We start from the raw sequence: 71,841 nt of genomic DNA, 5'->3' as shown, positions 1-71,841 counted from the left end.
AAAGGGAACCCTCTTGCACTGTTGGTGGGAATGTAAATTGATACAGCCACTAGGGAGAACAGTATGGAGGTTCCTTAAAAAAATAAAAATAGAATTACCATATGACACAGCAATCCCACTACTGGGCATATACCCTGAGAAATCCATAATTCAAAAAGACACATGCACCCCAATGTTCATTGCAGCACTATTTACAATAGCCAGGTCATGGAAGCAACCTAAATGCCCATTGACAGATGAATGGATAAAGAAGATGTGGTACATATATACAATGGAATATTACTCAGCCATAAAAAGGAATGAAATTGGGCCATTTGTAGAGATGTACTTGGATCTAGAGACTCTCATACAGAGTGAAGTAAGTCAGAAAGAGAAAAACAAATATCGTATATTAATACGTATACGTGGACCCTAGAAAAATGGTACAGATGAACCGGTTTGCAGGGCAGAAATAGAGACACAGATGTAGAGAACAAACGTATGGACACCAAGAGGGGAAAGTGGTGGGGGTGGGGGTGTGGGATGAATTGGGAGATTGGGATTGACATATATACACTGATATGTATAAAATAGATAACTAATAAGAACCTGCTGTACAAAAAATAAATAAAATAAAATTCAAAAAACAAAAAAGATCAGAGGGGTGGGTCTGTAAAGGTCTATCATAGGAGAGTCAGTATAGGGAGTTTCCCAAAGAAAATAGTTCCGGTTATCTCACATTGAAGAGGAAGAAGGTGAAAGTCACATCAAATATACTTAAGGTTAGACACAAAGATGCTTAGGTTTGGAAATGTGTTGTTTTGAGTAAGAGTTTAAGATAAATAAACACTTTAGATTTCTTGGTAGATACCAGTCCTAAGAATACTTAGTTTTAGTACTTCCCTGAACAAGATAAAGTCAATGAGAAAACTAGAAGTCAGCCTCGTTTCTAATAAGTGAGCCTTGGGAGTAAATTGACTGCTGAGAGTCAGCCCCGACTCCTAACGTGATGATCTGGGGAAAAATGATCCAATAGGTGTCTGACAACAGAGAGAAAGAGACCGAGGCAGAGAGAACACACAGAGACTGAGCCCTGGCCGCGAATTGGGCTGCTGAGGTTGGCATTCTAGGGCCTTCCTGACATGACACCCAGAAACTCAACTCTCATCCCCTGGCTCTTCCTGAATGGAGTCTCAGTGGTGTCCCAGTAAAGCCAAGAAGCCATCTAGGGGGTGGCATTTGTAGCACATCTGCAGCCAGGGGACCCCAGACCTTAGACTTTCCTACCCAGAGACCAAGGGTTGGGAGAGGTGGGCCTCTGCTGGAAGAGCCTGGACCCATGAACAGGAGAAGCAAATAACACATTTCAGCCTCCCCCAGTCTGGAGTATAAGCTGTGGTCACTCACCTCGGGGGAGTCCAGGCAAAGATCCCTTTACATCAGGTTAAGCAAATGACTACTGTGAGCTGGGAATCACTGCGGCCCTCCACCCTCACCCCAGGGCACCAGTTTGAGTGCCTAAGGTTCACTGGATAGGGTCTGTGTCTTGGGAAGGGTGGAACAGAGAAAGCATCCCGGAGTGTTTCAAGGCCTGTCAATGGTCCCTTAGGAGGTGACCTTTCAGGGTCAGATGGAACGTGGCCTAGGACTCTCTCTCCCTCCCTCCACATCAGTACTCCCCAGAGTGTGGGTGCATCCGCTGGTAATACAGGAGATGATTATAGTAGTTCCTGGGGCCGTTTTTAATTAAATAGTTATGCATTTATTTTACTGTGTTTCAGAAGGAGAATTAGCACATCAAATCTGGATTTTGTGGACTTTATTGCTTAGGACAAGGTCAAAGGAGGTATTTAATTTTAAAAGGTGACACAGGTTTAAGAAAAATATTAATAATGGTACAGGTGTTTGGGGATGAGGCAAAGGTCATAAAGTTGTTGGGGAAACACTGCTCTGGATGAAACATATGAGTAACAGCCAAACACCAGGCCATCTCAGAAGAGAAAGAGACACATTCTGGGAAAGAACATGTCCTAAAGGAATAAAATGTCACAGGCCCTGGGCCAGAACAGGGGAGGGGGAACTTGCCCCTCATATTTCCTTCTTACCCACAACCTCATGCCTACAGCTCAGGCTGAAGAGCTGCAAAAAAGAACAAGTAAAAACCATAACAGTTTGGTCAATAATCATAATACACCACTTTTGTAACCAAAAATACATTTTTTAACTCAAAAAAGTGTTATTTCACTCAACTTCCCTTGCGTGTTTTTTCCCTTTCTTATTTTTAATTTATATTTTTTTCTGCGTGTTTTATAATGTTCGTATACACTAGAGTATAAGTACAAATACAATTTGTAAGTACATAAATAGCAGCGTGAACGCTCAAAATTGTTTGTGGCCCGGAGGCAGGATCAAAAAACGTGGCTACTATATACATCTACATTACTCACTAACTATGCCTGCCTCAATTGCTGTCAGCACTTTCTCTACGTAAACTGCACCTCCCCAACTAGATGCTGAGGGGGGAGGGCTGGGGAGTTTGTTGGGGGGTGACCTGTGCCACTGAGTTCAAACCACCTCACGCTATAGTGGGGTCTCCGGGGCCTGGAGGATTCCAAGGGGCCCAGGCTCCTTGGGAGGAGAAGGCATGGGGAGGTTTATAAAGTCAAGAGTCCTGGAAGGAGCACGGGGCTTGCCTTCAGAGAGACCTTACACTGGAGCCCCAGCCCTAGCACACACCAGCTGTGCAATCGTGGGTGACCACTCTGAACTTCCAGTCTGTCTTCTGTGAAATGAAGTGCTAATGAGTGGTATACACCTCATAGCATCTTTGCAAGGCTCACGTGAGATAAGAGGAAAAGGGCTTTGGGGAATCACAGAGCATCTTCCTTCTCCCAAGTAGTGTCTCAGGCACGGGGTGGCCCCAGAGGCTCCCAAGCTCCAAAGCCTGCAAGAAAGGGGTGCTGCAGGGCCAGCCAGGGGAACCCATGCTGAGGCCCCTGTCCGGACAAAGCCAGGTCTCTGCTCACATGGGCCAGAAGTCATGCCCGGCCCAGGTGAGCTGGGGCACTGGCACCTAGCCGGCCACACCCACCATCAGCCACTCTTGCTGTCTCCAGGCTCCTGTAGCTTCTGGGAAAGTTCAAGGGCAAGTTGGCTTTTACATTTTGACTCTTCTTGCTGATCTCTGCCAGACCTTTGAGGGGAGGAGAGGGAGGAGAGGAGACAGCTGACATGCACACAGTGTGAGCACTCATCCCAAGGACCCCCGGGGGCCTTCCACCTCACGGCCTCCTTTTCACCCAATCCTCCAGCCCTCCCCACTCTTGTTTCCTGGTCATAAGCACAGGCTGATTCATGCAGGTTGCAGAAAATAGGATAAACCAGGGCTGCTTTGTATGGTTACAAGTTCAAAGGCTTTGGGGTTTTCTGGATCTGGCCTTGAAGCATCTAGAAATATCTGAATACTTGGATGATTCCCATCTCTCTCTTCCTCTTTTCACCCCAATGTGTACCAACCCCAAGACCAGAGCCTCCCAATCCTTTGTGCACCGTTTGGAGGAAATTGCTCTGCTGGCCTCCCCCAATCCATTCCCATCCCATCTACTTCCTATAAATCCCTGCAAAAGGACTTCTCCAGGAGCAGGAATATACTTTGACTCATTCCATTCTCCCATTTCTGATTCTTGCCATTTGTGGAAGCAGGAGAGTGGGTTCTGCTACCCACTTTGGTGGGGATACATGAGGGAAGTAGAAGCAGGCGCATCTGTGCCAAGAAAAGTCAGTGGACGTCAAGGTTCTGCCTCCCACTCCAGCTTGGGGCACAAAAGTAGAGAACGTATCCTTCCCAGTTTTGAACAGACTATGTTATACCTTTCACCATTCTCTGCTGAGACCCTGAATCAGACTGTGAGCTCCCCCTGCCCAGGTGCACAGTTGCTCATCTATCTCCGTGTCTCCCCACCGAGGTCAATACCTGGCACAGGTAGATGCTGAAGTGAGCCGTGGGGACAGGGGCATGGCTGATTCAGCTCTATCCTGCTGGTGCTAGCACCGCGTCTAACAAGCAGATGCTCAGTACTGCTTGATTAAAGTTGCTGGAATTAGGAGGCACCTCTCTCCTCCCCCTGTGCTGGCTGAGACTTAAACACAGGCTTCAGATCCCTCAGAAGATCATGCAAATCAGTGCTGAGTCTCAGAGATCCATTGCCTGGGTGACAGCCTGAGATGGAGGTTTTACCCAGGTGTGAGCTCTCCCAACAGCCCAGAAAGGGGGTAAAAGTGAGAACCCTCTCTCACCACAGCGCAGATAGATGGGGTGGAAAAAAAAAACCTGTCAGCTCCACCCTACGTGTGCCTGCCTTTACCATCTGAGCCCATGCAGGAAGTGGGGGAAACTACCAAAGCCAGCCAAGTCATCTGTGGTTTCACTTCTACAGTGAATCAGTTCCCTGTACAGGGGCCCAATAGTGCAAACTTGGGTTTAAATATTAGTGAACAAGGGGCACCGGCGGGAAGCAGGGTATGAACTCCCACTTGCCGGTGGTTCAGCCGTGCCAGGTGTCCTTCGGCACAATCCTGAGCCTCGGTGGAGGGAACAGTTTACCTGCCTCACCGGGGATGGGGTGAGAATGACACAGGTGAAAGCATTTGGCCAACGGGCAAAGCCTCTACACCTGTGTATTACTTGAAGCATTAACAGGAGTCATGGTCAGATTCAAGGCACCCCTTGGAAAAATTTCGGGACACTATGTGCATAGGCTCGATGTGAAAAGTCATCCACTCACCTCGCCTCCCCCCAGCAAAGCAGCTCTGCGTCTCTTCCTCCAGAGGAGACCCCAGACTCTGGTTTCCTGAATCCAGCCTTGACTAGCTGCTCAGGGGCCCAGGGCTTCCCAGAAGGGAGAAAGGAGGGAGAGAGCAGAAGCAGTTTGCCGCCAGGTTTCTCCAAGAAGCTAGTAAGCTTAGGTGTCAGGCCCCTTACCTGCACAGACCCTTCCAAGCCCCTCTATCTAATTTGGTACTTATTCCTATATTCTTGTTTTAACAAAGCCTCCAAAACTGTTTAAACTTCAGGCCCCCACAAAACCTGGGGCTGCTCTGGCTCCCAAATAGGACTCTTCTCTCCTCAGAGATAAGCTCCCATCACTCCCCGCTTGATAGCCAATGCCCTCCACGAGCCAGCCTCCTCCCCCTGGATGTCCACCTGTCTAGCCAACTCGGACAGGCCTCCACGTCTTGGCTCAGGACATCCCCCAGCCAGGACTGCATTTTCCCTAACTTTTCAGCCTGTTGCACTACTGCTCAGACCCACAGCAAATACTACCAACGGTAGGAAGCCTTCCGCCAAGTCCCAAGCAAAATCAACCCTCCCTCCTGGGTGCCCCTACTGCACTCAGCACGCCCCTCTGTCACAGCACAAATCCGTCCCGGGGAAACGTCAGCTTTGAGAGTCCGCCTCCCTGCCCAGACTGTGTGCTCCTCCAGGGTCCAGGCGAGCTTCTCTGATTTGGGTCCCCAGACCCCACCAGCTCAGAGCTGGCCCCTCCCAGGTGCTGGGCAAATGTTTCTTGAATAAATGAATCAATGAAAGTGACAGAGTGATGTTAAAAGGTCAAGTTCAGTCCTAGATCCCAGCTGCAGTCACTGCTCTCACCCTCTGGCCACCCCTCCTGATACCTTATTCCGCTCCTCCAGGAAGCTGAGCCCTGAGAAACCACTCCTGGAGCCTGCGCGCCCCCTCGTGGCTGAATGGCCACCAGCACCTTCCCCAAGAACTAGAGGCGGCAGGCGGGGCCAAATCCTTGGACGACCTGCACAGATGCTTGACACCCTCCACCCGCAAGAGCAATGTGTTCACCAGGGTCTTATTCACGTGGAGGCTCAAGTCCTACAATTTCTGTAATTCCCTGGCCTGTAACGGGCTATGAGGACTCATCTCACCCGTGGTTCCAGAGACCCCGCCCTGGACCCAGTTCCCCTGAGTGATGGTGATCTCCACATCTGTCCAGGAGGTCTCAGAGAAGAAAAGGGGAGGCCATCCTGCTTCCTGTGTCTCTGGGCTGACACTCTTGCCTGTGGCTTCCAAGGGCCTCCAAGACACCTGGGATGTGTGCCAGAGCCAGGATGAGCTGTGAGACCCAGTCTCACAGCAGGACTCGGCATAGCAAAGTCAGGCCCTACTTCCTGGCTTCTGAAGGAGCTCACCAGCTACTCTATTCCAACAGCCTTCCTCACTCTGGACCACACAGTCCTGCCACCACCCCCAGCCCGGCCACCTGGAATCAAGGACAGCAAACCACTGTGCTTTGTTCAGCCTGTGCAGTGTTGCATTCATACTTGAACGTGATGCCTTTCGACGGAGCATGCCTTCTGCTGGTGTCTCCCCGCCCTCTGTTAAATATATGTACAGTTCTTCCTTGACTTACAATGGAGTTACGTCCTGACTAAACCCATCGTAAATCGAAAATATCATAAGACAAAAATGCATTTACTTAAAAAAATGCATTTACTACACCTAACCTACCAAACACCATAGCTTAGCCTAGCCTACTTTAAACGTGCTCAGAACACTTTCTTTAGCCTACAGTTGGGCAGAATCATCTAACACAAAGCCTAGTTTAAAATAAAGTGTTGAATATCTCATGTAATATATCGAATACTGTACTGAATGTGAAAACCACACCGGTTGTCTGGGTACAGAAAGGTTGTGAGTGTACCGGTTGTTTACCCTCAGGATCACGTGGCTGAGTGGGAGCTACTGCTGCCCAGCATCACAAGAGAGTATAGTCGTACAGCCCATCGCTAGCCGGGAAAAGATCAAAATTCACAATTCGAAGTTTCTATTGAATGAGTATCGTTTTTGCACGATCATAAAGTTGAAACATCGTAAGTCGAACCATTGTAAGTCGGGGACCATCTGTCGTCATTCCTCCCAGTGTCTCTTAGCTCCTGAAGGATCTGAGTTAGACACTCCTGCTCTATACAGTTCATTCACAGCCTCCTTTTCACACCATTTCCTGTCTGCCTACAAAATACTACTTAATAATTGCCTCTTCCAGGAAGCCCTCTTTGATTATTCAATATTCATGTACCATTGTTTTGACAAACAGTCTGAGCACATGGGAATAAGAGATACAGCCCTAGACCTCTGGTGGGGAAGACAGAGGAGTTGAAGTATTACTAGTGATTATTCCTGGGAGTAAGTGCTTTGGGACGTGAGCATGGAGGCTCTGAGAGCACCGGGGCCCAGCACAGAGCCCTGATTTTGGGTGGTGTCCAAGACACGTTCCTGGACGAGGTGCCATCTGCACTGAGTTGTAAAGAAAGACCTAGTAGTCAGGGGCCAAGCAGGGGACGTGATGAAGGAAGAAGCTGCTCTAAGCTGAGGGCTGAGAGGCAGGAGGGACCGTGGGGCACTCAGGGTTCAGTGTAGCCAGTCAGAGGCTTTGAGTGTCAAGTGGTGGCCGAGGGCAGGTCGTGGGGGCCTTGCTGCTCCATCAAGGAGAGGCATGATGATGCTGGCTCCTTAGAAGGGTCACTGCAGCCACCGTGTGGGGAGGTATTCTCCAAGGAGCCCTTTAGGCAGCCGTGTCATCCCAGAGAGAGACAACAGAGCCTGGTCGAGGGCAGGGGCAATGGGGAGACGGGGAGGTGATACTGAGGAGGGAGGGTCAGCAGCATTTGGTGATCAACTGGGTGCAGTGAACTAGGAAGAGGGGGCAGCCTGACGACTCTTAGGATGTTGCTGTAGGCAACAGGGTGGATGGCAGTGGCCACTGAGCAAAATGAGGACATAGGAGAAGGCAATTCTGTTTGGCCCGGTTGGGTTCCAGGTACTCTCAGACCCTCCAGAGCAGATGCCCACTGGGCAATGGAGATAGAGATTTATTGCTTAAGAGAGTTCTCTGGACTAGAAAGCTTAATTTGGGAGCTATCAGCACCCAGGTGATAGGAGCAACCTTGGAAGTGGATGAAATCCCCAGGGAGAGAATATAAGCAAGAAAAAGAGTGGGTCACAGAGGGAGCCCTGAGGGATGCTGACACACAAGGCCGAGGAGACAGGGAAGGTCCAGCCAGCAGGAGGGCAGTCGAGGGAGGAGACTGTGCAGATCATCGCACACCATCGCCAGAGGTCACAACACACAGGTCATTGGGGACCTCGGCAAAAGCAGTTCTGGTGGAACGAGGCGGGCAGGGGCCAGGCCACCGTGGGCAGTGGAGTGAATGCAGGTGGAGAAGGGGGCAGAAGAGAAAGGCCGCACGTCCATGAGAAGTGAAGGTGACAGGAGTTGGCCATTCTCCCCAAGCTGAGCAGTGTGGGGAGGGAAAGCGACCTGGCAGCGGAGCTATAGAGCAGGATGTCGAGTCAGGGGAGATGCGTTTGCAAGAAGGGAGACTTGGACAGAGGTGCGCGTTGTCGAAAGGGAGACGGCGAAGACACAGAAGGAGCTGCTAACTGATGCTCACTTTCTTCAGGAGGAGAGAGAGGAGTTCAGAAGGCTGTGAGGACATGAAGAACATTCTTCCATTGCAGCTGAAGGGAAAGCAGGGAGGGTTTGGATAGAGATGCGTTTGTGGTGGTGGAAGGAGTAAGGAGAGGCAGGAAGCTGAAGGGTTCCTGTCTGAGGCTCTCTACTTCTCTGTGCTATAGGAAGTCAGGATGTTTGTTGAGAGTATTGGAGGGCAGCACGATGGGGAACTTGAGGAGAGCCACCGCGGGGAGAGAGCTGACCATGGACGCACAGAGAGGTGGCCACGGGGTGGGGAGAGCTCAGCTGGGAGTTGGAGCCAATGCCGTTGCTGTGGTCACATCCGGGAGCCTGAAGGAGCTTTTTTCAGCATCCCAGGTGCAGGAAGGATGCAGGTGGTTGTTGGCTCACTCCAGGGTTGGTGTTTTGCTGGCCAGGTGTGGTGCACGCGCACACACACACTGTACTAGATCCGATTGGCACCAACCTCTCCCCACCTCCTTCCCTCCCAGCAGTCTGAGGGGATGCTATCACTAAGATGATTAGTAATAACACAGGAAAAGGTAATGAGCATTCAGCATGGCCAAAGGCTCACACCTGACTTGTACTTGCCCCCATGCACAGAGTCCTGCATCATCCGCATCTCAAAGGCAAGGCCTACAGTAGGTCAGGGTGGAAGCCATATGCATGGTAACCAATGGCCCAATGGAAGGGGTCCACCTGTGGAACGTGAGTCAAATATTTATCAGATCCAAAATCACCCCTATTTTCCTTTTCTCGAGTAATCCCAATAATACCTGCTTTGTGGTACAATTTTTGTGGAATTAAACCTGAACGGCTTAAAAATAAATCATTACATTTCCATCTTCAGTTGATCTAAGCCTATAATTTGATACCTGGCCACAAGAGTAGGGTAACCACAGGCAGGGGATTAAACTCTATTGACCCTGTGACCTAGCTGGGAGTTAGTCCTCCCGAATTAAAACACGTTTCATAATTGTTTTAAAAAAATATCTCAGGCACCCACTCCCTAGGCCAGCCACCCTGTTACAGAGGCTGTTATGTTGGAGGCCAGGAGGGCAGTGTCCCTGAAGCAGAGGGGCCCCCTCCTGGGCTCGCTTTGGCTGCTAAGTCCCCCTGCAGCCCTTGGGTGGTCCGCTGTCCCCCCTTCCTGGGTCCACCCCTCCTTCCTTTGAGGTTTCTCTCCTCCCCACCCAGTCTCAGGTTCAGTATTCACCCCAGGGCCAGGCTTGTGGGGAAGGGACCGGAGCTGGAAATGGACCCAAGGAGGGGGTCCTGGGCAGGTGGAGCAGCTGTGGGCAGGGGTCCAGCAGGCAGCCATGGCCTGGGTACAAGGAGGGATGATGGACCTCAGGATGGCATGCCCAACAGGTGGGTGAGAGGCAAGTGCCAGGGATCAGGGCAGCCTGAGGGCAGAATCCTGGAACAAGGGCTTGGAATAGGGACCAAACCAGAAACCCACTTGTAAGAACACGAGAAAATTCAGAAACAAGTAGGGGAGTCGAGAGCTGGTGGAGCCCCCGACTGGGTCCACCCATCACTCGAAGCCTGGGTTGCTGAGTGTGTCCTGCCTCCAGGCCAGACTTCTCTGGAATTATTAGACCATGACCTCAACTTTGAGGACCTGGGGAGGAAATGGGGGGAGGGGTCCTGCCAAGGAGGCGGTAGCAGGTTCAGAGCATCTCCCCCACTTTCCTGTCCCTAAAATAGAGCACTGTGCTTCTGAGGTTTTGCTGGTAACTAAAGGGAACCAGGAGAGAGGTCAAGATAGGACAAATAGGGCAAGTCACAAGTTGAGCAGAAATGTCATCAGAGCCCCTGGCATAGCTGGGGTGAGGCCTCTCTCCAGGCCCAGGCCTCCACCTGCTCCTCTCACAGGGCAGGAACCTTATCTAGAGGGGCGGGGCCCTCGCAGCTCTTCCATGGCGATGTCCATCCCAGGTTGGTGGTTCTGGGCTCAGCCTCTGCCCAGTTCACGGGGTGGGGCACTGAAACCTCTGGGAGACCCCAGCCATCCTGTAAAGGTGTGAGAACCTGAGAGGGCCCTGGGACTCTTTCAAAGTAAATGTCATCCCGTCACCCAGAGATGATGTGAGGACTGAGGAGGTGAGGACACGAATGTGAAGCCCTGTCACCGGTGAAGAAGCCTGGGACACGTGCACGGTGGGCCTCGGTCTGGGGAGGGGAGTGCTGTTTTCTATCAAATGTGCTGGAGGAAGGGAAACACCCCCAGCGTGGAATACTCAGACCCGTTGGGGTCCAGGCTCAGCCACTTACTAAGGGATCACCTTCCCGGTTTGAAACAATGAGCAGCCTTATAAGGCCCACCTCCTGGGTGCCTTAAGGTGTAAATGAGAAAACGTGTGAAAGGAAGTTTGCCTCCGTTGTTAAAAATACAAAAATATGTCATGGGAGCTCCATTGCCAAGAAGCCTCCCTGAGGCTTTGGAGTGCACTGGGGCCCTCAGGATCCCCTGGCCTCGGTGGGCCCTCTTGATGTGACTCCGTCTCCATTCCTTTGCTGCTTCCCCTGGGAAAACATTCTGGGCTCCCCACCCCCAACCCCGACTCTGCCTCACTCTGGGCCCAGAAGAAGCCTTGGAGCATCGTTAGGAGTGCCCAGATCTGGGGCACAGGGCGAGGTTCTCAACCCCTTGTGGGTAAGCTCAAATAGAACTGCGGTCCCACCCAGAGCAGCGGGGCCCTGCTGGGGATCGCGACCTCCCACCCCTCCTGTGACAGGGAAGATGGCAGCAGAATACTTGTTGAGCCAAACCAAGCTGAGAACCTGCAGGCAGTGGGTCAAGAAGAATTTGCTTAGCATTTTATCTCCTCACCCTGAGCTCTGGAGCCTGTCGGGAGAGGCGGAGGACGCACTGCCCTGGCAGACAAACCTGCACCCACCTGTGCGGGACAAGAAGGAGGGGCCGGCTGGGAGGCAGCCAGGGCCCCCAGCCACTGACCCAGTTCCCACGCTCCAGGGGCTCTCCCAAATCTCACCCACACTCACGCCTCCTCCCCGGGAAGCCTGCCTGGAGCCTCCACCCAGAGCCCAGACAACTCATCTCACTTCCGCCCTGGTCATCAGGGATGCGCAGGGACGCTGAGGGCCTCCTTCACCAGTGGGAGTTCCAGCCTTTGCCATTCCTGAGTGTAAACACCCTGGCTCACCACCTCCAGCCGCAACAGCCCTCTTGCGATGAATTCCTAGTGCTGACGAAGGAGCTGGGAAATACTCAGATAAGATCTTCTGGCTCTGGAAGGCGTGAGTCAGCCTTTTGCTGCAGCTCTGTTTTGCTGCAGCCAATGCTATAACCAATCTGCTGTCCTTGGCTGGCAGAGGAGGGTAGACGGGGGGCGCAGGCAGTCCTGGGAAGCATTCGTGGTGGAGACCCAGAGGTGGCTGCCTTGCTCCCCTGAGAGACTGTCCTTGGCCTCCTTTCCCTTCCAAGCATAGGATCCTATGCACCCTTTGGGTCCCAGGTGAGTCTGCTGAGTCTCTTGTTCTAATATCTGCTTGTCCAGAGATGGGACTGCTTGCATCACCATCTCCGTGACAGACTCACCCTGCCCCCATTCAGTGCGGATGACTAAGGGGCTGAAGAGGGCCTGGGCTCTGAGTCCGCATCACCCTCATCCCCAGCTCCTCCAAGAAGGGAGAGGTCAAGAGACCAGACTTTGGTCTCTGGGAGCCGGCTGCAAACCTCAGATCTGGGCCTGATTTCCCACCTGTAAAATGTTGGAGATAATGCCCACCTCACACGATTATTGTCAGCATAGGATGACACAGCCACATAAAGCATTCAGCAGAGCCTGATAAGTGCTCACTCACTAAGTGGCATTTCTTGCTACTATTATGCCAATGAATGATTTTTTTTTTAATTAGCAAATTATTCCAGGGACTAGTGTGGTGAGACCCCACACCCTGGGTTATCTTCTTCCTGGCATCAATGTCCCAGGGATGCTGAATCAGTAACTATCAGATGAACACATAATCAGATCAAGGGAAGTGGGAGGGTGTGGGGAATTTCACTGCACTCTGGGGAGGGCCCGCAAACACCAGTAGCTTCCACAGAGGCTAAGAGGTAAGCAGAACCTGCTAGTGCCCACCACTCCCAGGCCCCATCCTCTGATCTGGGCTGGTTTGGATCCTCTGTACCCCGGGATCCCCCTTTTGTGGATACTTTCTTTCTTTAGACGTGTGAGTGTCACTGACTAAGCCAGAGTCACCTCTGTTCCCTGGGCCTCCAAGATGGCGTTTCTCTTCCCATTATGAGTTGACTTCACAATAGCAGCCCTCACCGTTCAGGGGCTTCCCGCCTTCACAGCCCACAGCCTGGCTGTTGGTGTACAAGTAACAATGCCGGTCACCTCGCATGGGGTGTGACTGTCACCAAGCGCTCCCACCCCATGCACCACCTGGGTCCAAGTTCATTACAACTCAGTCTCCCCCTCTGAACAATTCCACCACACAGACTTCTAATTCTGTTCCATCACAAAGAAAAGCAGAAGTCTGGGGAACCACCCAGAGCTAAGACATCAAAGCAGGCATCTTCTTCAGTTCACAGGGGCCAGGACCCCAGGTCAGCCTGGCTCCTCTCCAGACACTGCTGGAGGGCCCCTTCCCAGCAGAAGCAAAGGTGACAGCAGCCTCTGACCTCTTCCCGCAGCCCCTGACCTCTTCCCGCAGCCCAGCTGGGTGTCAGGAATGGAAACAGGCCGTTCACTGGGGCTCTGACTCTTTTGATTTTGTGATTGAGAACCAGGCAGATGGGGAGGGAAGAAAGGAAGGAGGAGGGCAAGGGCTTCATCCAAGCAGGCCTCTCTCCATCCCTCCCTCCACATGCCCTCTCTCTCCTCCGTGTCTCTGAGTTTCTGCCACTTCTTCAGCCTCCATCTGTTTCCCTGCCCATCTCCCTCACTTTCTGTCTTCCCTCTGTCTTAATTCCACTCTTTTTTCTGTTCTTCTAGTCGGTATTTTTCTATATATCTTTCTGCTCTCCTTCCTGATTTCTGTCTCTCCTGTCTCTCTCTCAGCTCCATCTTTCTGTTTTTATTTCTAAATCTACTCTATTCTTAATTACTCAGTCTTTCTGCCTATCTATAGCTCTCTTCTTTTCCCTTCCAAAGAACAACACTGAAGTGGGAGATAAGATAGGCACCAACTTTCCACTGACCACACACCCACCCCACCCCCATATACACAGACCCCAAGGTCCTGCCAGAGGTTCAGACTGGTGGTTCCAGGGGCTCATCCCCAGAGTCATCACTGATAAAACTGGTAACCTTCTCCACGTTGAGCCCTAGGCGGAATCTTTGTCAAGTATGCTGAACTGGGAAAGCCCAGATATCCCAATTGACCAGACCAGGAGAGAATGAAATACATCTGTTCTAAAGCATGACCCCCAGTGGAGCCCTTCTCAGTGGTCCCACACCTGTCCTACCTTGGCAGCTGCAGGGTACCCACACTCCATCCCACCCCACCCAGCTCCTTCCCTGCATTTTACTTTGCTTATCTTAGCACCAGAAGATGACAGCAAGGACACACCCGGCCTAACCAGCCTTTCCCAATGACTTTGGCCTGGAGTACCGTGGCTAGGAGCCTGGTCACCATCCAAGATGGCTTGGAGGAGGAAGAAGACAAGGGTACCTACACTTTGAGTGGTTCCCAGAAGTGAAATATGGGAGTGGTCTGGGTCTGATCCCTGGGACATGGAGCCAAGGGGCCAGGCTAAAATCAGGAAGACTGGACAGAAGTCACCATTACTGCCCGATTGACCCATTTCATGTCCTTCAGCCACTACCCTCACCATCACTCACTCGGGGCCGTGCCTGGGGAAGGGGTGTCTGCAGCCCCCAGACCTCCAGAAGCATGACCAAGTGGGACAGCTCCAGCCAGGGTTCTCATTGGCATGTCTGACTCAACCTGTTCAGATTCAGACTCTTTATCTTTCTCCCCAAACCTACCCCTCCCAATTGTTCACCCCCTTGGTAAATGGTACCACTATTTGCCCAGTCGCTCAGAGAACTGAGACTCTCCCTGCATCCTCCCCCTGCCTTGTTCTCCAAATCTACTTAGTCATCAAACCCAACCATGTGTAAACTTTCTCTCTGCTCTCCTGGTTTCTTCCTCCCACCTGGACTTCAGCCAACAGCCCCCTACAAGTGTCTCTACCCCCATCTCTCCACACTGCTGCCAGGGGGAGTTTTCCAAAATTAATAAAACAAAGAGCAAAAAGTCATCCCTACTTGAACAACTTCTACTGGCTCCTTAGTGCCTACAGCTGTGGTCTCCAAGCCTCTTTGATGTTTGTCGATAACAAAATAATTTTGGCACCCACCTCTAACATATGTATATTTATTTATGTATAAATTATGTTTCCATGTTCTACCATCATTAGCCAATACCTGAAGGACAACCAACCTTTAAAGAAAGAGTATTACTAACATCAGAAAATTTGAATCTATATTTCAAATTATCCTGGTAATTTTGAATACTTCTAATCAGCTTCCATTGATATTGATTAGATTGTTACAGTTTTTAACTCAAGACAGGAAGGTAATGAGGAGCCCATCCAAAAAACGAGGCAGAGATAAACACATGCACGTATGGTCACCTTATCTTTGATAAAGGAGGCAAGAATATACAATGGAGAAAAGATAGCCTCTTCAATAAGTGGTGCTGGGAAAACTGGACAACCACATGTAAAAGAATGAAATTAGAACACTTCCTAACACCATACACAAAAATAAACTCAAAATGGATTAAAGACCTAAATGTAAGGCCAGGCACTATAAAACTCTCAGAGAAAAACATAGGCAGAACACTCTATGACATAAATCACAGCAAGATCCTTTTTGACCCACCTCCTAGAGAAATGGAAATAAAAACAAAAATAAACAAATGGGACCTAATGAAACTTAAAAGCTTTTGCACAGCAAAGGAAACCATAAACAAGACAAAAAGACAACCCTCAGAATGGAGAAAATATTAGCAAATGAAGCAACTGACAAAGGATTAATCTCCAAAATATACAAGCAGCTCATGCAGCTCAATATCAAAAAAACAAACAAGCCAATCCAAAAATGGGCAGAAGACCTAAATAGACATTTCTCCAAAGAGGATATACAGATGGCCAGCAAACACATGAAAGGATGCTCAACATCACTAATCATTAGAGAAATGCAAATCAAAACCACTATGAGGTATCACCTCACACTGGTCACAATGGCCATCATCAAAAAATCTACAAACAATAAATGCTGGAGAGGGTGTGGAGAAAAGGGAACTCTCTTGCACGGTTGGTGGGGATGTAAATTGATACAGCCACTATGGAGAACAGTATGGAGGTTCCTTAAAAAACTAAAAATAGAACTATCATATGACCCAGCAATCCCACTACTGGGCATATACCCTGAGAAAACCATAATTCAAAAAGACACATGTACCACAATGTTCATTGCAGCACCATTTACAATAGCCAGGACATGGAAGCAACCTAAGTGTCCATCGACAGAAGAATGGATAAAGATGTGGCACATATACAACGGAATATTACTCAGGCATAAAAAGAAACGAAACTGAGTTACTTGTAGTGAGGTGGATAGACCTAGAGTCTGTCGTACAGAGTGAAGTAAGTCAGAAAGAGAAAAACAAATACCGTACACTAACACATATATATGGAATTAAAAAAAAAAATTGTTCTGAAGAACCTAGGGGCAGGACAGGAATAAAGACGCAGATGTAGATAATGGACTTGAGGACACAGGGAGGGGGAAGGGTAAGCTGGGACGAAGTGAGAAAGTGGCATGGACATATATACACTACCAAATGTAAAATAGATAGCTAATGGGAAGCAGCTGCATAGCACAGGGAGATCAGCTCCATGCTTTGTGACCACCTAGATCACAAAGGTGGAATAGGGACGGTGGGAGGAAGATGCAAGAGGGAGGGGATATGGGGATATATGTATACGTATAGTTGATTCACTTTGTTATACAGCAGAAACTAACACACCACTGTAAAGCAATTATACTCCAATAAAGATGTTTAAAATTTTTTTTTAATTAAAAATATATAAATAGAGAGGATTAACCAAGATGGCGGAGTAGAAGGACGTGCTCTCACTCCCTCTTGCGAGAGCACCAGAATCACAACTGGCTGCTGGACAATCATTGACAGGATGACCCTGGACTTCACCAAGGAGGATACCCCACGTCCAAGGACAGAGGAGAAGCCACAGTGAGACGGTAGGAGGGGCGCAATCAGAGTAAAATCAAATCCCATAACTGCTGGGTGGGTGACTCACAGACTGGAGAACACTTATACCACAGAAGTCCACCCACTGGAGTGAAGGTTCTGAGCCCCACGTCAGGCTTCCCAACCTGGGGGTCTGGCAACGGGAGGAGGAATTCCTAGAGAATCAGACTTTGAAGCCTAGTGGGAATTGATTGCAGGACTTTGACAGGACTGGGGGAAACAGAGACCCCACTCTTGGAGGACACACACAAAGTAATGTGTGCATCGGGACCCAGGGGAAGGAGCAGTGACCCTGGGGGAGACTGAACCAGACCTACCTGCTGGTGTTGGGGGGTCTCCTGCAGAGGCGGGTGGTGGCTCTGTTTCACCGTGGGGATAAGGACACTGGCAGCAGAGGTTCTGGGAAGTTCTCCTTGACGTGAGCCCTCCCAGAGTCTGCCATTAACCCCACCAAAGAGCACGGGTAGGCTCCAGTGTTGGGTTGCCTCAGGCAAAACAACCAACAGGGAGGGAACCCAGCCCCACCCATCAACAGTCAAGTGGATTAAGGTTTTACTGAGCTCTGACCGCCACAGCAACAGGGAGGGAACCCAGCCCCACCCATCAACAGTCAAGTGGATTAAGGTTTTACTGAGCTCTGACCGCCACAACAGTCAGCTCTACCCACCACCAGAGCCTCCCATCGAGCCTCTTAGATAGCCTCAACCACCAGAGGACAGACAGCAGAAGCAAGAAAAACTACAATCCTGCAGCCTGTGGACCAAAAACCACAGTTACAGAAAGATAGAGAAGATGAAAAGGCAGAGGGCTATGTACCAGATGAAGGAACAAGAAAAAACCCCAGAAAAACAACTAAATGAAGTGGAGATAGGCAACCTTCCAGACAAAGAATTCAGAATAATGATAGTGAAGATGATCCAGGACCTCGGAATAAGAATGGAGGCAAAGATTGAGAAGATGCAAGAAATGATTAACAAAGACCTAGAAGAATTAAAGAACAAACAAACAGAGATGACCAATACAATAACTGAAATGAAAACTACACTAGAAGGAATCAATAGCAGAATAACTGAGGCAGAAGAACGGATAAGTGACCTGGAAGACAGAATGGTGGAATTCACTGCTGCGGAACAGACTAAAGAAAAAAGAAAGAAAAGAAATGAAGAGAGCCTAAGAGACCTCTGGGACAACATGAAACGCAACAACATTCGCATTATAGGGGTCCCAGAAGGAGAAGAGAGAGAGAAAGGACCAGAGAAAATATTTGAAGAGATTATAGTCGAAAACTTCCCTAACATGGGAAAGGAAATAGCCACCCAAGTCCAGGAAGCGCAGAGAGTCCCATACAGAATAAACCCAAGGAGAAACACGCCGAGACACATAGTAATCAAAGTGGCAAAAATAAAAGACAAAGAAAAATTATTGAAAGCAGCAAGGGAAAAACGACAAATAACATACAAGGGAACTCCCATAAGGTTAACAGCTGATTTCTCAGCAGAAACTCTGCAAGCCAGAAGGGAGTGGCATGATATACTTAAAGTGATGAAAGGGAAGAACCTACAACCAAGATTACTCTACCCGGCAAGGATCTCATTTAGATTTGATGGAGAAATCAAAAGCTTTACAGACAAGCAAAAGCTAAGAGAATTCAGCACCACCAAACCAGCTCTACAACAAATGCTAAAGGAACTTCTCTAAGTGGGAAACACAAGAGAAGAAAAGGACCTACAAAAACAAACCCAAAACAATTAAGAAAATGGTCATAGGAACATACATATCGATAATTACCTTAAACGTGAATGGATTAAATGCCCCAACCAAAAGACATAGATTGGCTGAATGGATACAAAAACAAGACCCATATATATGCTGTCTACAAGAGACCCACTTTAGACCTAGGGACACATACAGACTGAAAGTGAGGGGATGGAAAAAGATATTCCATGCAAATGGAAATCAAAAGAAAGCTGGAGTAGCTATACTCATATCAGATAAAATAGACTTTAAAATAAAGAATGTTACAAGAGACAAGGGAGGACACTACATAACGATCCAGGGATCAATCCAAGAAGAAGATATAACAATTATAAATATATATGCACCCAACATAGGAGCACCTCAATACATAAGGCAACTGCTAACAGCTATAAAAGAGGAAATCGACAGTAACACAATAATAGTGGGGGACTTTAACACCTCACTTACACCAATGGACAGATCATCCAAAATGAAAATAAATAAGGAAACACAAGCTTTAAATGACACAATAGACCAGATAGATTTAATTGATATATATAGGACACTCCATCCAAAAACAGCAGATTACACGTTCTTCTCAAGTGTGCACGGAACATTCTCCAGGATAGATCACATCTTGGGTCACAAATCAAGCCTCAGTAAATTTAAGAAAATTGAAATCATATCAAGCATCTTTTCTGACCACAACGCTATGAGATTAGAAATGAATTACAGGGGAAAAAACGTAAAAAAGACAAACACATGGAGGCTAAACAATACGTTACTAAATAACCAAGAGATCACTGAAGAAATCAAAGAGGAAATAAAAAAATACCTAGAGACAAATGACAATGAAAACACGACGACCCAAAACCTATGGGATGCAGCAAAAGCAGTTCTAAGAGGGAAGTTTATAGCTATACAAGCCTACCTAAAGAAACAAGAAAAATCTCAAGTAAACAATCTAACCTTACACCTAAAGAAACTAGAGAAAGAAGAACAAACAAAACCCAAAGTTAGCAGAAGGAAAGAAATCATAAAGATCAGAGCAGAAATAAATGAAATAGAAACAAAGAAAACAATAGCAAAGATCAATAAAACTAAAAGTTGGTTCTTTGAGAAGATAAACAAAATTGATAAGCCATTAGCCAGACTCATCAAGAAAAAGAGGGAGAGGACTCAAATCAATAAAATCAGAAATGAAAAAGGGGAAGTTACAACAGACACCGCAGAAATACAAAGCATCCTAAGAGACTACTACAAGCAACTTTATGCCAATAAAATGGACAACCTGGAAGAAATGGACAAATTCTTAGAAAGGTATAACCTTCCAAGACTGAACCAGGAAGAAACAGAAAATATGAACAGACCAATCACAAGTAATGAAATTGAAACTGTGATTAAAAATCTTCCAACAAACAAAAGTCCAGGACCAGATGGCTTCACAGGTGAATTCTATCAAACATTTAGAGAAGAGCTAACACCCATCCTTCTCAAACTCTTCCAAAAAATGGCAGAGGAAGGAACACTCCCAAACTCATTCTATGAGGCCACCATCACCCTGATACCAAAACCAGACAAAGACACTACAAAAAAAGAAAATTACAGACCAATATCACTGATGAATATAGATGCAAAAATCCTCAACAAAATACTAGCAAACAGAATCCAACAACACGTTTAAAGGATCATACACCACGATCAAGTGGGATTTATCCCAGGGATGCAAGGATTCTTCAATATGCGCAAATCAATCAATGTGATACACCATATTAACAAATTGAAGAAGAAAAACCATATAATCATCTCAATAGATGCAGAAAAAGCTTTTGACAAAATTCAACACCCATTTATGATAAAAACTCTCCAGAAAGTGGGCATAGAGGGAACCTACCTCAACATAATAAAGGCCATATAGGACAAACCCACAGCAAACATCATTCTCAATGGTGAAAAACTGAAAGCATTTCCTCTAAGATCAGGAACGAGACAAGGATGTCCACTCTCACCACTATTATTCAACATAGTTCTGGAAGTCCTAGCCACGGCAATCAGAGAAGAAAAAGAAATAAAAGGAATACAAATTGGAAAAGAAGAAGTAAAACTGTCACTGTTTGCGGATGACATGATACTACACATAGAGAATCCTAAAACTGCCATCAGAAAACTGCTAGAGCTAATTAATGAATATGGTAAAGTTGCAGGATACAAAATTAATGCACAGAAATCTCTTGCATTCCTATACACTAATGATGAAAAATCTGAAAGAGAAATTATGGAAACACTCCCATTTACCATTGCAACAAAAAGAATAAAATACCTAGGAATAAACCTACCTAGGGAGACAAAAGACCTGTATGCAGAAAACTATAAGACACTGATGAAAGAAATTAAAGATGATACCAACAGATGAAGAGATATACCATGTTCTTGGATTGGAAGAAGCAACATTGTGAAAATGAGTATACTACCCAAAGCAATCTACAGATTCAATGCAATCCCTATCAAATTACCAATGGCATTTTTTACGGAGCTAGAACAAATCATCTTAAAATTTGTATGGAGACACAAAAGACCCCGAATAGCCAAAGCAGTCTTGAGGGAAAAAAATGGAGCTGGAGGAATCAGACTCCCTGACTTCAGACTATACTACAAAGCTACAGTAATCAAGACAATATGGTACTGGCACAAAAACAGAAACATAGATCAATGGAACAAGATAGAAAGCCCAGAGATTAACCCACGCACCTATGGTCAACTAATCTATGACAAAGGAGGCAAAGATATACAATGGAGAAAAGACAGTCTCTTCAATAAGTGGTGCTGGGAAAACTGGACAGCTACATGTAAAAGAATGAAATTAGAATACTCCCTAACACCATACACAAAAATAAACTCAAAATGGATTAGAGACCTAAATATAAGACTGGACACTATAAAACTCTTAGAGGAAAACATAGGAAGAACACTCTTTGACATAAATCACAGCAAGATCTTTTTTGATCCACCTCCTAGAGTAATGGAAATAAAAACAAAAATAAACAAGTGGGACCTAATGAAACTTCAAAGCTTTTGCACAGCAAAGGAAACCATAAACAAGACGAAAAGACAACCCTCAGAATGGGAGAAAATATTTGCAAATGAATCAACGGACAAAGGATTAATCTCCAAAATATATAAACAGCACATTCAGCTCAATATTAAAGAAACAAACACCCCAATCCAAAAATGGGCAGAAGACCTAAATAGACATTTCTCCAAAGAAGACATACAGACAGCCACGAAGCACATGAAAAGATGCTCAACATCACTAATTATTAGAGAAATGCAAATCAAAACTACAATGAGGTATCACCTCACTCCTGTTAGAATGGGCATCATCAGAAAATCTACAAACAACAAATGCTGGAGAGGGTGTGGAGAAAAGGGAACCCTCTTGCACTGTTGGCGGGAATGTAAATTGATACAGCCACTATGGAGAACAATATGGAGGTTCCTTAAAAAACTAAAAATAGAATTACCATATGACCCAGCAATCCCACTACTGGGCATATACCCAGAGAAAACCGTAATTCAAAAAGACACATGCACCCGAATGTTCATTGCAGCACTATTTACAATAGCCAGGTCATGGAAGCAACCTAAATGCCCGTCAACAGACGAATGGATAAAGAAGTTGTGGTACATATATACAATGGAATATTACTCAGCCATAAAAAGGAACGAAATTGAGTCATTTGTTGAGACGTGGATGGATCTAGAGACTGTCATACAGAGTGAAGTAAGTCAGAAAGAGAAAAACAAATATCGTATATTAATGCATGTATGTGGAACCTAGAAAAATGGTACAGATGAGCCAGTTTGCAGGGCAGAAGTTGAGACACAGATGTAGAGAATGGACATATGGACACCAAGGGGGGAAAACTGCGGTGGGGTGGGGATGGTGGTGTGCTGAATTGGGCGATTGGGATTGACATGTATACACTGAGGTGTATAAAATTGATGCCTAATAAGAACCTGCAGTATAAAAAAACAAACAAAACAACTAATACTAAACTTTCATTGGGTTATTTGTATGGAAATATGTTAATATAAATGTTTCAGACATTACATGAAATTTCTAAAAAAAAAAAAAAAAAAAAAGTTGAATTTGTAGAAACAGAGAGTAGAAGGGTGGTTGCCAGGAGCTGGGGATTGGAGGAAATAAGAAGGGGTTGGTAAAAGGGTACAAACTTTCAGTTATGAGATGACTAAGGTCTGAGGATCTAATGAATAACATGGTGACTATAGCTGATAACACTGTATTGTCTGCTTGATATTTGTTAAAGAGAGTAGAACTTAAATGTTCTCACACACATGGAGAGAGAAAGATAAATACCTGGGGTGATGGTCACATTGTACCCTTTAAATATCTTACAATTTGACTTATTAATTGTATCTCAACAAACCTGGGGAATAAAGGGTCATATAGAGAAAACAACAATATGGGACAGAGACTGTATGTGGCCCACATACAGCCAAAAATATTAACTTTCTGGCCCTTTACAGAAAAAAATTTGCCAACCCTGCATTAATTATTTGGGATCCCTTTTCCTCTGAATTCTGATTGGATCTGGCCAATGAGAGTCACGAAGAGGACCTCTGAGGGTGAAAGGATAGTGAGTAAAATGTTTATTCCTCATCTCCCTCCCTTCCATCAGGCTCTCTCTCCAAGTTCCAGGATGCTTCTTCCCCTTGTTTCTTCAGCCCTACAGGTGATAACAGCATTTCATTATTGCTGGCCTTCAGGGACTGCATCCCCTGCTGATTTTCTTTAATTCTGGCTACAAATTTGTAAATAGTCTCTGTATTAAAACCTCTTCAATTACCTCTTTTGAATATACCATCTGTTTCCTACCAAGACCCCGACTCATATAGACTCTGTGTTAGATAATAACCATTTTGGGTATGATAATGTCATGGTGGCTATGTTAGAAAATGTCTCCAGATAGAGATACATACTGAAATATTCATGGATGACATGATATGACAGCTGGAATTTGCCCTTAATTACTCCTAAGAAATAAGTAGAGAGAGAAATTAAATGAGCTATATATATATGTGTATGTATGTACATATATATGTGTATATATACACATATATATGTGTATATATACACATATATATACATACACATATATGCGCGTATATACGTGTATATATACACGTATATACGTGTGTATGTACACGTATATACGTGTATATATGTGTATATATATACACATATATATGGGATCATATGCCATTGGGTGTTTATGGGTATCCGTTATACTATTTCCTCTAGTTTTGTGTATATTTTTTTAAAAATCATAATATACAAAGTAAGAAGAAAAGAACAATTATACTTTAACCCTACATTAGTTGTTTAATTAACTAAAGAAAAGGACAATCATATTAAATGAGTTTTGTTTAAAGGGTCAACAAAGATTAGGATAAGCCCTGTGGTTAAGAACATGAACTTTAGTGATGAAGGCCTGTGTTTAAATCTAATTTCAGACACTGATTAAGTAAGTGGAAAAGCTTTCTAATCACCTCTCAATCTCATTTTCTCATCTGTAAAATGTGGATAATATCTATATCTATACCATTGGACTTATTAAAATAACTAAATAAAATAATAGATGCTTAATAAAAAAAAATATATATATATATATATAAATAAAAATATATAAGAAAAATCATACAGAAAAAAAAAAAAAAAGAGTTTGGGAGCAACAGTCATGCCAATCCCTTGCCTTCTGCATGTACTTGGACCACGGCCTTCTCTCCAACCTCCAGTGTCTTTTCAGGAAATAGCTAAGCACCTTGTCCATTGTGTGAGGGTCAGTTTAGTTAAAACTAGGTGAGATCACCCATAAATCCACTTCATGAGCATGTGTGTGTCGCAAAAGGGAATGAAGATGGAAGGACCCCTCTGCCCGTTGTCATGGAACTCCCCATCCCCCACTTCCCTCGGACACACAACATGCGTGACATAGGGGCTAAGTGTGGGGACCTGGATCAACTCACACAGCAAATATTAGAAAAGCTCAAAGTTTCTTTGTTTTTAGTTTAAAAATACACATAAATATTTCAATATTTTTCAATATTGAAGTTTCAATATTTTTTTCTCCTATCCCAGTGGATCCTCTTGCATAATCCCTGGGTTTAAGAACCCTAGTTTGGGAACTTCTAAGACTAGTACATGGACCTGCGTCCAAATTCCTCATTTTGTGCACAGGTCCTGCAAAAGAAGATGTCTTGTGAGTTTCATCAGGGTCACGTATCATGTATCTTCCCAGCCCCAGCCCAAGGCTGGCATAGACAAGGTGCTCAGTAAATATCTGTGGAATTAATAGCCCGCTCCCCAAACACACAGCCTCCTCTGTGCTGTGAATGCTCTCCTCCCCTGTGGCCCTTACTCTTCTACCTGACCACGTCCTGCTCATCCTCATAAGCTCAGCTCAAATGCTACCTCCTCTGGGGAGGCTGCCAGCCTCCAGCTCAGTTTGCACTCTCTGCACGGCCTCCCCGGCAGATCACGGTGCCCTCCCCACCATGTCGGAGAGCTATGGGGGGCAGGTAAGGTGCCTGATTCACCCGTGTGTCCTCAGACTACAGGTGCTCAGTAAATGGCTAATGAATGAGAGATTCCCACAGAGCCTGGGATGAGGTCTAGGGACAGTCTGGGCCGGAGACTTCCAGGTTCAAGAACTTTGGTTCTGGGTAATGGGCAGGGAGAAGATGAAGGCGATGATGATGTGAGGGGCATCCAGGACTGTGTGCATGTTGACAGAAGGGCTGCTCACTGACGGCCTTTCAGGTGGGAGATGAATCCACTCAAAGGAGAAGAAGCAGGGACCCTGGGGTGAGGAAGTGAGCTTCCGCCACCTGGCAGCGCTGTCCACATCGGGCAACCCCACTGAGGCAGAGTGGCTTCCAGGAGCCAAGCAGCCTCTCCCTAAGCATCACTCTGTGGCCAGAAGCACTCAGTCAAGCCAGAGGCACCAGCATTGTCAATAAATGCTCGTCTGCGGGATTTGGCAAAGCCTGGACGCAAACAATCTAAAAGCATCCCCACTTGCAATAGGGTCAACCCAATGAACCCAACTGTCAATGGCCCACCATAACTCCATCACCCACAGAGAAACCTCAGAGTCATCCCCAATTCCTCCCACAGACAGTCCTTTGGAGTGTCAGAAATGTCGCTAAATCCTGGCAGGCCAGTGTCTGTGCCAATCTTGCACTCTGGGTCCGCCCACCAAGTACGAGTTGAGTGGTATTGGGTCAGTTACTTCAGTTCCCTCAGCCATAAAATGGGAACATTTATGAGACTGAGTTTGCAAGGTTATTAGGACAAAATTACTTAACTAACATACAGCACATAGCATAGGGCACAGCACAGAGGACAATATTAATAAAGAATATCCCTTCCTTTCCTTCATCCTCTCCATTCCTGTGGACCAGGCCTTAATGCAGGCCTTCTCCATCTTTACCTGAACTATTGCAATGGCCTCTTACCTGGTCTCCCTCCCTCTCCTCCACACAGCTGCCAGAAGTATCTTTCTCTGTGGCAACAGTGATGTTTTAAACTAAATTTACTTAAGCAACATTTGAGCACATTGTGTGCCTGGCACTGTGCTGGTGCTGCAGATATAAAAATAAATGTGCTTGGGGCTTCCCCAGCGGCACAGTGGCTAAGAATCCGCCTGCCAGTGCAGGGGACACAGGTTCGATCCCTGGTCCAGGAAGATCTCACATGCTGTGGAGCAACTAAGCCCATGTGCCACAACTACTGAGCCTGCGCTCTAGAGTCCACGAGCCACAGCTACTGAGCCCGCATGCCATAACTACTGAAGAAGCCCACACACCTAGAGCCTGTGCTCCACAGCAAGAGCAGCCACCGCAATGAGAAGCCCGCGCACCGCAACGAAGAGTAGCCCCCGCTCGCCAAAACCAGAGAAAGCCCGTGCGCAGGAACGAAGACCCAACACAGCCAAAAATAAATAAATAAACTTTTAAAAAATTAAACATAAAAATAACAAAATAAATGAGTTCTCTCCCAGGGAGAGAGAGCTTCCGTGCCTCTCTCCCATAATAAATACGTATGATTTTTTTTATCTAGAAGGTCACCACGTGGGGACTCAAACTGAACCCATGCTCTTTCTAAGTCACCCCTCACCTGCCTTCCTTCCGCCCCCTCCCCCCCACCACATAACTTCAGCACAAGGACAAGTAGCAGGAAGTCCCAGCATAAAGAGACTGTCCAGACACGGTGACAGAAAGAGTAAACAGGCAAAGATTATGACTCAACTATCTGCAAGGATCTGGCTCAATGACTCTGGTGGAGGAAACGCCTCTTTTTGGGGAGGGGGTTGGGTGATCACCTCCCTTCTCAATGTTTCCCTTTTCGTGGCAGCCTGAGCAAGATCAGATCCTCGGGCAGTGTTGGCCCAGCCTGCACCTGAAAGCCCAGAGCAAGATCCAGCATGAGCCCTCGGACCCGGCTTGAAACCTTCAGCCCCAGACAGATGGATCAAGGTATTCTGTGAGTGCCTGCCAGACAAAAGTCTGTTCCCAAGGTGTGATGACCACATCACCTCCTACCTCCCCTCCCAGACACCATCACACCCACAAATGCAGACAGGCACACTCTCAGAGTAGCTGAGATGGTAGAAGTTACATTGAAAAAAGCCAGAGCCAAATAGGATTAAGCAGGTGAATTTGCTGTGATAAATATAATCCAGATCAAGGATCAAAACCCTTGTCTATAGAGGGCATGAGCCGCCAGGACTTAGCTTCTCTGTGTGTATAACCATCCAGGATGGGGAAGGACACAGCAAGACTAGAAGAAACAGAAACACAAAGAAGAATAAGACACAACCCCTGCCCTTGGCACTGTATCACAGCAACAGTACCATAAACTTTGCGGCAAAAACAACGGAAACTACTGTCTCATGTTTCTGGAGGCCAGAGGTCTGAAATCAGGGTATTGGCAGGGCCATTCTTCCTCTGAAGCCTCTAGGGGAGGATCCTTCCTTGCCTCTTCCCCCTTCTGGTGGCCCCAGGTGACCCTTGGCCTATGGCAGCATCACTCAAATCTCTGCCTCTGTCTTCACACGACCGTCTTCCCTCTGTGTCTACACATCATCTTCCCTCAGTGTGTGTTTGTTTTTGGGTCTCTTCTCACCAGTCCTATTGGATGAAGGGCCCATCCTACTCCAGCATGACCCAATCTTAACTAATTATATCTACAATGACCCTCTTTCCAAATAAGGTCACATTCTGAGGATCTGGGTGGACATGAATTCCTGGGGTGTTACCAACCCGGGTCCTTGGACTCTTTAATCAGTAGAAATTGATAAGAGGCCAGACAAGGAATTCAGGCAAGGCTTTACTGGGATCTGTGCTGCAGCAGAGGAAGCAAGAACAAGTAACAGTGTGCACTTGCCCTTTCCTCGCTCTCGGCTCTCCTCTCTCCAAGGAGGGCAGGTGGTTTCTTAAATGGGGGAGGGTAGGGGCAGATCAGCATGGTGGTCGGGCTAGAGGGGTGCCTTAGACGGTCTGCCCACCCCCTTGGTGGTGCCGTGTACAGGGATGATGGGTATTACCCTGCTTTTGGTCCCCGTACCTGATAAATGGCAGTTGGTTTGTGGCCTTTTTGTATCTTATTGTTTCTACTTTGGCCCCAACTGTGTATGTGTGCAGTTATTTTTAGTCCCTTATAGTTTCTTTGTATTCTGTTGCTCAAGGAGAAGTTTGTCCAGGTGCAAGCACTGCAGCAAAGGGTCCCAGTCTTGTCTCAGGGAGACACTATTCAACCCAGTACAGGCATCGACAATCCAGCAGGAGGATATACTGCTAAGTTGCCAATAAAAGTTAGAAGAAAGGACCATATGAAGGGGTTTAAGACGGGTCAGTTCCAGGTGGACATCTTAGCAGCTGTGTAACCCTGGACAAGCTGCTCAACTTCTCTGAGCCTCAGTTCTCTGGTCAAAAGCACAGGATTGTTTTGAAGGTCAAATGAGAAAAGACGCTTTGTTGCTATAAAGCCCTGTGCACAGACATGTGTGATGTTTCTTCACCAATCCACGCACATTGGCTTCCTGAATAAATTGGGCGCTGCCCTGATCTCATCAGCAAGCATTTGCCAGGGTACCTCTTGTATAAAGTCCAAGCTGGATCATTTTATGATTCAGGACTTCTGAAAGGCATCCTTTAGTAGCTGCCAGAGGGAATCAGTGTGTTGTCCTGTTAAGCGCTTAACCGGCTTGCCCTCTCCTCTGGTCCAGGCTCCTCCTTGCACCCGGCACTGAGCTTTTGCACCTCTTCAGGGATCTGTTTGCAATTCCATCCCTGAAGAGTTGCAAAAGCTCAGTACCAGCAGGAGAAAAGTGGGCACTGGACCTCCCCTGCCAGGTAGGGAGATGCAGAATGAGCCAAGCAAATGACAAAGCACAACTCGGGTGGGACTGCACCTGCAGGATGGTCCAGCCCTTCCCGGAGCAGATGCATGGACTACATCAGGGCCTTCAAAATTCTCACAAGTCCCGCATCTGTAGGACACAGGTCCCTTACACTGACAGTGCTCTGCACGGCTGGTGAAGCCCTCACACGACCGTTCTCCCCTCCCACCTTCACAACCACATCGTGGACCAGACTGGGCAGCTATTTTAACGCCGCAGGTAACTGAGGCCAAGAAGTGAGGGTCCAGCCCTCACCCACACAACTGGCAAAAGATGGGGTTGAAACCTGAATAAAAAACATGCACTGTTGATGAAGCAGTAAAAAATCAGTGACATGTAGACTACATGGCAAAACATACATTCTGAAGGTGATGATTTATTTAACCTGTGGCTGAAATAATAATCGTTTTCTCTTCACTGACAATATTTTTAATGGCACCATTGTAAGCACTTTACAAATATTAAGTCACCTAATCCTCTCAACAGCCCTTAAAGGTAGATATTACTGTCACCCATTTTACAGATGAGGAAAGTGAGACACAGAGAGGTTAAATAACATGCCCAAGGTAACCCAGCTGGTGGGTGACAGAGCTGTTATAGTTAAGATTTAAAGCTGTGCATGGAGTTTATTCCATGTATAATAGACTGGATTTTAAACTGATTCTCTGATCCTGAGGAAATAAATGTAATAAAGTTTTCATCTATACTATTTAATTTCTAGCCAGATTCTTTTTTTAAAAAAATCATCAAAGTATTATATGTTCATGGTCTCAAATCTACAGCACAGTTAAGAGGAAAAGCAGCATCTCCCAGCCCCACTGCCCTCCCTTTTCCTTTAAACCACTGGGCTCCTCCAGGGTGAAGCTATGAGCAGCCTCTAGAGACAGACGAAAAGAAAGAGGCTGCCTCTGAAATAATCTGAAATTCATTGTTTGCCTAATTTGCGGGGGAGAGGACTGAATGAAAATATTTTCTCTGAGACTGATTTCAAATTATACTGGCAATGTAGAAACTTCCCCCTGGGGTCCAGGCAGGCCCACGCTGTGCTCTGGTGCTACAGGGGTCCGAGTGGCTTTCCAGAGGTCCCTGGAGGACAGCAGAGGCCATTGCAGTTTCTCTCCATGACCCATGCAGGGCTTACCCACGCACGATGCGGTGGAAAAGGCCTGGGCATCCCAAGTTACGCAGACCTGGATCCCACCCCGTCTGAGCCTCTGTCTCCTCCTTTGTGAAATGGAGGCAAGAGTAGCACCCACATCCTAGGGTGGCTGCAAGGACTAAATGAGGTGATGTCCTTTCTTTGCACAGGTGTAAAAGCCTGGCATGTGGGAACACAATTTACATGCTGGTTATTTTTCCCTCTTGTGGTTTATGGAAGCAAAAGTGTCTTGTCATTCTGTCAGACACACTGTGTGCCCCACCCCCACCCCCAGCCTTAGTTTCCCCACTCATGGAAGTTCATCCTGGCAAGAGAAAGGTCAGCCCCCACCCAGCAGAGACCAGCCGGGGTTGGGGATTCTCAGGTTCCCCAGTTCTTCTTTGGTGCAGATATTTAAGACTCAGTTCTACAGCCTCGGGACCTAACCCATGTCTTGGGAGAAGGGTTGCCAAGCAGTGAAAATCCTCTCCGGAAAGAGACTCAACAGAGAGCCACACTTGCATCCCTCACAGAGAGCCGAGGTGCCCCTTGCTGTCCCCATAGCACAGGCGCTGCATTCCCTACCTGCTGCATTTCAGAGCTGTTTGGCTTGGGTGACGAGAGCTGTTGCCAGCACATGCCCACAGGCTGCACCCTTTCTCACTTAATTTCCTGGGAGAGGCTAGAACAAAAGGGTCTGTCCCTGAAACTTATCTCAAATTATTTGGGCTCAGAGGAAAGAATCATAGACTCTGCTGGCTGGAAGGAACCCAAAGGATTCATAGATGTCAAGCTCCAGTCTCTGAATTCAGCTCACTCCAGAAATAACAGCCTCTACCCGCTCCCCAGCATAGAAAGAGATCTAGACCAGCATTTCACAAACTTAAAGGTGCATTTGAATCACCCAGGGATCTTGTAATGCAGATTCCGACTCAGTAGGTCGATCTAGAGGACTTGCTGCCCTCAGAAGGTCCTGCTGTAATAGGGGGAGCGCAGTCCGTGGGCAGGCCGAGCTCTCCAGGGCGAGAGCTTTTTATCTTCTCCAACCACAAGGTCTAACGTCATAGTGCCTTTAACACCATAGAAAATATTTGTTGGATGGATGGATGGATGGGCGGATGGATGGATGGGCAGATGGATGGATGGATGGATGGATGGATGGATGGATGGGCAGGCAGATGTAGATGGACGGATGCTGATGTGAAGATCAAATGTACAATCAGAGAAAACTGGCAATTGATAGACTGTCCTATAATTACATATCTAGGTAAAAATGTCCTGGAGGTGAAATGAGGGAGGGAGGGAGGGAGGGAGGGGAAGAGGGCAGTGAAAGATGAAAAGCTCTCTAAACCCCCAAAGAGTTTTCTTTTTAACTCTACTGGAACATCTTGTTAACTTAGAATGATTTATGGATGTGTCTTATCCCCTCCTGTAGACTATGAGGTTTGCGCATGCAGGGCTGTGTCTTTTATCTCCTAATCCCCAGTGCCTGACTCTAGCAAGAGCTCCATAATATACACATTTTGTGAAATGAATAGGGATAATAGCTCCATTCAGGAAATCCCCTTTAGGTACCAGACATGGATATCTCACTTAATCCTGTAACAGCCTTATAAGGTCAGTCCTATTATCACCACTTTACAGATGATGAATGTGAAACTTGGGAGGATTAAGTAAGATGCCCACAGTCACACAATCAGTGGTTGGGATTAGGACCCAGGCGACCAGAGCCCATGCTCTTCACCAAGGGAGAGCCAGGTTGTGCGAGGCCTGAAGCGGATACATTTTGAGGGACCCTCTTTGAGAAAAAACATACCCGCAAAAATCTGCTGCAAAATTTACAAAATAGTATGACCATGTGAACACATCACCGGGACCATTCCCAGCCTTGGAGGTGCCGTGCAGGGAGGGGCTCTGCAGCTTAGACTACATTAGCTTCGTGGCAAAAATGCCTCTGATCTTGACCCACGTGCTGGAAATGAGAGCAACAGGAAGAAGGGAGAGGAAAAAATGTAGGAGAAAGAGAGAAAGAGATAAAACAGGAGCAAGAGGAGAGAAAGGAGGGAGAAAAAAGGAGGGGACTCGAAGAGATGGTTGGAAAAGAGAAAGAGCCATCAGAGACGGGACACGAAGGAGCTGAGGGGGAGTTAAAGCTGCCTCTGGCTGAATGGGGGCAGGGGGCTGGGAGCGTCCAGCCAGCTGGTCCCCCCAGCACCCGGGAGGAGGGGCCCTCCGCTCTCTCCAGGCTTCTGTGCCTCCACCTGTACACCGTGCAGCCTCCTCCCCACAATGACCCTGCCTCGTCCTGCCCACCTGTCTCCTTCCCAGGCCTCTCTTCAGGCTCCCAGACCCACTTGAGCTGGAGACAGGAGGGCTGAGTAATCATCCCTCCAGCAAGCCTCGCCCAGCAGCATTCTTGCCCAGGCAGCTACCTCTTTCCTGGTTCATCACCTGAGCACCCAACAAGGAGATGCAAGCCTGAGGCCTGATGTTTAGCCTGGTACATAGAGGAAGCAAGGTCAGGAAAAGCCTGCTTCAGGGTGGCCCCCTGGCCTCCCACTGCCCGACTGCTGGGTCCTCCTTAAAGGGACATGCCTGCTGGGGTCTTCGCAGCCTGTCCCTTGAAGTCACCTGTTCTGAGATCACGGGCACTTGACTTGGCCCAAAACTTCCAATTCTGAAGGCCATCACCCTAGAGTGGGGAATGATGGTGGGCCCAAGAGACCCTCCAGACCAGCTCAGATCTCCGCTGCTCAGAGATGAGTCCAAGGCCACACCTGATGGAACAGCCAAGATTAGGCCAGTAAACGGTTAAATCTCGCCAATAGTCCTCCTTCAGCTCAGAGGTCACCGGGCTCTTGCATGTGGCATATCTCCCCAGACCATCACCCAGGGCTTTCAGACACACGTGTTACATTCAGCCCTGAACCGGGCTCAAGCCCCAGCTCTGCCAAAAACCCAGTGTGATTTGGGGGCCAGTCACTTCATCTCCACGAGCTATGATTTCCTCAACTGTCAAATAGGAGCGAAATATTCCTCATGGGGTTATGGTGAGAATTAAAGAGATGATACAGACAAGCATGTTATCAATGGATGAGCCAATACAGAAGTCTAACCTGGGCTGGTCCCTGGGGAGGGTCAAGGCTGAGAAATGGAAGAAAATCTAGATTTGTTCAGAAACCGACACTAATTTACAGTGTGATCTTGGACATCCCTTGCGTGGGAATTTAGTTTCCTGACCTACAAAAGGGATGGGAGAAGACAGTTGTCCAAATCCCTTCCACTTCTGTGGTTCTGTGGTTCCAGGGTGTCGCCTTGCACACCCCCTGGCCAAGGGGCGGCTCCAGACCTCAGGATACAGCAGGATGTGAATCCGCAGTGACCCTGCTGGGTGATATTCAAAATAGTAATAACTGGTGAGGCAGGGGCAAGAAATGCTCAAAAGGGATGTTGGCTGGTACTCCGTATATGAACCTACGCAGGACAGCTTCACTCCAAGGTCCAGGGAAAGGTAGGGAAACCTGTTCTCCACGGACTTCCCAATCCTGTTGCCCCGCTCATGGCAACAATCCAGTTCCACTGAGCACTAGATTCTGTCAGCCCACTCCCCAAACTCCTCCACCTCCCCACAACCCCAAACAAAACACCCACACAGTGAGAACCCCAAACAAAACACCTGCAACTGGAAGAGATGAGAGAGAGAGAGAGAAAGAGGGCCTTCTGACATCACGGACAGCCAACACCCGGTTGGGTGGAAGCCATTCAGGCGGGAAGGCTTTTATAACATCTAGGTGTGTCACCTGTTCTGAGGCCGAAGGCCCAAGCATGACTCCAGGTGTTGTTCCAGCCCCTAAGACGAGTGTCGGATTATAAGACGCATAATCATTCCAGTTTGGCAACTTCAACCCTAGGGTTGCTTTAATTGACCTGCCCCATAGTCTCCAAATCACTCCTGGAAGACAGCGGTGGGAGGGACGCGGCCAGCTCTGCAAGGGGGAGAGAGATGCTGGACGCTAGGGACCGAAGCCTGCCCTGCACTTAGGCCTCCTCCAGCCAATGCTGCCAGGGATCACGGACCTGCTGGCCAGCCAGGGCCCGATCCCGGGAGGCCCTCCTCCTGACTTGCCGACGTCGCTCAGCTCCAGGCAGTAGAGAATTCGGGAAGGTCGCAGAGCCAACATGGTGAGTGTGAAGGCCTCCGCTCCGAAAACTGGTGGAGGGAGGGTCTCCCCATAAAGGGCGCTTCGGGCAGCTGAGAATTTTGCAACACCTTCCAGGTTAAAAAAAGAAGTCACGCCTGAATCGCCCCACACTATAGGGGCGATTATAGGTGTCGGTCCCCACCTGCCCTCCTCGCCAACAGCCGTTGCACCAGCACCAAGCCAGGGCCATCCCGCCTACTCTCTTGCCCGGGGTCTCCTGGTCTGTTGGCTGGAGACTGGAGCCACTTTTCCAAGGCAAGGGGCTGCTTTGACACAATGGTGGCCCTCTGCTACCTCTCTGGGGAAACTGACTCCTTTTCTTTTTAAAGAAAAACAGTGGAGCACTGCCTCAGAACAATCTGGGGTGCCATGGCGATCTACTTGCCCCTCCTTTTGGCTCTGCTTTCTCTCCTCCTCCTCTGAACAGCGAGAGCTTCTCCACTGTCTTGGGGGCAAAGAGAACCAATCCCACCTTTCAGGGAGGACGGCTGAGGACAGGGAGGGGAGGAGGTGGAAACCAGGAAACTTCCTTCTCTGATTGCTGGCCAAGATGCTGCAGTTGCCAACAAGCAACGTGAAGATGAAAGGGGAGGGAAGGTAGGGAAGGGAAGGGGGAGCATTAGGTCCAGGAGAGAAGGGGGTGACCTGCTGGGCCCCTCAGGTGACGGTCTCCTGACTCCTGAGCACTTTCCGTGACACCCCCCTGAACAGTCTGGCAACGCTCTAGCCCCAGGGCTGGGGGAGCTGGGGCCAGAAAGGGGAAGGGGTTCGCCTGCTTTACTCTGCAGTTCCCCAGGATTGAAGCACCAGCCTTCTATGTCCCGTCCCTAGAAGCCCAGCCTGTTTGCAGAGAAGCTCCATCCTGCCGGGGCTCTCAGGAGGGAAGAGGAAGCGGTGCCAGCCCGCCTGAATGTCAGCGGCTTCTTGGTGGCACTTGGAGCAACATGGAAGGGGGCAATTTGGGGGGCAGATGGCTGGGGCACTAACCGTAGAGTCAAAAGGTCACATGGCCAGCTCCCTTATGAGCTTGTTAGTCTTCAGACTTTACTCTGAGACTCACCATCTCCCTCTGTAAAAACAGAAACATTATCCACATGACCCCCTAGGCACATACACAGGGTTAGTGGAAAGATTAAATGGGCTAGTGATATATGTGAATAGCCTCTGTAAACCAGGGAGCCCTGTACAGATGTCAGCATTTACGACTAAAGAAAAATCCGCTCCAGGGAACGGCAGGTGGGCGGCGTGGCCAGCACTGACCCTCCACTGCCCAGAGAAGGAGCCGGGTGCTACTGTATGAGTGCATGGGGGCAAGTGGGCAAGCTGGGGAGGAGGGTCCAGGCCCGGGACCCCAGAGGCAAGGCAGCAGATTTACCCACGATCCAGGATGGGACCCAGGGAGCTTCTGGGCCCTGAGCTAACCATTAAACCACCCGTACCTGATAATCCTGTTATTTCCCTGTAATGAGGCCCAGACAACTGTAGCTCCCAGCCCTCCCTCCTCCATCCCCTCCCTGCTTCCTCCCACACCCTCGGGCCGCTCCCTAGACAGAGTCCTGCACTGGTGGCTGTGTCTTCATGATGGTTCTCCTTCAAACCTATTCAACCAGGTACACCAGTGAGACAGGAGCTGGGGAGGGCCCTGGGCAGAGGTCTGAGCCCCATCTCCCCTCAAGGGGAATGTGTCCCTTGATATCTGATACCCGCAGCTGAGCTCTGGAGGGAAGCCTGGGACGCTGGGACTAGCCATCCTGATCTTAACTCACTCCTGCCCCGGAGGCCCCAACACACCATGAACCACCAGAGTAGAGTGTTCAGCACCTGAGGTCAGCCCAAACCTTGGGCCGCCCTGGAAGAAGCAGGTCCTCCCCACCCTCTCCTCCTTGACTTGCCAGCTGGTACAGACCCAGGGGGTTGCTGAGCTTGGCTGGGGCTCAGGAATGTGGCAGGTCAGCCGGGGTCCGGGAGCATGGGTGGGGTCCACCTCCAAGAGAGGCCGAGTCCAGGAGCCCACTCAGCCCTGGTGGCACCTTCCTGGCTCGTAGACAGAAGAGCTGGGCAAGACCCAAGAGGGCAAGACAGGCAAAGAAGGGCTAGGCCCCCTCCTGTTCTCAGGCCCCCTCCCTACCTGATGTGACCCCCAAAGTAGCTCCATCCTTCCAACCACCATTTAATCAGCCCCCGCTATTGGCCAGCCTCCAGACGGCTGGAAGGAGGGCAAGAGGGTACAATGCCTAGGTTCTGCCCTGGAGGTGCTCAAAATCCAGAGGAAGGACAGCTCCTTAAGCAAAGGATCCTAAGGGAGTTTGACAAATCCAATGCCAGAGGTGGTGCAAGGTACCCCTGGAGCAGACGAGGCAGTAAATTCTCTCTCGGGGTGGTCAGGGAGTTGTCCCAGAAGAGAAAGTACTTGCACTAGACCTTGAAGGACGAGCAGGCTCTCTCCAGGCAGAGAAGGTGGGAAGGGTACTCCAGGCAGAGGGAAGCGCATGGGAACAGCAAGAAAGCGTGGCCGTGGGGGACGAGGGGGAGGGTGCTGTGGCTGGAGCAACGGGCGCAGGGGGCACAGCTCAGGTCTGGGCCCCGCGGGGTGGTCGCGCAAGGCTCTGCACGGAGCTCAGGTTGAGGGTCCCCCCTGTGCCCTGCAGCTCAGGGGGGCTGGGCCAGCGTGGAGTCCCAGCAGCTGCCAGGGGCTCATGCCTTGGGCTGAGCCACCCCCAGAATCTGGCACAGCCCACCCTTGACCCCTCCCAGGCAGGGCAGCAGGCGTCCAGCTCCACTCATTCATCCCAAGAAATGGGCAGCATGCCTCCTCTGTGCTCGCACTAGACCTGCTGGTGAGAGAAAGCAGACGTGGGCCCTGCGCCCACTCAGCGTCTAGAGGGAGTGGAGGGTGGGGAGAGGTAGATGGTTATCAAACAATCACACCAACTCCTGTTTCACTAACAACTGACTTACAGGCTGTGATGAAACACAAGGGGAGCTGTCAGAGCCAGACCAGGGCGTGGGCCTTGCTGGAGGTCAGCAGAGGCCGAGGGCTGCATAGGAGCTGGGATGGGAGGAGATGGGCCGTGTCAGGCAGAGGGACCAGCTCCTGAGAATGTGGACGTACATCCCCAGGCCCTCTTCCGTCCCCCAGGGCTCTTCACTCCTGCACTGCGGGTGGAGTTCTGTGCCTGGCTACTGACACGGAGAAGCGGTTTAGAAGTCAGGCCCGGTCCGTGCCCCCGGGCCTCTCCCTTCACCCTCTCCACCTCCCCTCTGTGCAGTTGAGACCCCAGTGGTCATCTGCAGCAAACGCCCTTCACTCCCAGCCTGTGCCCTTGACGAAGACTAAGAAAATCTGAGGAGCTGAATGTGGGAAGTGAGGAGAGACTAGTCCAGGGCAGAGAAGAAAAATGGAAGCAACCAAAAACAGGGCTCAGGAACTCTGGACAAACTTTCCGAAGCTCCAGAACTAACCCAGGACAGCAGGAGACAAGTGCTCTCAGGCCTGAAAATCTTGGCAGGTCTCTCAGATTTCCCAGGCAGCTCTCCTCCCCTCAGCCTTCCTTCTTGTTCAGATGAAAACATCTACCTCTATAAAGCACCTCAAATGCCCAAGCAATGATTCCCCCAGACAGCGATTCCCCAAAACCTGAAATGCATTCACCTGCCACATTCTCTTATAAACCTGTTGCCAACAGACTATGAGCTTCTAGAGGAGGGTCTGTGTCTTTTCCATCTTTTTAGCCCCAAACCTAACACAGGGCCTGGCACGGAATAGGCACTTGATAAACATTTGTGAATGAAGGACAAATAAACGACCAAAGACTGGAACCCCTATAATGAGCGGTCTGATTTATCTGACACTGAAAACAAGATTAGCCAAGTCAGATTGAAAAAGATACCAGACGCTACTGGAGCTGTTACCAAGCTGCTTGCGTCCCAGACAGGGCTGGTGTGAGGCCTGAGCCCACCTGGAAACCCCAGTGATGGGAAAGAGAGAGAGTCTGAGCAGAACCAAGGCGGCAATCCCCCTGTGCCGTGCTCAACTCCACCTCGCAGCCTGCAGCTCTGACTGTCAGGATTGCAGCAGAGAAATTCGTTAACAAGACTCAGAACCGCAACACCTCTGCCCCACCCCTCCCTCCCAGAGCAGCTTCCAGCTTCCTGGCATAATCCGCATGCAACCGGAAACTCTCACAGGGTAGCAGGTGAAAGAAATACTTGCGGAAGAGGGCGAGAGACTGAGTTGGCACCCGTTCGGGGATGGGCACCCGTCCAGGGATGGCAGCAGTGCCTTCCGTCACAAAATGTTCTGCATATCACTCTGGCCGGGCTCTGCCTGCTGACGTGGCTGATGCTTTAGGCATTTCCTGCAGTCTTAATTTCTTCCTTTATAATACGCATGCATTCATTCAGCGTGTGTTTCCTGAGCATATGCTATGCGCTGGCTAGACACAGTGGGAGAGTCAGAGAAAAATACCCAAAATCGAAGCCCTCGGTTCCCTATGCTCCATGGACGAAACAGAGGCAGGGGAAACTACTTCCCCTCACCTCAGGCAGAGCAGGGCACTCGTTCACCCATGGATGTGAAACAGAAAGGGGGCAACGGAGCTGAGGTCACCCCACTTCACCGTCATCCCATTCCCACCCTGACTCTAGGACTTCACTCATGATCACACCTCCGATCCTCAGAGAGGTGGGTTCTGCCAGGCTGTCGGGAGGACCTACCCTGGTGCGGAGGGATCACGGATGCGCTAGAGAGAATAATAATGACAGCAGCCATATCTCACCTCCACCCAAACACAGCAAGCACAGCGTTCTGTGGTTTGAGAAGCACATTCACATCCAGAATCTCCCTGAATCTTACCCACAACTCTCTGAGATACAGTGATCCTCCTTGTACAGATGAGGGGACTGAGACTCAAAGAGCTCAAGTGACTTGAGAAGGGTCACTCAGCCACCAGGAATCAGGGTTGGACTCTAGGCTCTGGGATTTGGGGATTGAGTGCCCGGCTTTTCCTTCATGCCCTCCGTCTCCTCTAAGATGTGGACCCATAAGACCTGGACTTGAACTAGAACGAGAACTTAAACTAGAAAGGACCAGGGGACCCCACGTTCCTATCTAGAAGCTGACAGATTTTATGATAAAGTATGCATTTAGGGAAGACTGCATCAGCTGGTGCAATCAAGTGGCAGAAAGACAATGTCATTTCTGCAAGGAGACTGCACCTCTCGCTAATCTACTAAAGGTCACTAAGGAGGAAAAAAACACATGGACACAGGAAACCAGTGGACATAATTAACTTAGACTTTCAAGAAGACCAAGAAAAAGTTTCATGCCTGATGCTGCTTAGGAGAAAAAAAGACTCAAGTTACCATGCGATCACTAAGGATAGAAAATTGATTTAAAGAGAGAATGTTACGAGTAAATCAGGCCTAGGACTAGTCTCACCCGTGGTTAACGGCAAGCTCTTCAGAATCACAGGCCCTAAAGAAAGGAGATCGTCCAGATAAGTGGTTCCCCAAAATTTGGTTCAGCCTCAGAGCCCTTTGCCCCCTGAAATCTAATGTAGAACCCCATGTGGAAAACAGAGAAAACCAGGGCTGCACTGTTTGAAAGGACTGTGACCCCCAGCCACTCCTGCCCTCTCTCCCTCCCAACACTGCGGCAACCTCTGGGGGCTCCACCAAATCCCCCCAGGATGCCATAGAGCCCTTATCTGGCCTTGCCTTTGTCTACTGTGGAAATTTCCTTCACGATCCAGCTTCTACTCAAGGTCCTTCTGTGGCTTAAAACAATCCTCCCCTTGCCAAGAGAAAGCCATCTTGCTGTAATTTCCCCATTCGTCCTCAGCATCCTCTTTGCCTTCACCTTGAGATGGCCCTACACATTTCAAAGGACCACACTTGTGCTACCCTGAATCTTCACTTCTCTGGCCTGCATCCCCTACCCTTTGTTCACAGAGAGATCACATTTGTCACATGACATCACTTTGGGTCCCCTAACTGCTCTGGTCACTCTCCCCCAGGGCACCCTAGTCCTTCAATTCCTTTCCTGAAGTCAGAGCCCTTGACCTAATGAAACCATAAAATAGCTACCATTTGCTTGGTTCCTACTACACATATGCTAGGCCCTCTACTAGGCTCTTTCTCATTAATAATTAATGATCTTTTAGTATCTATTATGTCAAGCACTTGCTAGGTTCTGTATTGATACTGTTATTAATTATTAATAAAAATAATACCATATGTACTCCATGGACACGAGGACTTTGCCTACTGGTTCACTGCTGTATATCCAGTCCCAGAACAGTGCCTTACTGAATGGACAAAGTATGATTATTGTTGTTGTTGTTATTATTAATATTTATTGCATTCCTACTATGTAACAGGCAATGTGCTACAGGCGGTACATAGTTTGGTCTCATTAAGAGGAAGACATTGAAATTCTGTCTCTCTGTCTCTGTCTCTCTCTCTCTCACACACACACACACAGAATTGAGGCTCCCAGGGGTTAACTAACTTGCCTGAGGCTCGTGCACCATCCAGTATAAAGCACAGCCTCCCCCAGCAATTTGCAGCCCAGCACGGAAAAACTTCACCAAGTGTTCCCAGAGTTATGTGAGTGGGCAGGAAAGTGGCAAAGGAGCTTCGGGTTACACAACTACAAAGTAATAGATGCAGAGCAGTCACGGAAGCAGCACTGAGGCACTATTTACAGGATCACGAGTTCGGAGTTCACGGGCAGAGATCCGGAAATCACTACAGATTTTGGCCAGGAGATGGCAGCTCCTTGCTGCAGCAGCCAAACCAGCCCACTAGCGGCTGGTTCTCTGGCAGCAACCAGAACAAAAGAGAATGCTCTGGTCCTGCCCTGTGCAGACCCACCTGCAGAGCCTCCTCCAGTGCTGTGGGGAATCCTGCTCCCCAAGCCTCTGGGGTACGGGAGGGGATGAACTTTCACGTGCTAAACTCCTCTGCATGTCAAAGCACCGAACCACATGCATCATCCCAGTTAACCCTCACCAACAACCCTGTGAAATAGATCATATTCTCCCCATCTTACAGATGAGGAAACTGAGACTCAAAAAAATTAAGTAACATGCCCAGGACCGCATGGCTGGTAAGGGGAAGAGCTGGATTCAGGCCAGTGCTCCTGACTCAGCGCTCAGGGGGTACAGAAGCAGGGACACCTCCCTCTGACCAGAGCATCTGAGACCCCTCAGACCACAAACACCAACCGAGGGGGACCATAAGCAAGTCTGTACAATCATGAGAGGACCAGATGGGTTTCCTGTGGGCTTGAAAAGGTGCATCGTAACTAGCAGGTAAAGCACCTGACAGAACCTTTCTCGCTGTCTGGTTTTATCATAGTTTTATCACACCTGAGTCCCAAAGGAGGAAACTGGGTCCAGGAAATGTTAAATGATTTACCTAAGGTAAATAATGGCTAAAAAAAAATAGCTCCACGGATAAACAGAAGAGTCAGACTTTATAATACCAAGTCCTTCTTTCCTCCCCACCATTTCTCTCCCGGTGAAAGTTTAAAGGACAATTCAGGACAAGCAAAGGGGAGTATGACTTTTCAAAGGCAATGTAAACTTTGTGGGGTTCTTTCACAAGCCTCAGCCTGCATCACAGATGGTCGTTCCCTAGTTCAGGTAAATTGCAAGGTTTAGAGAACCCTGCCAAGCTTTAAGATCCATCCACTCTTCCCAAAGGCAAACCCCCTAAGGGTCCCTGTCAGTCTAGGTGTCCTGACTCCTGCTGGCTCTCCTGTCCCCTTCAGCCATTGTGCAGTCATTGCATTCAGGTGTGCAGAAGTGGGGGCACCTTCCTGCCCATCAGATCCTGCGGGGAAGGGAAGGTGGGCTGGATGGACCCACTGTCCTGGGGCAGAAAGAAAACTGAATAAAGTAGAATTGTTGAGAGAACTCAGAGAGGCTGCAGAGAAGGGACTGCTTCTCCTGAGACCAAAGGATGGCCCTCAGGTGGGATTTGTAGGAGCGGCAGGTAACAGCAGCATCACCTAGAGGCAAGGGCTCTGCACTGGGGAACCAGGGCTTCCTTCAGTTTGACTCAACCCAACAGGCATGTACTAATACCTCACTCCTGCCCTTCACAACATCTTGCCACATGACCTGGGGAGAGCTAGCACAATGCCTCTGTGTCTCAGTTTCCCCATTTGTAGAACAGGAATTGTTACATCCTCGCCCTCTCCCCTGGCCCTACCTGGAGTTGAGAGCTGTGCCTGAATACAAAGGCAGACCCTTAAATGACAGCAGCTGAACAGCAGGCTGGCAGCAGGATAACGGCAGGCCACCTGACACCTCCCGTCCGCCCCAGGCCCTGCCCCAGAGCCATTATACGCTGGGACAGGGCCAAGGTACTCAGCTCAAATTGCCAACAGGTCAGCACCTATGTGGCTTAGAACAAGGCAAAATGGTTTCTAATGCAGCAGCCGAGGCTGAGGTTGGTCCAAAGGAAAATGTGCTGCCGATAGGACACCTCAGCACAAGGCAGATTGAGTGAGGATGTTTCCAGAGGCCCCTTCGTGCCAGGGCTTGCATACCCACCTGTGCGTGGCCCGGACTGGGGGGATCTGCCTGGAGACAGGCTAACAATTCAGAAGACCGTTGAAAGCCAGCATGATTTGTCATCTCTGAGAACCTTCCATGCACTCAGGGCTACTGCATCACAGCCAGGCTTGTCTCAGGAAACTCACACCCTCCTCTCTTGACTCATGATCTCCCAGCCCTCACTTCATGTCCCCTCTCATCACCTTACCTGTCATAGCTGAGGCACCCAAGAGAGAGGGTACTTGCTCCAACCTGGCAAAGGCATCAGCCTGCGGATGGAGAGGACATAGCTGCTTGCCGTCAGGTTGGGGGTGGGATGCAGGTACACGGGTCAGAACAGTGTGAGGTCCCTCAGAGCAGCCCCTGAGCACCTGAGGCAGCCGATGGCTGAGCCCCACTCTGCAAGCTGACTGGAAGCAGCCTCTGGGTCCCCTGGCTCACCCAGAGATCTTTCCCCACCCCCTCCCTGGGGTTTTCCTCCCTGCTATGTCACCAGCCTTAGCAACCTAGCTGCCACCTGCCAGAGCCACAGAGGTCCTGCATATCCCATCACCTAGCAACAGCAGCATCCCTGCTCTAGGTTTTCCCAGAGAGACCATGGGAAGCCAGGGCTTTAGACCCCATGGGAGCCTGAAGCTGCCACAGGCCAGATCAGGACCAGAAAGCCCCTTTCTGCAGGCCCCTGCTTTTCTCCCTTCTTCTACACCCCAATCATCCCAGCTCTGCCCCTACCAACTTCTTTCCGGAATAAGGAATGCAGAGTCAGCATTGTGGAGAAGAAGAGAGAAGAAACAAGTCCCCAGGGGCAGGGTGCTTGGCAAAGAAAGCAGACAACGAAGCTGGCCAGGCTTTCTGTTCCTTTGGCCTCTGTGAGCATTTGCCTCTTCATTGCCTCATTATTAGCCTGGTGGTACCCATTTCATTGTGTGGTTAGTAACCTCTTATCTGCTTCATCACCTCTGAGAGTTCCCAATTACCCAAAGGGAACTTGAGGTTCAGAGAGGTTGAGGAGCATGCCCAAGGCCACCCAGCAAGTAAGAAGACAGGGCAAGATGAGGGCTCATACTCCCCCAGCTGGGTCTTTGTCTTCTCTGCAGTACACTTAATCCTCACCCCCATTTAAAAACAAGAGCTGCCTTACGTTTGATTTATCATCTCTGAGCTGGAAGGGAAACAGTTGAGATATTCTTCTGTGATTTGCAGCTGAGCTAAACCCAACCAGGAGTTTCTTGGGATCTAAAACAGCAGGGGCTGGGCTTCCCTGGTGGCGCAGTGGTTAAGAATCCGCCTGCCAGCGCAGGGGACGTGGGTTCGAGCCCTGGTCCGGGAAGATCCCACATGCCGCAGAGCAACTAAGCCCGTGCGCCACAACTACTGAGTCTGCGCCCTAGAGCCCGCGAGCCACAACTAGTGAGCCCGCATGCCACAACTACTGAAGCCCACGCACCTAGAGCCCGTGCTCCACAGCAAGAGAAGCCACCGCAATGAGAAGCCCGAGCACCACAACAAAGAGTAGCCCCCGCTCGCCGCAACTAGGGAAACCCAGCTCGAGCAATGAAGACTCAAAGCAGCCAAAAATAAATAAATAAAATAAAATAAATTTATAAATGAATAAATAATAAAACGGCAGGGGCTGAGGAAAGAGAAAGGAAGGAGAAGCAGGTGAGAAAGGTACAAAGCAAATGGAAGAGAGGGAAGAAGGGGTACTAATATCAATAAAGTCCCTACTAGGTGCCAAGCACTGCAGTAGGCCCTTACCTCAATACAGTCTGGGAGGAAGGTCTTCTTACCCTTGTTTATGGACGATTTAGCAGATTCAGGAACCAGGCAGAGGTGGGTTTGCCTTCAGACTGAGGAAGGGCTGGGAAGATGCCGGGGGTAATTTCTGCATGTTGACTGCATGCTAATTATATGCAACTAGACTTCATTGCAGGGGAGCGGAGAATCAGAAGGACCCAGTACCAGCTGATGCCGACCAGATAGGTTCCTGAAACAGTGGGGAAATGAAAACAACTGTCCGCCAAGTCCAAAAGGCTGGCCCCAAGGGCTGGATCTGTTACTTACTTGCTCTGGGGCCATGGAGACCACTCAATCTATAGGAGTCTTGGTTTTCTCTTGTGTAAAGTGGGGATAATTTCTCAGGGTTGTTGTGAGAGTATTTAATCCTCACAGCATTTACGAAAGACATACAACAATAGCCAACTGCAGAATTAATTTTTCTGCCTCCACATTTGGATCTTGGATTAATGTCTTTCTGCCACCAGTGACCAACTGAGAAACAGGGAAAGAAGATTCTCTGGGTGAATCAGAAAATGGGTGGGTGTTTTTCAACTAACTAACTTCCACCCACCCACCCCACCTCCCACCTCCTCCAGCTCGGGCCCCAGAGCCCCAGGTATTCTTGCCCTTCCATTTGACTCCAGACAGAAAGTGCCTCATTCCTGGATGAGCCCTGGGTCGGACCCCGGTGGGGCTGGCCCCATGAGTCAGGGCTCTGACGCAAACTGAATCAACAGAGCAGACGGGCCTGACCCAGCCAGTGGCCCCGACCAAAAGGAGAAGGCGAACACCTCTGCGTGCGCTGGGGGCGGCCTAGGCTGTGGCAGTTGTGGCCAGGGGCTGAGTTCAAGTTGGGGGTAACCAGAGACGCCTCCAGCAAAGCAGAGGAGGCACAGCCGGTCTTCGGTGGCCTCTCAGCCCTCTTCCCTCCATCAGCTACAGGGCAAAACATTTCCCCTGTCTGGCTGGTTTTCTCTCTACTCCAGAGACCCTTTCAGCCTTGCACACCGTGATCAGGAAGGGACCCACCACAGTGTTGGGGGCTGGGTCAGATCGCAGAGCCTTACCTGGTCGCCACATCTCTCAGCCTCCCTCCCTCCTTCCCCCAGCTCAGGATTGATTCTGGACTGAAAGGCGACACAGCTGCTGGGATCCCCATCTTTATCCTGCTCAGGAAAGTCACTGGCATTGATGTTGCTCAGCTGCCACTCGTAGGCCTAAAACGCACCCAACTCCCTAAGCATTATCCCCGATGCCCTTGACTTTCAGCAGAAAGCCCTTCCCAGAATTTTAGCAGCTCTTCATCTGTGATCTCTGTGCTGGAGATGTTTGCCAGAGAGGCTTCAAGAAAAGCCAAAGAGTGGGCCACTAAATGGAAGAAGCCAGGCAGCATAAGAGGCAGAGCAGAGCAGCAGGAGGATGGGAGTTTGAGCCTCAAATCCCTCAGCAGAACCAGGCGGCTGCTTTTTTATTTTCACTTTGACCCTCAGGTGCACGGCCCTGGATAAATCATAATCATTGATTCATGGCATTTTTCACTATTGGTCCATGCGGGGCTCCCTGTAACTCACCACCTAGTTACACAGTTTCAGCAACGTAATAAGCCTCCATAAACCCACCACCCAAAACAAAAGCTAGAATTTAACAATAACCTACATCTAACCAGGAGATCCCCTTGCTGAGGTAGGTGGGCGAGTCCCTTTTGTTTATCAATTCAACAAATCTTGATTGTACATCTTCAATAGGCCAGAGATGGTGCTAGAATCATCCTGGTTCCATGTTCACCATTTCTTTGCTTTTTTGTAATAAAAAAGATTCTGTGTTAGATGAAATCTTCTGGGACTTAATTTTTCCTTTAATATGAAATTGCTCACACCGTTCATATTACTTTGTGGCACCACAGTTCATGTGTTTTGACTGCAGCATAATATTCCATTGTGTGAATTACCTCAGTCAGTGTCTTCAAGGCTGGCCTGGGACTGAACCCTGAAACTGCAATATTTTCCTTAATTTTTTCATTCAACAAAGATTTATTAAATACCCACTATGTGCCAGGTATTGTAGGAGACACCAGGGGTGCAGTAATGACCAAGATAATCGCAGCCTCTATCATTCTATCTTGCAGGGTTTTTTCCTCATTCTCTTTTGTTTTCAAAAAGGTATGGATTGTTTTTTCTGTTTAATAACCACTACTCAATTGATAGCGATTGAAAACATATTAGCCAGGGGTACTAGAGTCACTTCAGTTCAGAGATGAGGAATCCAAGGCCCCAGAAGATACAGACCGAAAGCCTCTTTTGTTCCCTCTGTCTCTCAGCTTTTAGCACAGTTCCAGACCCATCAAAGGCGAACAGTCAATATTTGCTGAAAAATAAACAAAGAGACTTACCCTACCTACTTCAACCAGTGCAGACATGTATGTGCAGGTAGATTCCGTGAGAAAGAATGAATTGACAGGGGACTGGCCACTAACTGGACGTCCTTGATACCCCTCCAACCTGCCCCTCCTGTAGCCTTCTGCATCTCAGCAAATACCCTCTTGCCTGTTCACTAAAAACCCAAAAGCATCCAATCTATTGGCGAGGCCTATTGCCTTTATCTTCGAAGCACAGCTGAATCTTCCCACCGCCCGTCTATTTATCCCCCCTTGCTATAGCCACACCGATCTCCATTCTGTTCCTCCAACACCAAGCTTGTTCCTGCCTGCCTGGCTACTTCCTGTCATTCAAGTCTCAGGCCAGAGGCCCTCCCTAACCTGACCCCTTCCCTAGACCTCCCATTTTAAGTATCCAGCCAGGCACTGTCTCCTATCACCCATGTTACTCTCTGCATAGCACCCATCACTCTCTGGGTTTATCTGTTGACGACCTGGTCTCTCCTACTCTCCCCCTGACACCCCCACCCCAGGATACAGCATCTTGAGGGCAGGGCCTCACCTGTCTTGTTTGGGCACTTCTCCCATCCTTGCTGTCATTATTTCTCATTTGTCTTTGAATCCACAGCTCCAAGAGCAGTGCCTGGTACAACACAGACACTCAAAAATATTTGTTTGATACTTAACTATTGAATACTACCCACTCTGGTTATCAGACGAGCGTCAATTCTTTTCACCTTTGTATTTGACTGAGTTAGACCAAAGGGCTTTGTAAACTGCCATGTGCCAATTGTGTACAGTTTACTGTTGGTAAGGTTATCACCTGGCTCTGTAGCTACTGCAACAGACTCGCCAGAATCGTTCTCACCTTCATCCTGGAAGTAGTTTCCTATCCAGGCCCTGGTGATGGTGGAGGAGAGATGGCCCGGAAGGAACTACAGTGCAGAGCCCAGAGTTCAGTTCAGTGTAGCAGTCATTTACTGGGCCTTTACTAGGTACAAGCCGGATGCAAAGCACTGAGGGCACAAAGGCAATAAGAAATAGAGACCACCCGACGGGAGAGTGCTAGAATAGAGTTCTGTGCCAAATGCCCGGGGGCACAGGATGGAAGGGTCAGGAAGAGAATTCTCTCTGTGAACCAGGCACTTTCCACCAGATATCGCATCTCATCCTCACAGGAGCACTTTGAAGTAGGTGTCATTTTCCCCACTCTACCGAGGGGAGGGGAAACCTGAAGCTCAGAGAGGTTAAGTATCTTGCCCAAAGGCTCCCAGTTAATAGGAGGCAGAGCTCGAATTCCAACTCAGCCCCTGCAGAGCCTAGCTATCTCTGCTGCGTCCCCCAGCTGCCCATGGCCTAGTGCCCCCAAAGGGCAAAACCAGGCACATCCTTCCAGCAGTTTGGGAAGAAAGGAAGAAGCTCCTTCTCCCAACGACTATGCCCGCAACACTCAACCATGGGAGCAGGCAGCACCCAGGGACCCCACAATTTCTAATCTCGGACACCCACCCAGGGGTTAGAAGAGGCCCTCTCACTCCCAGATGGGACTGGGAAAATTCCCACCTGGAAATGTCCAAGGGCCTGCAGCTCCTCCGCCTCCACTGGAGCGGCCGTGACCTCAGCCAGCGGGCAGGCATGTCCCTGGGTAGAGACCTAGGCCTTGCCCAGCCCAGGGACTCCAGGTCCTATGCCAGGCAAGGAAAGGAAAGAAAGAGAGTTCATGGGAGGCAGGAGAGCATGAACTTAGGCAGCACCCTTCCCTAAGCTTTGCCTTGCAGGAAAGGGTGCAAGTACTTTGCATGAGAGCCTTTGTGTGCGGGCTCCTGTGTGTGCCCCTATGTGGCTGTGTGTGTGCTGAGTGCACGTGTAGTGGTGCAAATGAGTGGAAGAACAGAGCCTTGTGTGCATTTGTGTATGTGTATTCACGATGACCTAAGACTACACTCACAGAAACACCTTAGTGTCCTGGTAGTTTTTCGTTTTTGTCTGTTTGTTCTATTAGGTATAACCTAGGTTCAGTAAAGTACTCAAATCTAAAGTATACCTCTCAATGCATTTTTACACACGTATACCCCCATGTAACCAACACCTAGATCAAGATCTAGTTTTCCAACATTCCAGAAGGCTCCATTGTGCTCCTTCAAATAACCCCCAGTATAATCACTATTCTGACTTCTATCACCATGGATTAACTTTACCTTTTAATCATATATATGAAATAATACTCTTTTGTGTCTAGTTTCGTTTTTTCATTATTATGTCTCTGAGATTCGTCCATGTGTCATTGCATTTAACACTAGTTTATTCTTGTCCATTGTTGAATTACATTCCATTATACGAATACACCACAATTTATTCCGTCAGTGATTGACTTTGGGGTTTTTCCAATTTTTAGCTATTATGGATGAAGCTAGTATGAAGATTCATGTACAGGTGTTTTGCTGGACAGATGTACTCATTTCTCTTGGCCCTAATTCCTGGTCATAGAATCATAGAATAGTGGGACTTCCCTGGTGGTCCAGTGGTTAAGACTCTGAGCTCCCAATGCAGCGGGCCCGGGTTCGATCCCTGGTCAGAGAACTAGATCCCACATGTTGCAACTAAAGGATCCCACATGCCGCAACACAGATCCTGCATGTGGCAACAAAGATCCCACGTGCCTCAACTAAGACCTGGTGCAGCCAAATTTAAAAAAACAAAAAAGCAAAAAACAAAGAATCATAGAATAGTCACATGTTTAGCTTTAGTAGATTCAGCCAAACCTTTTTCCAAAATATTTGTACCAATTTATACTCTTAGCAGCAGTGTCTGAGATTTCCAGTTGCCCCACATCCTCATCAGCACTTAGTATTGTCAGGCTTTTAAATTCTAACCATTCTGGTGTCTCTGTAGAGACAGCTCATTGTGGTTTGAATTTACATTCGCCTGATGAGTGATGACATCAAGCATCTTTTGGCACTTAACTGGCCATGGAAGTATCCCCTTTGGTGAAGTGTCCATTCAAGTTTTTACAGAACTACAATATCTATAAAAGTAGGCAAATAATTGACAAAAACAGACAGACAGGAGAGCAGAATCATCTTAAGAAACTCAGCAATACACACAACAGCCCAGCAGCCAGTTGTTTTTCAATTGCTAACTAGTTGCTACAATTAGTAAACCTGTTGTACCAGGTCATTTAGATGAATAACTGAATTTTATATTTTAAACCAATTACTTAGATATCATAGAGCCCCCCACCTTAGACTCAGCAGGGAGAAGGGAATGCAGATAAGAGCCCTTTCCTGGGCTCTTCGCCCCAGCCTGAGAGGTTCCCTCACTCAACTCACTGACTGTTTTTCCTTCAATTACAGGATCCCGACAGCAATCAACCCCTGAACAGCCTCGGTAAGCTCAGGTCTGGCTTTCCTTTGTCTAGCTCAGTTTCACTCAGTTACCAAGTAGATACTAAACCCCTCTTGCATGGTCCTCACCACCACCTCCAAGTGCTAAATTCTACAGGAGACAACCATCCACCATTCAACAAACATGTATCAAGCAAGTGTCATCTCCAGGATTCATTCTAGAAGTAGGAGGCATGGTCTCTGGGGAAATAGAACCATCAAACCTAAAACGCCAACAGCAGTGATTTTCTAATTCATTCATTCAGTTACTTATTCTCTCATCCCTTCAACAATACTGTGAGTGCCTGCACGGGCCAGGCCCTGGGCTGGACACGGGACTATAGCAGTAAATACGACAGCCAAAGTCCCTGCCCTCATGGAGTTTACAGTCTGACCGTGCCGCTGAGGAACAAGCTGGACAAAGGTGTTTTCACTGGTAGAATAGAAAATGGCAGTGTTTGCCTGACTTACCAGAGAAAAATAAGTTAATAGATGAAGTATTCCCAAATATAGGGGTTTTTTTTCCTCCTGTTCCATTTTTTTAAACCATTGATACCTATGCCTGATAACCTGGATCAGCAAAACGAGTGAGCAAAGACAAATTAATATGACAGCTTCATAAGGAGATGACCAATCCCACTTACTTTGACAGCTTATTTATTTCAGGGTCACAAGTTAATAAAGATCACAAACAATATAATATTCAGCAGGTAAAACAATGCCTAGTTTCTACTTTGGAATTTAATATATCAATATTCTGTGGTGTCCCCAAAGAACACTAGACATACAAGGGCTCCACCACCTGAGTAAGCCTGGGAACAGCCAAACCAGAAAACAATTAAGGGAGCTCGGGAGGGAGAAATCAGTGCCAAGTGAAGATTCCGAGGTTAAGAATGATTACAGGTTGTGCAAGGACCAGGGAGTGAAACCGCTCATGTGGAAATGGGGCTGGCGAGGACTAGCAGTGGGAAGTCCATTTGGCTGGGAGAGGGAAGCCAAATTACACTGCCTTTGAAAGCCCAGAGGAGAGGGTGGTCAAGATACGGAAGTCATAGGGAGCCCTTGAGGGTTCTGGAGCAGAGACGTGATGGGATGAGAGCAATATGTCTGTCTGGCAGCATTGGGCAGGACAGGCTGGAGGAAGGAACAGTGGCAGGCAAGGAGGCTATTCATAGCTCAGCCGGTTGGTTAACTTTATAAACCATAAACTTTAGAGACAATAAACCAAGAAAACCCTTCGCTTCCTGATGATGTTCTCCGTGAGAACATCAGGGAGGCAGAGACATTGGGCCCTGGACAAGGGAACTCATCAAAGGACTCCCAATAAGTCATTCAATTCTGAGAAAACAAGCCAACCTTGTATCCCCAGAGGTAGGTGCTCAATGAAGAAATCATGCATGAATGAATGAACAGGATGTCTCCATGTCCATGGCCGCAGGAAAGAGGACAGTGCTGAACACTCACTGCTGGAACTTTAAAAACAATATCCGACAACATTATTAATAACCTACTCTGTTGCCAGGTCCTGATAATAACAGGCAATACCAACCCACATCCTTGGGGCCAGAGCTCTGTGTCTGAGGTTTAACCTCTCCCTATTGAGGAAACATAGAGTTTCCTACACTTTCCCTATCAGCACATCCAGTGATATCCGCACTTATTGGGCACCAGTCTCTGGCAGGGTGCCATTCTCTGCTTTTGAACAGCTGAGGAAAGAAAGACAGAAACATAACTAGCCATCATTCCAGACAGAATAAAATGAGACCTGTAAGAAAGGCGGAAGGGATGTGCTGAAGAGGACAAGCAAAGAGCAAATCGTTTATTCATCTGACACATATTTTTTGAGTTCCTACTAGGGGCCAGGCACTGTTCTAGGCACCTGGGACTCAGCAGTGAACAAAACAGACAAAAATCCCCATCTTCCTGGAGACTTCATTTCAGGCAGGGTTGGGAGGGGCTAGATGATATACAAAATATGTAAAATATACAGTACATTAGAGGTGATAAATGCTTTGAAAAAATAAAACAGGGAAGGAAGATAGGAAATATTGGAAGATTGAATTTTAAATAGGGAGGTCAAGGAAGGCCTCAGTAAGAAAGTGACATCTGAAGAACAATTTGATGGAGGTAAAGGAGAAAGCCATGTGCAGATGAGGGGGAGGAGAGCTGGCCTGTTGCTTTCCAGGGATTCTCAGGGTTGCTATAATTCCTGCCCTAGTTCTCCCTGGAGAAGTCCCCTGCCCTAGTCTCCCCAGCTTATTGCCTGCAAGGAGAGGGGACAACGAAGAGCCTATCCCTGATACTTTGTGAGAAGTTAATCTTTTAAAGCCTTGCCATGTTCCATCTCCTTGGATAGCCACGTGACGTGGACAATATAGTTATTATTGCCTCTGTTTTAGACATCAGTAGGTCCCTCCTGGTCTCCCGAACCCCAGACTCTTGTTCTAGTCCATCTCCTCCCTGATGAAAGGGTCATAGTTCTAAGTATTAATGTGATCATATCTCTCTGCTGCTTAAAAGCCTTCCATGGTCCCTCACTGCCCTCAGGATAAAATCCAAACCCCTTAGAGCGATAGTCAAGACTCTCCACAAGCTGACTTTGCCAGCCCTGCTTCCACAACATGCTCTTACCCACCTTACATCCCAGGCACACCAGCAGCTCACAGCTCCCAACACCCAGGCCTTCACCAAGCTGGACCCACTCCTCCCTCTCCCATCTCCACCTAGAAAGGCCCATTTAAGTGCCTTGATGGTGTCTGGTGGTACTGGCAATTGTGTCCCTGTTTCCCTCTTCCCCCAGATTGGAATCTCCTTAAAGACAGGACCTTTCTAGGGACTGGCTGTGTGTTGAACTGAGTTGGAGATGAAGGCCATTAGGTCAACCTTCATTCACAAGTATTTATTAAGCTTCCACTAAGCACATACTGTGCTGGCAGCCCCTGCCCTCCTGGAGCTTATAGTTTAATCAAAAGATAAGTCAGGAAAGAGGATACATGATAGTAAAGGGAAAGGGTACATGCCTCTCCTGGGACAGATGCAGGTCAGACTGGACGGGATGAAACATCCTAGAACAGGTTGTCAAGACAAAGAGAAGGTGCCATGGGCTAGAGGAGCACCTGTGAAAGATGGACAAGCCTGGGTAAATGAAAGGAGGTGGGGGGCCCCTATGCTGAGGAAGCTAAGCCTAGTCTGCAGGAGTAACCCCAGCACCAACCAAAACGGTCCCCAAAGTTTTCCTGGGCTCCGCACCAGGGGCCAGAGGGTGGGGAAGCTGTGGGCCTTGGCAGGGGTGGCCTCCGAGTACTGACTGCAGGCTCTTCCCCTCCCCCTCACAGATGTCACCCCCCTGCGCAAAGCCCGCACCTCCCTGGAGACCTTCAGAAAGGTGGGGATCCCCATCATCGCAGCACTGCTGAGCCTGCTGACCATCACGGCCGTGGCTGTCCTCAGTAAGTGGCAGCCCTCACCCCGGCCCCCATGCCTCCTTACCGCCCCCCCTCCGCCCCTACAGCAAGTGGCAGCTCCCACCCACCCCTCCCCTGCCCTCACGTCAGAGCGCTCCCCACCCCAGCAGGGTCAAGGCCAGGTGATCTGCATAGAGCTTTGCATCCACCCCTGCTCTGAAGGGAGCCTTCCTCTCAGCGTGAGCGGGAGATGAACTCAGCCCCCATCTACCCAGATGGATTCTATCCCAGATGATTTCTTCTGCGTTTGCACCAGTTACAGACCCACTCAGGCAACAGGCACAGCCGCCACGCCCCCTGCCTGCTCCTCCCCAAGCCTGCAGACAGAGAGCTGGGTGGGTCCGCAGCCCTGCTGTGAGGAGCAGGAAGCATGTCTGCTTATGAGGAGGGGGGCGGGGAGGAGGCATCAGGGAAGATGCCCAGGCAGACAGCACCTCTCCCCACCTTGAGCTCTGGCTTCACCACGGCAGGAGCCTGAGACCCACTGTTATCCCAGGCAGGCCACTCTGGGGCAAAGAAGAGTAAACTGAGCGAGCCCCGATTCCCACAGTCCCTCCCTTTCAGCCCGCACATCCTGTGACTAAGTCCCCATCTTCACCCACCCCCATAGTCACAGCAGGCTACTGACCGCAGCTTTCACGCAGGAAGTAGAGCTGAGGGGACCAGACTAGGAATCAGGACACCTGGGTCGGGGATCCCGGCGCTGCCCCTTCTTGCTGCTATGTGACCTTGAGTAAGTCCCTCAACCTCTCTTAACCTCAGTCTCCTGAGCTGTAAAACCATCCTGCCTCCCTCAGAGGGATATCAGAGACCCAATGAGGTAACGTGTGTAAAGTACTTGGATAAAAACCAAGTTGTGCAAAAGTGTAGGTCATCACGAAGTGTGCAGAGATGTGGCCGAGGCCATGTGTTTGCTCACCAGGCCAGGACGGCCTTCCAGGAGCCTGCAGCAGCCTTCACCTCGTTGGAGGACGCTCAGAGATCATCCGGTCCAACGCCTCATTCTCCACTTGGGCACTGAGGCAGAGAGGGGGTGTGGCAGTCGAGGACAGGGCTAGGACAGGTCCCCAAGCCCTGACTGGGCAGGTCCAATTCTACTTCGTGGCGGTGGAAATGCAGATACACAACACAAACACCACCCAGATCCCTGAGCGCCCTATCAGGACGTGAGATGCAGATAACCCCAAATCATTCCTCTTGACCTTGGCTGGCCCAAAGCAGTGGTGGGCGTGCAGCGGCATCAGCGGATTTACTGTCGTAGGCCAGTTTGGCTCAGACTAATATTAAGACGAGCCTGCCTTCTCTGAGCACGTGCCCTGCCATAGCGGAGAGAGAAGACAGGGCCAGGTTCAGGGTGATCCAAGGCAGGTACAAGTACTTAATTTAGAGTCGGGCTCTCCCTGTCCCAGAAGGCCCTGTGCAGCTTCCAACCCGGGACCCCCAGGTTCTGCAACCAGAGGAGGTAACGTGAACTTCCATCCTGGGCTGGGCTCCCTCAACCTTTTGGCTTCTGGGGGCTCAACTGGTGACGCTGTGTCCTGGCTTCACCCCAGGAGGCAGGAGGGACCCCTCCTCACCAAGGCTCCTGACCATGAACCAAACTCTGAAAGTCCAGGAAATATCTGACTGACCTGCTCTTTCTCCCTTGCTTCTCAAACCAGGAGCATCGGGGCCATAAGATCACACTTTGAGCTCCTTCAGGGAAGGTGTGGAGAGGCAGCAAAGAGCTTTAGAACTAGACAGACACTGATCGAAATCCTGGCTCTAACACCTGACTGCTATGTGGCCTTGAGAAATAAACCCTAACTCTCTAAACATCCATTTCCTTATTGGTAACGGGAGTTCATAATGGCACCTGCCTCCTAAAGTTGTTGTCAGGATTCCAGGTGACAATGCAAGGAAAGCTCTTAGCAGTGATAAGCAGGGCCATCATCAGACTTGTTACCACCACTCCTAGGGTCAGCCGGTGGTGATGCTGGGCTGCAGAGGGGAGCTTCAGGCCAAGGGAGAGTTCAGTTAGGCAGGAGGAGCCAGGACAGTTTGGAAAGTATGGAAATATCTGTTCCCTGAGGACTTTTTTTTTTTTTTTTTACAATTTTTTCTTGGCTTTTTTTTTTTAACATCTTTATTGGAGTATAATTGCTTTACAATGGTGTGTTAGTTTCTGCTGTATTACAAAGTGAATCAGCTATACATATACATATATCCCCATATCCCCTCCCTCTTGTGCCTCCCTCCCACCCTCCCTATCCCACACCTCTAGGTGGTCACAGAGCACCGAACTGATCTCCCTCTGCTATGCAGCTGCTTCCCACTAGCTATCTATTTTACATTTGGTAGTGTATATATGTCAATGCTACTCTCTCACTTCCTCCCAGCTTACCCTTCCCACCCGTGCCCTCAAATCCATTCTCTATGTCTACGTCTTTATTCCTGTCCTGCCCCTAGGTTCATCAGAATCATTTTTTTTAGATTCCATATATATGTGTTAGCATACGGTATTTGTTTTTCTCTTTCTGACTTACTTCACTCTGTATGACAGACTCTAGGTCCATCCACCTCACTACAAATAACTCAATTTCGTTTCTTTTTATGCCTGAGTAATATTCCATTGTATATATGTGCCACATCTTCTTTATCCATTCTTCTGTCGATGGACACTTAGGGTGCTTCCATGTCCTGGCTATTGTAAATAGCGCTGCAATGAACATTGTGGTACATGTCTCTTTTTGAATTATGGTTTTCTCAGGGTATATGTCCAGTAGTGGGATTGCTGAGTCATATGGTAGTTCTATTTTTAGTTTTTTAAGGAACCTCCATACTGTTCTCCATAGTGGCTGTATCAATTTACATTCCCACCAACAGTGCAAGAGGGTTCCCTTTTCTCCACACCCTCTCCAGCATTTATTGTTCGTAGATTTTTCGATGATGGCCACTGTGACCTGTGTGAGGTGATACATCATTGTGGTTTTGATTTGCATTTCTCTAATGATGAGTGATGTTGAACATCCTTTCATGTGTTTGCTGGCAATCTGTATATCCTCTTTGGAGAAATGTCTATTTAGGTCTTCTGCCCATTTTTGGATTGGGTTGTTTGTTTTTTTGCTATTGAGCTGCATGAGCTGCTTGTAAATTTTGGAGATTAATCCTTTGTCAGTTGCTTCATTTGCAAATATTTTCTCCCATTCTGAGGGTTGTCTTTTTGTTTTGTTTATGGTTTCTTTTGCTGTGCAAAAGCTTTTAAGTTTCATTAGGTCCCATTTGTGTATCTTTGTTTTTATTTCCATTTCTCTAGGAGGTGGGTCAAAAAGGATCTTGCTGTGATTTATGTCATAGAGTGTTCTGCCTATGTTTTCCTCTGAGAGTTTGATAGTGTCTGGCCTTACATTTGGGTCTTTAATCCATTTTGAGTTTATTTTTGTGTATGGTGTTAGGAAGTGTTCTAATTTCATTCTTTAACATGTAGTTGTCCAGTTTTCCCAGCACCGCTTATTGAAGAGGCTGTCTTCTCCATTGTATATTCTTGCCTCCTTTATCAAAGGTAAGGTAACCATATGTGCGTGGGTTTATCTCTGGGCTTTCTATCCTGTTCCATTGATCTATATTTCTGTTTCTGTGCCAGTACCATACTGTCTTGATTACTGTAGCTTTGTAGTATAGTCTGAAGTCTGGGAGCCTGATTCCTCCAGCTCCGTTTTTCTTTCTCAAGATTGCTTTGGCTATTCGGGGTCTTTTGTGTTTCCATACAAATTGTAAAATTTTTTGTTCTAGTTCTGTGAAAAAAGCCAGTGGCAGTTTGATAGGGATTGCATTGAATCTGTAGATTGCTTTGGGTAGTATAGTCGTTTTCACAATGTTGATTCTTCCAATCCAAGAACGTGGTATATCTCTCCATCTGTTGGTATCATCTTTACTTTCTTTTATCAGTGTCTTCTAGTTTTCTGCATACAGGTCTTTTGTCTCCTTAGGTAAGTTTATTCCTATATATTTTATTCTTTTTGTTGCAGTGGTAAATGGGAGTGTTTCCTTAATTTCTCTTTCAGATTTTTCGTCATTAGTGTATAGGAATGCAAGAGATTTCTGTGCATTAATTTTGTATCCTGCTACTTTACCAAATTCATTGATTAGCTCTAGTAGGTTTTGGTAGCATCTTTAGGATTCTCTATGTATAGTATCATGTCATCTGCAAACAGTGACAGTTTCACTTCTTCTTTTCCGATTTGGATTCCTTTTATTTCTTTTTCTTCTCTGATTGCCGTGGCTAAAACTTCCAAAACTATATTGCATTTTCTGAGGACTTAAAAACACTAGACTCCTTCCCATCATCTAAGACAGCAAAGGAGCAATAGAATCTTGAAGTCAGGAGGCAGAAGACAAAAACAAACAAAACACCAACCTCCTAATGGGTCTTTCAACCCCAGATAAAAACACCAAATCCTAGAACTGCACTTGATAGTGATGAGACACTTTCACAACCACCAGCTCATCAAACGTTCTCTGCAACCTTGTGAGGCCCAGAAAGGGGAAGCGATTGGTCGAAATTCACACAGTAGGTGGCAGAGCCAGCACTCAGGTCTTCAGACTCCAGGCCCAGCGCTGTCTTCTCCATCCTCAGAGGCACTGTGCCAACACTTGGGGATGAGAAGCTAGTGGGGACTGTTTCTAAATTGCTCCCCACACATGATCTTGATTGACTCCTCAGCCATCTTTAGGGATGGGAAAGATGTTATTATCTCCATTTTACAGATGAGGAAACTGAGGCTCAGGACCAAGGACACCAGCTCCTAAGTGACAGAACTGGGCCTGGAACCCACTTCTGCCTGTCTCCAGGCCCAGCATGTTTTCAGGGAAACAATCTCTCCTGCCCCTGGGCTGCCTGCTTGACCATCAGCCCTCTCTGCCCCTCCCTGCCCTTGCTTTCCAGTCAAGGTGGTTCTGGACAATTACTTCCTCTGCGGGCAGCCCCTCCATTTCATCCAGAGGGGGCAGGTGTGTGATGGCCAGCAGGACTGTGCCTCAGGGGAGGATGAGCAGCACTGCGTCAAGAAATTCCCCGATGGGCCTCCAGTGACAGGTGAGTCCAGGGACTGTGGGGCCAGGGGAGTGGGAAGGGCAGGAAGTCGACTCAGGTCCCCTTGGTCCACTGCACAGCATCTGCCACCTGACTAGTCACTTTCCTTCCCCGTTGTAAGGTTCTTAAAAACAGGATCATGTCTTGTCTACTAGGTCCCCAATACTCAACATGCAAACACTCAGTAAATTTTGATGAACAAATGTGGGCCAGAGGGGACAGGAAATTGTAAGTGAGCCTGTCCCATTCCTGCTGCTCCTGGGTGCTGAATGGAATGACCTTGGGGAGTTCCCTCCTTTCTCTGAAACCTATTATTTCAAGGGGACTAGAAAGAGACCATTAAGGCCGTTAGCCAGCTATTTACTGATCCCTCTATTCATTAGATAAGTGTTTACTGTAACACATTATGGAACAAGACTGAGCTAGGTCCTTTGAAGAATATTGAGATGTTTCAAACATAAAAACCCATGTTCTTTCTTGGACTGTTCTAGCCCAACTTGATCCACCTATTACTTGGGCTCTGAAAAGAAAAGACAGCCCAGGACACGGGTGATGGGGGCTTTTGTGGGGCAAGGCTGAGTAACTTCCTGTGTATTTGCCCTTTTTTATCAGAAGTCAAATGCCTATGGGCCCTGCCACCCTACTGCCAATAGCGCTCCCCTCTCTGGCCTTACATGGAAAAAGAGCAACATTCCTCTTTGAGAAGTTTTCCCAGGCTAGGCAAGCTGTGTGAACTATGGGTAGGGAAGCCATGTAATACATCATCAAAACTTATACGTATAAAGAGCTATTAATAATTGTGCCAGGGCAAAGGTCAAAATGGAGATTGTCCCCAGGACATCTGGTCACCCGAGCTGCCGTCAGAATGAGACTCAATCTGGCAAAGCCAAATGGAGGAACTTCCCTTGAGGTTGAAAGGGTTGGTGTTCTGTGATGCTCCCCAGTTCCTGGCAGGGTTTGGGCTACCGGTTTGGGCTGGTCACAGGATGAATTCTGTGAGAGACAGGCCAAATGGGTCCCTGCCCGTAGCTGACCCGGGTTCCTCCCCTTCCAGTCCGCCTCTCCAGGGACCGATCCACCCTGCAGGTGCTGGACCTGGCCACAAAGAACTGGGCCTCCGCCTGCTTTGACAACTTCACAGAAGCTCTGGCCAAGACAGCCTGTGGGCAGATGGGCTATGACAGGTACCCAGCCCAAGGCTCTGGAGGCTGTCACCTCACCCCATGACCTCTCTCCCTTTCTTTCTTCCTTCCTCTTTCCCCTTTTCCTCTCCTTCCTTCCTCCTTCCTCCCTCTTTCCTTAAAAATATAGGTATTGGAGTCAGAAAGAACTGCTTTTGAAGCACTTTCCCTTATGAGCAGCATGAAGTTAAATCTTCTAAGCCTCAGTATGTTCAAGAGTTACTGGGGGAAGCAATACCAACCTCATAGGATGGTTATGAGGCACCAGAGAGAGGATATCTGCCCCACCCCTCCCCCTCCCCCTCCCCCTCCCCCACTGCCACCCCCTCCCCACACACACACACACAGTTCAAGCTCCTTTGCAATCCTTTCCTTTACTCCTCAATCCTCACTCCTTCTTGGCTTGGCAAGTCCCTGTCCCTGCCCCAGAATACAAAAGTCTTATTTACTCATTCAAAGTCCCATTGGTTAAAATTTAGTTTAAATGAACCTGATTTCACTGGGCCTTCATCAGCAATCTCAGCTTTCTCAGCAAATTTCAAAAGCAGTTTTAAATCTTCACTGTATGAAAAAGGATATAATTATAAGAAGGGTAATTAGCATTACATATTTATATTCATTTGATCTTGGCAAAAACCAAAAAGGTAGTTATTATTCTATCTATTTTAGAAGTAGGTTCAAAGAAGGTAAGTAACTTGCTTGGATAGCAGCTGGGAGCGAGAGGGCTGGCATTTGTGCCCAAGACCCCCTAATTCCTGGGCATCAGAAGCATCTCTGTTTCTCGGTTGGGTAATTCTCTCTTCTCTGGAGGTTTCATTTATAAAGGGAGGGGAGGGGAGACAGTTGATCACTCAGAGCCTAATTGGAGAGGATAGAAAAGAACCCATGAATTCAGCTGCACAGGGGATAATCTCTTCCTGGCAAGCCCCCAACTTCAGGATCCTGAGAAACTGGACGCAGAGACTAGGTAGAAATGATAAATTTTAAGCAGACATCATCCATCAGTCAATCACAGAACCCGCTTCCATCAATCCCTAGAGCAGCCTCAAGGTCCTTTTTCAGTAAGTGCTGCAGGCAGCCATTACTGATCCATCAGACCTATTTGCCCCTTCTGCTGTCTGGTTATCAGACTTCTCCTGCTCTCTGCCCCTCCATGGGGTGCAACATCCAGTACCCACTGAAGAGGATACCCTACCACCTTCACTTTCAAGGAGAGCTGGGAAGGCACGTCCTGTCCCTGCTGTTTCCCCTCCCCCAGCAGCCACCCCAGCCCAGCCTTCTGGCTGCAGCCCCCCCTCCTCCCTACTGCAGTCCAGCCAACTGCAGCGTCAGCTGTACCAGCATAGCAGGCTGCAGCTTGATTATGAAACCAGGGTGTCTCCAGGGGCTCTTAAGGTAAAAGGCTCCTGCAATTTCTGTCCTTCTGGAGCTCTTTAAGGCACCAAGCCATCTCTCTCTTGAGCTCTACAAGATCAAAGCTGGGCAGAATTATTCATCAGGATGTAACTGGTGAACAGAGGCTAACTCTCCTGGGAATGTCCATTTCCACCATGATCTCTCCTTCTGGGTCTCAGATTTCCCTGGCTACGTGGCCCTTTTTGTCCCAGGACCACAAAACCCTATAGATGGCTCAATGTGGGAAGGACTCTAGAGATCATCTGGTCCACCCATCATTTTATAGAGAGGAAAACTGAGGCTTAGAGAGACCCAGAGAGGGAATATGACCTACCAAGGGTACATGGCAAGCTAGTGTCAGGGCCAGGACAAGAACCTCAGTCCTAAGGGCTCTCAGCACAAAACCCCACGTTGCTAGACTTCAGTCTTCCAGGTGCCATGCCTGGGTCATCCAGGTAGTGCCAGATTCCTGGCTGGGAATGTGAGAATGTGCCAGTCAGCCAGTGCCTCAGGTTGACCCGAGCCTGCATACAGAGTTTATACTAGCTCTGTATAGCATGGCTGGATGGGGAAGGATAGGAGAGATGGGAAAGAGGCAGATTCAGTACAGGTACCATCAGAAAGATGGGATTAATCAGGGAAACCTTCCTGGAGGAGGGAAGACTTACACCCAAGGTTTGATAAAGACAAGCATGGATTAGAGGAGAGGAAGAGGGAGAGTGGTCCAAATGAGAGAAATGTTTGTCTGGATGCATGTGAAGGCTGATCTCGGCCTGTCCTACCTCCAGAGGGAGCATAAATGTACCCCACTACCAAATTTAGACCAGATGCCTTGTTTGGAGAGCAACATATCCACATTCAGTTCCCTCCAAGGTGAGGGGAGAGCTAACCTGCTTCTTTTGCCTCCTTGTTCCCCTCGCTGTGAACCAGAAGAAACTGCTGGGATATTTGGAATAGAGACAGAGCTGGGAGTTATAAAAGGACATCCATAACATTTCTCCAGGGCTCTGGGTTCAGAAGCAGGCTTCCCTGCCTGAGAAAACAAGTCCACATCAGCACTGTGCCCAGGGCTGGATCCTGGGATGCCAAGGGACCATCCCTTGTCATCTAGCAAAGCAGTCACCACCCTCACTGACCAAGCCACCTCCACTCCCCTGCCATGCCGTACCCAGAATTCTCTGCTGCCCCCTCTCCTGGGAGTGGGGACTACTCCTACCCTCTTGGTCTAAACTCCTGCCCCAGCTCACATCTCTCCCTCCCTCTCTTTCCCTCCCAACATGAGCAGCAAACCCACCTTCAGAGCCGTGGAGATTGGCCCAGCCCAAGACCTGGATGTTGTCAAAATCACAGAGAACATGCAGGAGCTTCAGGTGCAAAACTCAAATGGGTAAGTGAGAGGACACCTCTGGCCCACAAAGGCTCACATGAGGCCGATGCCATCGGGGCTGCAGCCAGCCCGCCCTGAACAGACTTAGCAAGGGAAACTTAAGCCAGACAACAAAAAGAACTCCTGGCCAGGCAGGCTGTCAGATACCAAAAGCTAGAGCATCACATTTCTGAGAGGTTTTCTGTATTGACTCTTTGTTTTAATACAAGGGGCAGCTGGACAAAGTGTGCTGTCCACAAGCTGGTGGCCTTTCATCAGTCAAATAAGAAAACCAAATTTGTTTCCTATGGCCTTATGTTCCCTATTAAGCCCAAGAGGCAAGATTCCAAAGGCCACTTTGTCCTTCCTGCCTCTCATCCAGGCCAGAGTAAGCCCTCCCCACATTTCCAACTCTCCAGAGGAGAAGCTGCACGGCCTCTGTCAATGTACCATTCCCGTGCCTACCACCCCGAGTCAGAGCCCGGCACCAACAGGAAAACTGTCACCCTGCAGCAGAGTGACTCAGAGAGGATGCTGGCTTCTCAGCATTCAGGGATGTTGCTGAGGGCTGCTTATTCGTCAAAGAGTAAATCTTGAAAAGGATAGGAATAGGAGCAGAATGATCATTTGCCTGGAATTTCATCGAAATCCCATTCCTCTTCTGTTTGGAGAGCCCGCAGTGCAGCAGACACTGCCCCAGCCTCTGCTCTCTTCCATCTCAGGCTGCTAAGAGCCCGGGGTGGGCTGTGACTCAGGCAGGGCCCAGCACATAGTAGATGCTTATCAGTAGTGCTGTAGAATCCAATTGCATTAAATCGCACCGAACTGGGTGAAAGTACAGGGTCTATACAGCCCCACCATGCAGGTTCCAGATTTCCCCGGTCCTGGGAGGGGACTTGAGTCAATAGTGCTGGGAGACCTGAGTCCCTGCCTCCCAGCCAAGGGACAAGCCGAAACCACAGGACGCCTGTGTCTCCCTTCCAGCCCCTGTCTCTCAGGCTCCCTGGTTTCCCTGCAGTGCATTGGTGAGTACGCCCCATCTCTGAGGGTTTGGGTCCTGGGCCAGCAAGAAGCAGGGAAGAAGAACTTCATCCTCATTCTTAAATCCCTCAGACTCCAGGGGTCACTCTGTTTTGTCCCAACCTTACTCCCTTGGCCTTGGGCTTGTAGGTAACGCTCCTTCAAGTGGTTGATGGTAAGAACTCCCTCCCTCTTACTGTCCGTGCACAGCCCCACGAGAGAGAGTAGGAAAGCCGGAAAGGGCAGGACTGGGCCTCCACCCCCTCCCACCTCTGGCCAGGGCCCACATAACCTCCTTTGTCACAATCAGCTCATCTATCCAAGATCTGATTACCCACATCCCATTTAGCAAAGATTCGTCCGACGGTTAGAATGTATCAGCACTGCCAGGCCTCTGTCCTCAGGAGCTAATGGCTGAGCAAAGAGAGAGGTGCAAGGCCACGTGCAGGAAGTACCAAGCTGAGCAGTGGTCCCAGCTGACACGCTTCAGAGAGAGCTGCACCTGGGGTGGGGCGGGGGGAGGGTCAGGAGACCTGGGCACCAGATCCGCTGGCTTCCAGTGTGACCTTGAGTAATTCACCTGACCTCTCTGAAGTTCATCTTCCCAAGAAGCCCTTTAGTCCGACTACCCAAGAGGATCCCGGGGGACCCCCTAGCTCTGAGAGGAGATCAGAAGGCAAAACAAGCACTGTGGCCCTACTCATCCCACCAGCCTCATGGGAGAACTGAGCGGAGCCTGGCAGGATGGCCGGAAACTGGGCCGCCTGAGAGGAGAAAGGTCATCCTTGCTGCCTTTGCAGTTTAGCAGTGTACATGCTTCCTTGTTGGATGCTAAGACTCTTAGTCATTATCACGTGACCCCCACAATACCTGGTGAGTGAGGGCTGACTCATGGTGGCTGGTCAATGAATGAATGAATGAATGTTCACATCACTCAATGTGCTAAGCTGAACAGCCCTGGAGTCACAAAGAGGCTTAAGCCACAGACCCTCCTTTGAGGAGCCTTCTGTCTCATTGAGAAGACAAAACCGAACCACGTCAACAAGAAAAGCTGGCCAACAACCAGGCAGGCTGTGGAAATGCCAAGAGAGGAAAGTCCCCAGGGATTGCGTGACCTGGAGGAGGTGCCCAGGCTAAACATCACAGAATGAACTGTAGGCTCCAGGAAGGGAGGGACCATGTCCATCTCTCTGTCTTGTCCACCACTCTCTTCCCAGCATCCTTGAGACACTGTAGGCACACAATTCAAATTTGCTGAATGATCAGTGATCTAGATAAACAGGAGAGGAGACAGTATCTCAGGGACAGGCCCTTCCTGGAGCAAAAACAGAAAGACTTTTTAGGGAGCTAGCAGCAGATCGATTTGGCTAGACAGAAACTTTATATAAGGACAGCAGAAGGCTGCCAGAAGGGGGAATTTAAACTCTTCCCTACAGACAAAGGGGGATGCTGAGGGGCTTTGAGTGGGGGAGTGAGGTGACATGTAGAAAACAGTGTCTGGAATTAGATGGTATTTGAAAAGCCCCTACCAGGCATAGGCCCAGAAAGGGTGGTAGCCTTTCCCCCTTAGAACCACCACTGTGGCAGCAACTGCCAGAAGGATTGGAGAGGCTGAGAACAGGACGGGGAGGTGGAACTGGAGATTTTTTTAAGAGTTTGCGAGTCAGATGTGAGAGCCAGGAGAGTGGGATGTGAAAGAGGGAACAGGATGTCAAATTGGGAGACTCTCTCAGCAGGGGGAAGGGACTTGGAGAAAGGTGAGTTAAGGATGGGAAGATCCATTTCTGGAACTTTCTTCCCACTCTCTAATCCCAAAGCAGCCTGTGGGCGTCTGTTTACTGTTACTCAGTGGGAGGAGCTGGGGACAGCCCTTTGGGCAGGACTTTCATAATTCTGCATCCCTGTTTAGTTTGAAGGTCATGAACGCCCAGCACAATGGACACGCCCATGTTCACAATATCAACTCCTAAACTCAAACAAAGCTGAAAAAAAAAAAAAAGGAGAGGGAGACTGGGGGAAAGCCTGTGGTCTGGGACACTCAATATCTCCCTGTGAATAATTCAAAATTGGCGTGGTCCTCCCACCCTGACCCAACCCCCGGTCCCAGTCCTAAGGGCCTTGCTCAGGATAGACTGGGGGCTCTAAGGGGAGGCAGTCCCCACTCGCAAGAGTCTGACTCCTGCTTTCTCCCTCCTTCCTACTGAGTCCAGCCTGCGGAGAGAGCCTGAAGGTCCCTCGGGTGGTGGGTGGGGAGATGGCCTCTGTGGATTCTTGGCCTTGGCAGGTCAGCATCCAGTATGACAAACGACACATCTGTGGAGGGAGCATCCTGGACCCGCACTGGATCCTCACGGCAGCCCACTGCTTCCGGTAAGGCCCACACGAGGGTGCCTCGGGGGTCAGAGCCACAGAGGGGCCTGAGTGCCTGGGTCCCCTGTCTCCCAACTTGTTTTCCGATGCCCTCCCCCACCGCACCCCTCCCCCTGAAGACCATGCACCAGGGTGTGGCCACCACAGTGAGACACTGGACATGATGTCCTTTGTTAGGCCTTGGGGGTCTGAGCAGAGCTGGTCACCAAGGCTGACCTCTTCCCTTCCAGGTGGGAAGCCACCAGGTTCCCAGTGTCCTCACTCTACTCCCATATCATTCACTGCACAAAAGCTCTTCTCATCTGCCTGGAGTCCTGAGAACTCTCTCCCTTTTTGCCAGTCTTCCAGGAAGGGGTTCCAGGTCTAGAGTCACTGCCACTCCCTCATTATATTCAGAAACTTAAAAAAAAACAGGATAGATTCTCTTACAGGCCAGTAGAGACAGGACTGCCCACACCTCTGGGGAAAGACCGCTCCAGGTCCTCTTCACCTTCATTCATTCATTCATTCGTTCATTCATTCAACACCTATGAGTACCTACTAGGTACTATGTACCCTCATGCATCAGACTCGATCACTGCCTTGGAGGAGCACACGGTGCAGGCCTGTGATTTTTAACCTTTTCGGAGAATCTGACAAAAGCTATAAACCTTTCCCTGGAAAATGACTCCTGCACACTCAGCTGTGTCTGGTGTCGGGAGGAAGACAAGTACACAATGGAACGGACCACAGTGCAAGTACCACATGAGTAACACGGCCAGTAAAAAGTGCTGGAGGAGAGAGTGTCAGGACCCAGAGCTCAGGCACTGCGAACAGCCCCTTCCCCAGCCCTCCAGTTAGAAGTTTCTTTGGGCAGGTTTCACCAGGGAAAAGGATCAAATTCTCCTTTAGAATCTGACCTGCGATCCCTCAGACTGCCCCTTCTCCACCACCCCTGCCCTCACCATCATTACCTCCCAAGGCAGCGGCATCCAACACCCCACTCCCCAGGGCCCTGGGGACCCAGCATCTGGCAAAGCCTCCTCATGCTTGGCTCAGACCTGAACCGCACTGTCTCCGTCCCCAGGAAGCATCTCGATGTGTCCAACTGGAAGGTGATGGCCGGCTCAGACAAAATGGGCAACTACCCCTCCCTGCCTGTGGCCAAGATCTTCATCACTGAGCCCAACATCACGTCCCCCAAAGAGCAGGACATTGCCCTCGTGAAGCTGCAGCTCCCGCTCACATTCTCCGGTGAGAGCTGCCACCTGGGAACAGAACTCCAACCCCGCCTCTAGCTCATTCACTAAGCGGCCTTGGGCACATCACTTCTCTTCTCAAGACCTCAGTTTGCCTATTGTTTCTTGCAAATGTATCGGCCTAACATCATGGAAGCCATGAGGCCTCCTTGAGCTATCAGCTGACACCCGACCCCACCCCTGCCAGATTCTTCTGAGGTCTGTTTTCTCCCCGTGGAGCACCTCAAGTGAGAATCACAGATTCATCCAATCTTGGAGTTGTGAGGGACCTAAAAGATGACCTAATCCATCCTCCACCCTGACCAATGGCAAGGGCCTGCACAATCTCCCTGCCAAGGGGTCATTGGGCCCATTTGCTCTCCTCCAGGGGCAGGGACTCATTACTGTTAAGTCAGCCCATAGATTCTTTGAACAGCTCTGTTCCATGACTCATGTTTACATTGGGTAGTATTTAGATCAGCATTTCCAATGGTAGCTTCCACAGGACACTGGTCCCTTGGGTAAAAAAGGGTTCCATTCTCATATAAGTTTGGAAAACATTTTTATACTATAGCTCTTTTCCTGGAGCACATTAGTATATTAATGATATGAGAAGTTTTTTTAATTTTTTAAGCAATTTGTTTTATTTTGTTTAATCACATTTTCTAAACTTATTTGACCACAGAACCTTTTTTTCATGCCACTTCTATTAACATCCCATGAAATGTACGTTATAGAAACCGTGGTGTCAACACTTACAGAGGGCTTAGCTGCCAGGCTCTCCTGAACCTTGGGTCCCCTCTTCCTCTTTGCTCCTGGTAGGCACAGTCAGGCCCATCTGCCTGCCCTTCTCTGACGAGGAACTCACTCCAGCCACCCCACTCTGGGTCAGCGGATGGGGCTTTACAGAACAGAACGGAGGTAAGTCCCAGGCTCAGAACCACAGGACTAAGTGAGCACCTCCCGAAAGTGATGGGAAGGAGGACCATCCTTTAGAAAAACCCATCCTGGAGGTCCAAGCACCAAGGTACCAGGCAACCCAGAGAATATCCTGGGCTGGGGGTTGAAGGCAAGAATGGGTATGTGAGTGTGTTTTCAACCTCCAGGGAAGATATCTGACATACTGCTGCAGGCATCTGTCCAGCTCATTGACAGCACTCGGTGCAATGCAGAGGATGCGTACCAGGGGGAGGTCACCGAGAAGATGCTGTGTGCAGGCATCCCGGAGGGCGGTGTGGACACCTGCCAGGTGGGGCCTCCAAGGATCATGAGGGAATTATAGAGATAGGGGATATCTGCCCTGAAGAAAAAGCTCAGAGGATGAATGCCCCCCATGAAGTCTTGCATATGGTGGGCACTCAGTATGTGATGAAGGGAGGAAGGAGGAGAGGGAGGGAAGGACTATAGTCAGATAAAGATATAAGGACAGATGGATAGATGGATGGATAGATAGAAGCAGAAAGATTTCAAATGTATATTTCACATGCAAAGATGATGTTACACTCCCCAACCGCTCTTTTTTTTTTTTTTTTTTTTGGCTATGTTGGGTCTTCATTGCTGTGCGCGGGCTTTCTCTAGTTGCGGAGACAGTGCACGGACTTCTCATTGTCGTGGCTTCTCTTGTTGCAGAGAACGGGCTCTAGGCGCACGGGCTTCAGTAGTTGTGGTACACGGGCTCAGTAGTTGTGGCTCGCGGGCTCTAGAGCGCAGGCTCAGTAGTTGTGGCGCACGGGCTTAGTTGCTCTGCGGCATGAGGGATCTTCAACGACCAGGGCTCGAACCCGTGTCCCCTGCATGGGCAGGCAAATTCTTAACCACTGTGCCACCAGGGAAGCCCTCCCCACCCGCTCTTACTTCCCATCATTTAAAAGAGTATGAGCCCCTAGAGGGCAGGAACCCCAGGTCTGTTTTCTCTACAGCTGTCCTCAAGCTGCTGAACTACATTAGAGAAAACCCATCTCATGCTGGATGAGCCCTGGTGCACGGTCCCCTCAGCCCATCCCACTGGCCAATCCCTGAATATATTCTCACATACCCACCCAGAGGATTTTCTGAAGCATTTTCATTAAAACCCCAAACCCTACTCCCACCCCCTTCTCAGCCATTAAATTCCTTCACTCGCGAGGCATCTCTTAGTCTCTTGATGACTTGATGTCAGGTAAATGCTGAACTTTGGGGACAGCGTCTTCCGTCAGGGAGCTCACAGTTGGGGGGGTGGTGAATAAACAGGCAGTTCAGCTATAGAGTTATCGGGTTCTGAGGCAAGAAGCCCCAGGGGCTATAAGAGCTGGTAAGAAGGACACCCAAATAAGTGCACTTTTCACTATCTGACATTTCCTTGTCTGTTTTGTTGTTTGCTTGTTTCCCCCTCACCCTCTCTCTCTCTGTCTCTCTGTCTCTCTCTGTCTCTCTTTCTCTCTCCTCTCTATCTCTCTCTCTCTCTGTTTCTCCACGTGATTCCAAGTTCCCTTAGCGCAGGGATCTTCTTTTCATTGATTGAATCCCAATTGTCTAGAACAGTGGCTGACATGAAATAGGTCCTGAAGTGGTTCAATAAATCTGGGAACTACTCGGTTAAACAAAGATAATCACAGGGCTTCCCTGGTGGCGCAGTGGTTAAGAATCTGCCTGCCAATGCAGGGGACACGGGTTCGAGCCCTGGTCTGGGAGGATCCCACATGCCGCAGAGCAACTAAGCCCATGCACCACAACTACTGAGCCTGCGCTCTAGAGCCCGCGAGCCACAACTACTGAGCCTGCGTGCCACAACTACTGAAGCCCACACACCTAGAGCCCGTGCTCCACAATGAGAAGCCACTGCAATGAGAAGCCCACGCCCCACAACAAAGAGTAGCCCCCGCTCGCCGCAACTAGAGAAAGCCCACATGCAGTAACAAAGACCCAACGCAGCCAAAAATAAATTAATTAAAAAATAAATCAAAAAAAAAAAACCGACAGTGGTTTAAAAGAAAAAAAAAAAAAAAAAACAAAGATAATCAGGCTCCCTTACCACAGAACCCCTTAGAGCCCAAGTTGTGTATCTCCGAGAGAGGGCTAAGAGCACACCCACAACTTACTTGACCCCAGAACCCTTTTGCCCCAAAGGGAAGGGCATTGCAGGCTGCAAGAACTACATGAGCACAAGGGGTGGGGGTGGAACAGCAGAGCGCTCTGGAGAGCAGGAGACAGATGGGCCAATGCAGACAGGGGAGGAAGGAGAAGCCCACCCCTCCACCCCCGCCCTGCCTGCCCTCTCCAGCAGCCCCTGCTCTGGCCTCTCACAGGGTGACAGCGGTGGGCCTCTGATGTATCTCTCTGACTGGTGGCAAGTAGTGGGCATCGTGAGCTGGGGCCATGGCTGTGGGGAGCCGAGTACCCCGGGAGTGTACACCAAGGCCACAGCCTATCTCAACTGGATCTACAATGTCCGGAAGGTAAGCATGTTTGCTCTACCTGTTGTGACCTCCCTCCCTTCCTCTCCTCTGAGGGTACCAAACCATCCTTAGTGGCTTCATGCCTCTGAGATACCCCCTTACATCCCCAACAATCTGCTTTCCCAGCAAGTGACAACCTGGGATGCCACCATTATGAAATTCCTTAGATCAGAGATTCCCATTAAATACAAAGAGTATGGAACACCCCCAGCTTTACCATTCTCTGTTCTCTGGCAGAATGAGACTATCAGACATTTTCCAGAGAACTGATTCTGATAAGAAGGTGGGTGGAAAGGCCTCTAGAGGGTAGAGAGGTGAGCAAAAAGCTTCAGAAAAGGAGATTAATTTTGCATGCCACCATTTTGTCCAGTTTCCAATCATCTGATTTCTTTGTTGGTCTCTTTTATTCTAGTCTGATCCATGACGCTGCTGCCCCCTGCAGTGCTGGCAACTGCTTCCCCCCCGCCACCCTGCCCACCTGGGGATCCCCCAGAAGTCAGGCACAGAGCAAGAGCCCCCTTGGGCACACATCTCTGCCCACACCCTCAGCATATCTTGGTGCAGCAAAGGACCTCCATTCCTGTAAGAGACCCCATAGCCCACAGGCACCCAGAAAGTCAGCAGCCCCAGCTCAGCTGCCTCTGACGCTCCCAGCATCCCAAGGTGGGAGAGACACAGCCCACCGAACAAGCCAGCTTCCAGGCTGAGGTCTCAGAAGGCATTGCTAAGCCAAGAAGGAACCTTCTACTCTACTGAATGGAAACAGATGCTCTTCTGAGAGCCCGGATCACCAAGGGCTGGAGAGAGGCACGAAAGGGTCTGAGCAAACCCTCTCCTTCCCCACCCATCCCCAAGCCCATCTGAAAAAGAAATCAGTTATAATGGAAAATGAGCTGTCCTGCTGTTGGCACAAACACTGTTTCTTACTATTG

At 48.9% G+C, this 71,841-nt stretch overlaps 1 protein-coding gene across 1 annotated transcript; it reads left to right on the top strand.

The window, feature by feature from the left end:
- The first annotated feature begins 46,680 nt into the window (after positions 1-46,680).
- Positions 46,681-71,179, top strand: TMPRSS4 (transmembrane serine protease 4). The gene is made up of 13 exons (XM_068556042.1): positions 46,681-46,689; positions 50,362-50,395; positions 53,727-53,840; positions 58,780-58,929; positions 59,981-60,110; positions 62,785-62,889; positions 63,853-63,893; positions 66,099-66,258; positions 67,325-67,491; positions 68,298-68,396; positions 68,582-68,724; positions 70,760-70,909; positions 71,147-71,179. The coding sequence occupies exons 1-13, from the start codon at positions 46,681-46,683 to the stop codon at positions 71,177-71,179; spliced, it is 1,335 nt and encodes a 444-aa protein (XP_068412143.1).
- The last annotated feature ends 662 nt before the right edge of the window (positions 71,180-71,841 follow it).

The sequence above is a fragment of the Eschrichtius robustus genome, chromosome 11, assembly GCF_028021215.1.
Source record: "Eschrichtius robustus isolate mEscRob2 chromosome 11, mEscRob2.pri, whole genome shotgun sequence".
Classification (NCBI taxonomy): Eukaryota; Metazoa; Chordata; class Mammalia; order Artiodactyla; family Eschrichtiidae; genus Eschrichtius; species Eschrichtius robustus.
The sequence above is the reverse complement of the archived record's forward strand: the minus strand, read 5'-3'. Positions and strand labels throughout refer to the sequence as shown.

What these genes read in the sequence shown, in the direction of transcription:
- TMPRSS4 (XM_068556042.1), top strand. An exon ending in GGGCAGATGGGCTATGACAG is followed by an intron (nt 60,111 to 62,784) that starts GTACCCAGCCCA and finishes TCCCAACATGAG; the next exon opens with CAGCAAACCCACCTTCAGAG. An exon ending in ACGGCAGCCCACTGCTTCCG is followed by an intron (nt 66,259 to 67,324) that starts GTAAGGCCCACA and finishes CTCCGTCCCCAG; the next exon opens with GAAGCATCTCGATGTGTCCA.